The 72,089-nt window shown below is 45.7% G+C and overlaps 1 protein-coding gene across 1 annotated transcript; it reads left to right on the forward strand.

Annotated features, from left to right (window-relative positions):
• The first annotated feature begins 32,720 nt into the window (after window positions 1-32,720).
• Window positions 32,721-60,347, forward strand: LOC125944350 (neprilysin-1-like). The gene is made up of 5 exons (XM_049664746.1): window positions 32,721-32,919; window positions 34,350-34,547; window positions 48,574-48,806; window positions 56,275-56,385; window positions 60,006-60,347. Exons 1-5 carry the CDS (start codon window positions 32,721-32,723, stop codon window positions 60,345-60,347), a joined length of 1,083 nt encoding a protein of 360 aa, XP_049520703.1.
• Window positions 60,348-72,089: the final 11,742 nt, after the last annotated feature.

A 72,089-nucleotide genomic window follows, 5' to 3' on the forward strand; every position in this document is an offset into this window, starting at 1 on the left:
TCGTCCCCCTCTTTTCCCACCCGGGACCGCAAGCACGTTCACCGGTCATAGTTTTTTTTTCACTCACCCGTATGTGCAACAATATAGCTCCTATAATGTATGTGATACCATTGTATAATAAGCCTTATAAAAATACGTTCAACTTTGTGTATATTGGGCGTTCGCAGGATGCTTAGCGAAGACTTCCAAATGATACCGAAACCTCCATCTCCATCTCCATCTTTCCTAAACGCACTGTAACCAGAAGGAACAAACTCGCTATAAAATATTGTCTAATTTGGCCGGGTCTCTGTCAGAACTGCGAAAGCAGGATCATGTGAAAGGACATCAGCCTACAACTCCGCGACCTTGTTAATTTCTCTTTTCTTGATTGTTTTCACCATTGAAATTTTCAACCACAGCTAATTTCACCAATGCTTCCCTTTTCTTCATTGACTGTTGGATTTATAAGGCCATGATTATATAGTGCAGCTGAGCGGTTGTTTTTCGCTCCTCAAAGAGGCAAGACGTTTGTCGAGTGAGGTCTAGAACAACACTTTGTAATGTGTTGAAGCGAGTGACATCATGAATTGGGGACCTCAAAGAGATGCGTTGTAATGCTAAAGCATTCCTCTCGCATTTAATGCTATACAGCCAATCATGTGTTTTTTTTCAGCGCTTATCCCAATGCAAATGCATTTTACGTTGTTCAGTGTCTATACCTTTTCCAGGTAACAGAGATGAGGTCATTGAAAGAAAAAAATCACACGGCATTGCTCTGCTGTGAAGGTGGAATACCAGAGAAGCAGTTTAGCACACGGTATATGGGGAAACAGAATTGAGGTCAAAGGTTGGAGCAAATTTTATTTCTCTTGAGTGGTGATGGCGGTTATCCCGAAGAAAAAAAAAACACACACACACTTTTATTTTCATCGGCGGTCTTGATCTACGGCATACATTCGCGTGGAAGACTAGCGCCACCTCTGCGAGCCGGATGAAAGTAGGTGCACGCGATGGGACCGCCACTCCGGGAGAGCGGAAGCAAATTATGCACGCTAGCACTAGGAACGACGACAGAGCCGGTGCGAGCGTACACACGGTCGTCGCGGGTGGCACAGCGACATAGCTTTGAGAAACCCTTGTTATCTACCTGAGGCTCTACTGATTTCGAAAATGGTGCATATTGATAACTAGTCTACCGAAGATGGATATCCAAGGGATGAGATGTACAAGTTCTTGCACAGAAAGAAGCGATTTTGCATCAAATTCCGATGCTGAGTTTCTACACGCCTAGATCTGCTGGCAGAGACGAAAAATGCATAGAACCTTGGCCATAGACAGCGTCACTGTAAAAAACTCGACATAGGAAGAATATGTATTGCCAAGAAAGCCCCTAGAGTGTAATCAACGCATTTTGGTGAACAGTACAGATACGGTCTGATGGGCGTGCATTCGGTACCTGAGTTAACGTAACTCATCCTGGAATTTGTGTCTCATGTCGCTTTCATCAATTCCAGGTTCAACTAGACATGGAATACACAACGCAACTATACCTCAAGGACGTCAAAGTCCCGGTTTCCAACCAAGCATCGGGGGAGAAAGCAGCTGGTCTTTACCAGGCTTGCATGTCTTTCGCTATGTCCACAAGGAACGAGGTAAATGGAAGCTAGCATAATTTCAGTTTATAATATATAGACATTTGCATGGGGTGCATGCCTGTAGAGGTAAATATTCCAAGGCAATCTTATGACGTTTTTGATTTCATGTGCTCGCGATGTAGTATTTTGACTATAGCATACCATGGCAGCGTAGTGCCTACGCTGATGTGCTCACTAAGGAATTTTCAGAATAATAGCTGCGCGAGCAATAAAGACATTGCGTGCTAATTTTAGGCATTATTTTTTCTCCAATAATCACTAGTAGCGTCGGCATTGATGTTGTAGGTCGTCGTCACATAACTATAATAGTTAACGAGCTCCCAAAACTGCTTACCGCACTGTAAAAATCTAATCAGATGCTATCGAAAATTTCCTGCATTGCATAAAAATAACCATATATGAATACTTTCACGCACTGACCTTGAGATATTGCAGTAGCTAGTAACTCAATACCTGTCGTGGTTTTCGCTGGCGCTGATAATAATAAAACAAATAATTACACGCATGTTGCTTCGAATCTTTCTACACGCATATCTCTAATTTAGTTTCTTTGGGCAACAAAGAATTTTCGTAACAAACCCTAATCCTCTTTTTTTTGCCTCACAAGTCGATCCTACGTCGACTTGTGAGGACCATCTCCGCCAGCCAAACCCATGTGAAAACGTAACTCTCATCGTTCGGCGCGAGCTCGAGTCCACTTATGCACCAATCTCCTCCGTGACGCCCACCGATCCATTCCGAGCTACAATTGATCCAGGCAGTTGTCCGAGAATTATTTGAAAACAAGGGTCTGGACTCGGTGTGCACGTCGACCCGCGAAGCCAGCGTGCAGTGCTTCTTTCGCGGCCCTCTTCGTGAGAGACAGTCCTTTCCGCCACATCCCGCAACCCGACTGAATGGCGCACCTTTGACGACAAGCCATTCTTTTTATATTGCTGCCGCGTTGGCCACATCACTCGTCATTGCGGCAACCGATGGCCAACTCTGTCTCCGACATACAACATCGCCTATTTGCGCAACTCTGCACCGATTGTTCCTTATGCTTCTCGCCACGATCGCATTGTCGCTGATGCCCTAGCTCCGAATCTTCGCTACGGGTGATCGCCCTCCCCCGACGTCGACAGTCTCCTCCCCGGCCCCGTCATTTCTCTTCGCCGTCCATGCCTCTCCATACCCCGTCGGAAAACTAGGAACTGCAGTTTCTGGAGGTGAAGCTGCGGTGTCGACCATGCCCTCAAATCCTCTGATTTATTTTCCCACGAACCCAGAACCTTCATGAAATTGACGTTGAAGTCAATGCCATCACTGCACTGATCGACACAGGTGAACACCTCTCCATTATGAGCGCTGCTTTCCGGTGACGAATTAATAAGCTTCGTACTCCTGCAACCACATGCGCCGTCCGCGTTGCGGATGATGGTACGTATATCTGTACGTATACAACACGCATAAGCATCGCCGGCCGCGACACTGCTATCCTTTTTACCTGATGACCGGCGACGCTGCTCCTATTCACTGTAGACCATATCGAGTACCTCTAGTGGAACGCCAGGTAATGCCAACTGAGGGCACCGAGATGCTCGATAATAATATTATTGAGCCTTTTTCGAATCCATGGGCGTCGAAGTGTTGATCAAGGAGATGGATGGCACATGACGCTTCTGTGTGAATTACCGCCATCTGAAAGTGACTAAGGAAAACACGTACCGCTGCTGCGAATCGACAATGCCCTTGACTGCCTCTACGGCGCCAGCTACTGCTCATCTATTGACCTTCGATCTGGATACTGTCAGATCACCGCCGACGATACAGCCAGATAAACGATTGCATTTGTAACTCCGGATCGTCTTTTCCACTTCAAATTATTCCTTCTGGATTATGCAACGCGCGTATGATTAGCACCTTGCTTCAGTGTTTCAAATGGTCACATGCCTGTGCTACCTTGAAACCGTTATTTTTTTCACCAATACTTGTCGCGCACGTCGAACGTCTCTCTACCATACCTGACGTTTTTCGTAAAAGCAGGCTGCAACTCAACTCATCGAAATCCCCTGTCACCCACCGCCAAATTACGATTTTGAGCCATCTTTTCGACGCTCCCTGAATACAGCCTGACCCAGCCAAAATTCCTGATATTCGAGAATTTCCGGTTCCTAAGTCAGCCACAGACGTTCGCAGCTTTGTCGTGCTGTGTTCTCACTTCAGCCGCTTTGTGCAAGATTTGGCTACAATTGCTCGACCTCCCACTGACCTCTTCAAGAAAGGTGTGCCTTTCTCATGGGGACCTCTACAATCTGCCGCCTTCTCTCGCCTCATTGCGCAGTTGACCTCACCACCGATCCTAGCCCACTTCGACCCTAAGGCGCCGACAGAATTGCGTGCGGATGCCAGTGGTCATGATGCCGCCGCTCTCCTAAGCCAGCGTCAGCGCGGCCAATATCGGATTATCGCTTACGCTAGTCGCCTCCTCGCACCACCAGAGCACAACAAATCTATAACGGAACGGGAATGCCTTGTTTTTTGTCTGGGCGGTTGCCATTTTCCGTCCTTACCTTTAAGGCCGTCCCGTCCCTTTTCAGTAGTAACCGACCACCATGGCTATCTTCTGGCTTTCATCCCTCAAGGATCCCACAGGCCGGCTTGGTCGTTGGCCTTTGAGACTCCAAGAGTTTTCATGCCATGTGATTTACAAATTCGAACGCCGGCACCACGACACGGATAATTTGTCGCGTTACCACATCTACAGCTCTGACGTACCTAACATCGAGAATGCCGCTTGTGTTTGGTCCGTGTCACAGCTCCTCGGTATAGCTGATGAGCAACGTCGTGATGGTTCTTTGTACCGCCGTAATGTTCATTCCGAAGGTACCGATATCCACCTTGTAATCCCAAAGCGCCTCCGTGCGACCCTTTCTAAGAAACTTCACAATGAGCCCGCAGCTGGACATCTCGGCGGGCCGCAAACTTGCGACAAAGTAAGCGAAGAAAGCGACTGAAGGGACCGAGTCCATCAGCAGTAAAAGAGGCCATATGGTAGCCATTTCGTGCTTACATCTACTATCGATTACGGGAGAGCCAGCAATTTTTACTTAACGGAAAAAGCTTTGGGCTTCCGAAATCTCAACGTGCTCTACAGTTAGTGGGATTGCAATTCAAAGATTCAATGATTTACGGGCCTTAGCGTTCCATGCAAAAACTGGGGCTACGCGGAACACCATAATTGAGAGGTCCGGATTATTTGGAACGTGTACCTTAGAATGGTCAACTACGCTTTTTTAACTTGCGCCTTAAGTTACTAATTACAAGAGCGTTCATTCTCACACATCTAGACTTCTCATCAGCTCTGCAATAATCGAATGGCGTTAGCCTGTTGTGGAAGGTGCATACGAGTACGCTATTCGCACAGTATTCTTCGCGAATGCAAAACAGTAGCTGCCTTGCATCGCTTCTATATAAGTCGTTGATATGGACCCCAGTGGGCCCAAATACAAATTTACATTTTATAACAAAAGATTTTTCTTAACATGAAGCTTTTCACTTTTTTTCAGAGGGACCTCGGTTCACTTGTGATTTTCCCTTCAATTTTAAACGCCTGGAACGTTTCGTTCATCAGATAGTTTTGCAGTTAGGCCTGTGTATTCGCACCGCTCAATTACGCTTGCGCGTCTGCGATTTGGTTACACCAAATGTTCTTACGCCAAATGCTGAGCTTCGATGTAAGGGTGAAATAACTACACATATTGAGGTATTTCCGTTTATTTCAAAATTTTGCCGAGCGCTTCAGCAGAGCACCCGTGACAGTTTGCGAGTATTGCTATTGCACTGGTGTTTCTTGTGATAATTTCTTGACCAATGTCCCCCGCAGACCACAGATCTCGCGGCGTGGATGATATCCCTGAACCTGGATTTCACCAACGAGAGGAGATTGGCGACAGTCAACCCAGTTGAAATGATCGTGCGCTGCTCACTCGACCTGGGAGTCCCGGCTTTATTCTCCATTCTTCTATACGATAACTTCTTTATTTCGGGGAAGAGAGCGATAAAGGTGCGCCAGTTTATCACGTGATGTATAATTTGCACGCTAATTAAACGTTAAGGTGTGTTCGTGTTTTATCAAGGCTGCAGTGACGCTACTCTTAAACAAACGGTCAGCTATAGGGTTAGTATATCTTGATCTGCATTCCCTGGCATTAAATGATTATCTTTTTTTCTCATTTGTTGCATGTCAACGAAGGAAACAGAAACCAACCAGGCGGTGTGTTTTTCCCTTTTTGATTCCCTGTGCAGACATACAATCAAAATTCTGTACCAGCTAGCCAAAACTAGCATCACGTCTGCAGATTCAAAACTCCTGATGGGTAGAAATATTGAGAAATTGACATAAGAAAGCAGGGTTTCGTCTAGACCATATTTCATCTGGTTCCAGTAATAATTTGTACCCATTCCTAATAATTTTTGTTATTTTAGTTGGAGGAATAAACTTGTGATTAAGGCACTCAACGTCAAGTTCACTTGGCAAAATGCACGACAGTTGACAGGTGCGTGTGGGTGAATATATACCTACTCAGCAGCTACTCAAGTTCCAGAATGGGGACAATAGTCTACTGGCATCCAAGTCGTCTCAAACCAATGTCTCAAACCAATTCATTAGAAAATAAAATAATGTGAGGCGCCCAGCAGTACCTGTAAATAATCACAGGCGAGTGAGCAAGGCGTGCGTATGAGCATCATGACGTCGCCTACTTAGGACCAAGCAACCATCGGCGCTCTCCCAAACAATAGAGCCTACTCCGACAACTTTGGCTGCTATGCCACAATATTTTAAAACAGCGAAATATGCATCGTATGGCTTGCTTCGCACATTAAATTCTAGTATTACATAGTGCATTCTTGCTGGGAAATTGCTGAAGACTCCTCATAGCTGTCAACAATCTTACTAGTACAGCTAATAGTGAACGCCGTCTCAATTTTTAGTATAATTTTTAGGACAAAAATGTACGTATGGAACAGCAGAAAAAAAGTTTAATATAAGCGCTGCTTTCAAGCAGATATCAAAAATGCATATCACATTGCGATGATTTATTGCGATGAAATCATTGCGATGATTGCGATGATGAAATCATTGCGATGGTTTAAAAAGTGTTTAATATCTCATCGGAGGTTTGCAAAGCACCCGTTGTTCACCCTAAATCTTGTGAGCTTGGAAGCCTGATGAGCTCAGCGAGAAATTTAATGCTGGCGGCGCGGTCTTACATACGTGAAGTATCTTTGGCTGGCACCCGTTATTAAGGCAAAAGCCTTTGACGGCTCATTGTTGGAAAATTGGACCACCCGGAAAATTTAATGGCAGCAAAATTTAATACAACCAGAATTCCGGGTAGAACCCTCGACCTTTGGCGGGAGTCGAAGCCACGAACTTTGCTGATAATTACGGCAAACGTAATTACCATACCGGTAATTAATATAGAGATAAATAAACCATTCCAACCCACGTCCTTTAATGGGCGTCGAACCCAAGGCCTTGGGTGCGATTAAGGGCGAATTAAGGTGCCACCATGACACAAGGTGCTATCATGTGTTGGTGCCACCATCATGTTCCCAACAAAGGTTGTGGGTTCGAGAGCCTTAATGAGGTCTACCTTAATTAAGATAGAGTTTTTTGGGCACTCGAACCCACGACCTTTGGTGGGAGTCGAACCCACGACTGTTGATGTTTCTTCAGCGTTTTTATTAAGGCATACGTAATTAAGATAGAGTTTATTAAGGTCCTCGAAACCACGACCCTTGGCGGGAGTCGTATCTGCGACCTTTGGGGTTGTTTAGGGCGAAGTAGATTAAGGCACACTTAATGAAGGTATACTTATTTAGGGCACTCGAACCAACGACCTAGGTGGGAGAAACAAGTAATAGGAATTAACAACTCATTCGAATGAGAATGTGACGTAATTTAATTAATGTCGCGAGAGTGCGCAGGCGTTCGCCTTCAACCTCTTTAGCGTATTATAAAGTGGCTGGCACATTTTCTTGTGAGAAAATAAGTAAGCTTCCGTTACAAAAAAAAAAGAACAGCTGTCGTCATCCGTAAAAAAAAACAAGAAAGCTGTCAGCACCTTATGTAGCTCGATCGGGAGATGGTTACTCCTGTTTTGTGGGCTCATTTCCGCAGCTTTCCAGCGATACAGCCTTCTGACCTTTTCAGGGAAGCACACAAAGCATCAAACGGACAGCATCCCCATTGCTTTGTTAGGCCGAGTTACCAACTGGACACAACAACAGGACATCAGCCAGGGGCGCGCCGGAATGGTTGTGTATTCTTAATGGTCATGTGCAGAACTCGGTTATCATTTCCAGAATTCAGAAGTACTTTAGGGATGAAGTGCATGTCATTCATTTTTGGGAAACTAATTCTCAAGCCAGTCCTTTACCTGTGGGTTGATTTTGCGGCGATGGGATTGAAATCAAAACTCGTATAACTTTTTTTACGCGCAAAGGAGACCGTTTATCAACCTTACGGCTGAAGGGGGCCGCTTATTTTAGATCGAGAAGGTGAGCGGAAGAGCGGCCAGCTGTCTGAAGAACTCAACTTCACCCTCTTTTTCTTTTCCCGCTAGGGACCGCAAGCACGTTCACCGGTCTTCGTTTTCCTCACGTGCAACGTTCCTCTAGTCGCAGATGAAGCCCGCCGGGCGAGTAAATCCATTGAAGTGAACAATTTCAATCGGGCGACAGGGACTACTTGGGTCGTGGCAGCTCTTCTATACCACTCGCCGTGAGGCGAGATATGTTTTAGGTGACTTCCGTGAGTCTGTTAATAATACCAAACGGTCCATCTAAGGTGGCCAAACGCTTTTGGCATAACACGCGTTTCGGTACTGGAGTCCACAGGCAGACTGAATAACCAGGGCGATAGATTACCGGACGGTGGCGAATGTCATCCTTCGATGCCAAAGCGCACAAACGAGCAATACGACGAGCTTCTTCGGCAAGACAGAGTCTGGGCGACAGTGGGATATTTGTGACTACAGAAAGGGAAAACAGTGTCGATTGGGTACCGAGGTGGCCGTGTGTACAGCAGGAAGAAATGGCTATAGCCGCTAGTCTCGCGCTTGGCGGTGTAGAACGCGTACGTAATAAAAGGCAGTACGTCATCGCAGTTCTAGTGGTCGGATGAAACATACGTAGATAGCGTGTTTACAATTGTTCGATTGGTGCGCTCCGTAAGCCCATTCGTTTGTGGATGGTATGGTGTCGAGTGACGCAAGTGGGATTCACGCAAACGAAGCAGCTCATCTACGACATCTGCTGTGAATTTTCATCCACGGTCGCTGATGATCACGCGAGGCGGGCCAAGTCGCAGGATCACGTATTGCAACAGGAATGTTGAAACATTAGTACCAGTATATAACAATCTCCCTTGGATGATTTTGGAAGAGGGCCCACGAAGTCAATGCCCGCTTGTTGGAAACGCGTGATTGGAGGAGGGATTGGCCGCAGGATGGCCGCAGGAGACCAACTGGAGCAGTAGATGTCCGTTTGTGCATGCAGCTGCATGCAGCTGCACACATACGTCTCAACAGACTGTCACATTCCACGTCAATAAAAGCGTTCCTAAATCCCGCAGAGCATCCTCGCCGAAACTAAATGACCAGACGTAAGGTCGTCGTGCATAGCATTCAGAATCTCTCTGTGAAGGCTCTCCGGCACCACTAAGAGAAAACATGCGCCAGTGCTGGAAGAGTTCTTATACAGTAGTCCATAACGTACACAGAAATGATTTGCTGTACTATAGAGATGGTCGTAGCACTGAATAGCAGTGTTTATTTAGCGTCTTTTCGCTGTTCGGCTTTGAAACAGTCAAAGTCTCGAAAACTTGGCTAGACAGAAGCCACAAGGTGGTCGAAGTCGTCGGCGTCGCAGTCAATAGTGCTAAGTGGCATACTCGAGAGGCAGTTCGCATCAACGTGTCGTCGAGCGCTCTTATAAGAGATGGTAAAGCTGTATTCTTGCAGTCGGAGCGCCCAGAGCGCAAGGCGTCCACAAGGTTCCCAAAGATTTACAAGCCAACACAATGAGTGGTGGTTGGTGACAACTGTAAAGGGGCGTCCATGCAGGTAAAAACGAAGCCGCTGGACCGCAAATATTACCGTGAGGCACTCTTGTTCCGTGGCAGTGTAATTCTGCTCGGGCTTATTAATGAGCTGCTTGCATATGCGATCACGTGTTCGCGGTCACCGTAGCGTTGAACTAGGACGGCACCAATACCTGTGCCACTGGCATCCGTATGGAGTTCCTTTGGAGCTCAAGGACTGAAGGGTTGAAGAACAGGTCGTGACGTCAGCAGAAACTTCAACTAACGAAAAGACGAGTCGCACCCCGGAGTTCACTCAAAGTGGATGTACTTTCGTAGCATGCATGTCAGCGGATACGCGACGTCGGAAAATTTAGGAATAAAGCGGCGGAAATATGAACAAATCCCCAGAAACCTACGGAGCTCCTTGACAGAGCGCGGTGCACTCAACGCTTCAACGGCTGCTGTCTTCTGGGGATCATGGCGGATGCCATGCTTATCGACGAGGTACCCCAGCAGAAGGGTTTCGCGGCCTCTGAAATGGCATTTCATGGAGTTGCACATGCTCCACATGCAGATGTTCCACTTCAAGCCGCGTAGAATAGTGTTCATAAATCTCACGAAAGTTGCCGGAGCGTTGCACAGTTCAAAGGGCATCACATGAAATTCGAAGAGCCCATCAGAGGTCACAAAAGCAGTGTTTTCCTTGTCCTCAGGATGCATCAGAATCTGCCAGTAGCCGGATCATAAGTCTACTGAGGACAAGAAACAGGCGGAATGAAGGCAGTCTATTGCGTCATCAATACGTGGGATGGATACACGTCCTTTTTTGGTACAGCATTCAATCGGCGACAGTCGATGCAAAATCTCCAAGATCGATCTTTCTTTTTAACAAGAATCACTGGAGCTGCCTACGGACTCGCTGACTCTTGTGCGACTTCCTTTTTCATCATTTCGTGCACTTGTTCCTTTATAATATGACACTATGGGGGTGAAACAGGATATGAACTTTGTCTAATCGGATTTGCCGAACCCGTGTTTATGGTGTGGTATGTTCGTGACGCGGGCATGGCAGGTATTTTGTCCTGCTGCACAAAGTCGAATACCGAAACGGGCTTCGAAAGCACACCCAGTAACTTTCGGTGTTCACTCGTGCTGAGCGATTTATTTTCCATTGACTACAGGGCCGTTTCCGAACTGGGGTCATCATGTTCTTCCGGCACATCTGCAAGTTGAGCCACTGATAAGGACGCGTGTTCCATAATTTCAAGTTGTCTGGTAGTATAACGGGCTCGTTAGAACTGTTTAAGGTCCATAAGCAAGCACATCCGCCTTTGATCGACACCACACAATGTGGCATCAACACATTCTTCCTCACAGAGTAAATGTGCATCGGTTCTACGGTAGCATGGAAGCTGTCGGAATCGGGGCCGCAACAGACAACGGGAACAATAACGGCAGATGATGCAGGTACGACCGTATCACCCCAAACACAGTGTATTTTTGCGATCTACAGGGTTCTCCAAGAGTCCTGACAGAATCCTACCACTATGAATACCTTCCCTGTGTGGCAGTCGACGGTGGCACCAGACGCCCGCAAGAAGTCTATGCCGAGAATAGAACCAGGGGTCGACCGAGGAATAAATACAAAGTGTGTCGTAATAACATGGCCTCCCAAAAACACGTCAGCACTACACGCACCAATAGGTCGCAATGGCTCGCCACTCACTCCACAGAACTTTCAATCTTCGTTCCATTTAAACAAAACCTTTTGGCCTAACACACCTTGAAAAGAGACACTCATGACCGACATTGTTGCGCCTGTGTCCACCAGAGCCATCACAGGCACATTATCTACAGAAACGCGCACTTTATTTTTGAACATCAAAGCAGGAGGTATTTCTGTCAGTAGCACGTCTCCAGCGACCTCACCTCCATCGAGCGCGGTAGCTAGTTTTCGAGTGACGAAGAAGACGTGGTCCGACGCAGCGGTGAGGGAGAACGGGGAACACGACGTTGCAGTAGGGGTGTCAAACTCCTGTCAGATGCCGGGGAGCGATTCCGGGAGGTGCTCGGCCCATTCTCGTTGCCAGATGATACATGTGCTGGTCATAGGACACCATGGGGCCGTTCGGAGGGCCGTGAAAACTCTGAGGACTGGTCATACCCGTGGTCATACGCTGGTTGCAAAACCGCGATATATGACCCGGGACACCGCAAAAGTAACCCACTGGGAGAGGTCGAAGCCTTGGTTGTTCATCGATTGACCAGATATTATCATTTTCCCTTGTGTAGTGGGTACATGGCGTGTCACGACGATACACCGGGCGTCGAGAAGGCGTGCGCTGAGCGCATTGGTCATAACGCGGAGTCGGAGGGCGTGTTGTCATCCTCGACTGCGGGGCTGCACTGTACTCTACGGCCGCTGCGCTTAACCATCGGTTACCAAGGGGCCGAATGTGGCGCACTCATAGCCCCTCGTGACGTGTACACGCCATGGTGGTCAGCCGTTGAACGCGACATCTTTCGCAGCGGGAACGCTCCTCGTGGACAATCTGTTGGATGGTCGAAGGAAGGTCGAGGCAAGGGCTCGTGTCCACACTGGAAACCGTCATAACATTTGCCAACCAACCACATTTTGGCGTAATCCGACTCATCTTGAACGTTTCAAAAGTTCTGTAATGCTGGATGACGTCGGACACACAACTGAGGCTTTCCTTTCCAATTATAAAATTATACACATCCTCAGCCACTTCTTTCAGCAAATGTCCGACTTGTCCGATATCAGCAAATGTCCGACGAAATGTCCACTTCGCGCGGCTTTAACACTTCTTCAAAATATGTGGTGCATGTCTCACCTGGTAGCTGCCCCCGTTGCAAGAGTGTCTGCTCATCACGATTCTTTTTGGAGACTGAGTCCCCAAAACGCGCCTTTAGCTCATCAACATCGTAAGCGCGTCCTCGTGGTTCTCGTACCACACGAGTGCGGTATCGGTCAGGGGAACACCACATTGGTGAGCCGAGTGGTTGCATCCCACCCGTTGGACTTGCTCACTAGTTTGTAGTGGACGAGCCACTCGTCAGCATCTTCTCCGGCTTTTCATCCGAAAGTGGGTGGAACTCGGTAGTACTGCAGCGGATAGCTAGGTGCTGCCCTCAGAGCGGCTCCTTCTTCAGGCGATTAAGATTATCAAGATTAATATGATATGGATACTTGCGTGCACTACGGTGAATTTGAAATCATAAAGAATTTGCGCGTAAAGGGTCGTATACTGTTTAAGTCGAATATCCCCGCTGACTTTTATCAGTTCGGTATTTCTCTGTTGCACTTTCCTGGGCATATGTTAGAAATATGCAAACATTTTTTCTAGTTAAAAACTGAATTTTCACTTCTTGGTAGGTGCGTTTTATCATGGTTATCTGGCCTTTTGGCTGGATTACAGTTGAATACAGAATCATCTACTACAATCTTTCCATTATTAAGGTTGCTTGTTATGCTGACCTGAAGAAGTATTGAGTGTAGCTCGCCTAAAAAAATTAAACATGAGGTTTTACCTGCCAAAACCACGATGTGATTATGAGGCACGCCATAGTGGGGGACGCCGGATTAATTTCGGCCGCCTGGGTTTCTTTAACGTGCACCCAATGCAAGGGACATGGGCGTTTCTGCATTGAGTCCCCATCGAAATGCAGGACGCAACTGCCGAGATTTGATCTTAGCCAAAAGGCCTTTGTACTTAGATTTAGGTGCACGTTAAAGAACCCCAGGTGGTCTAAATTTCCGGAGTCCCCCACTACGGCGTGCCTCATAATCAGAACTGGTTTTGGCACGTAAAACCCCATAATTTAATTTTTTTGCCGAGATTTGGTCCTGCGACCTCGTGCTTAGCAGCGCAACACCGTAGCCACAAAGCCACAGCGGCGGGTGTAGCCCATCTAATATACCGACACTGAGGAAGGGCATGAGGTATTCGTCTACCTGACCGTCTCACAAGAAGGCCATTACATAAGAATGAATAACCCTGTGTGTATATCTCGTTGCACTCCTGTGTAGCTGTGCTAGTTGTGTTATATTGAAGACTCGTGATGATATACAACCATAGCCAAATCATGAGTTTATTTGATATCGTTAACTTTGATGGTATACAGGAAAAAAATGAAAACCTCTTTCGTTAACATGATTGTTTGTGAGAGGAAATTGTTGCCATTCCTGATGTTGAGACATATGGTTAGCGGAGGAGGCCGGTCAAAAGATAAGAGCAAGTATGAACGAAAAGTTTTGTGAATTTAGCCTATTTTTCGTAGAAGGGCCGCAAAGTTTTATTCACGCTGAATCCATGCTTCCCCGCTATATACTGGTTCCTAGATGTTTAAGGTGCTATTATTTCTTGTGACACTTCTTTAGTTTTATGCAGTTTTCATATTTGAGCCAGTTCAACCACGCATTTGGTATACGTTCTTTGTACTACGTAGTATCGTAAGCAAATACTGTTATTGGTATGTAGTTCAGTCTCAGAAATCTTTTCATTGTGTGCTTGTTTCCATTGACCATACAAGCAGTGCGACAAGCATTTAAGCGTTACTCTTAATACTAGCTCACAGTGACAAATAATAACGCGGCGGTGAAGCGTAGCTGTCCGCTTTCAAACGTGCCATCTCTCAGCCTAGCGTCATTAGCTGGTAACAAAGCGCGAATGATATGTGAAAGTTTTCTTCCTGTATTTTTTTTTCAGATGGAGTACAGCACAGAAGAACAAAAGTGGCTGGAGAAGCGTTTCCGGAATAGGGAAGGGGATAACTGGAATCATTACGCTTTGTTACTCCGCTGGTATGGTATCGACCCCCCTCGTGACTATGACCTGGCTGTGAAAATATTTGGATACGAGAAAGAGCGTGAGAAATTTTGGGCTATTTCTCCTGGTGAATGGCACTGCAGAGCGGAAGATATAGGCGCGATTTTTATCAAATGAAATTGTGGGGTTTTACGTGTCAAAACTGCGATCTGATTCTGAGGCACGCTGTAATGGGGGACACCAGAGATTTTCGACCACCTGGGGTTCTTTAACGTGCGCGTAAACCTAAGTACACAGGTGTTTTCGCATTTCGCCCCCATCGAAATGCGGCCGCCGTGACCGGGATGGGATCCCGCCACCTCGTGCTTAGCAGCCCAACACCACAGCCACTAAGCAACTACGGTGGGTCGGTTTATATCAAGTCCCATGCCTGTTTGCTGATAGTAATTGAATATTCATATGCGTTCCGTGCTAGAGTGTGCTGTTATTCATTTGCTTTGCTGTTCGATGAGCGGTACTATAAAGCCTAAACACTGAAATCGATAGCAGTCAGTGAATGGAGATAGCAAGGAACGTGCAATAACAGCAGGCAAAAATAAATGTCGAGATAAGGCCGCGTATGACAACGTTAGCGCACCCTGCGCGGCACAGTGCTTCCGCGCTTCAAGCACAGAGGACTGCGCAACAAAGCGCGCCAGCGCCGCGTTTTATGAACGTATTATCGCATTTTAGCTATACCGTGACTGTCCCACTGTCTATCTGCACACTTGCCGTGAGCCGCTTGCCACGCCTTTCTCGGGCGCGACAGCGGCGTGCCTCCTCTTTCGAGCATTATCTTTCTATCCTCCGTCGAATGCGAACAGGGCATATGCGGTGCATTCTTGCACCTACACTTTCCCTCAGTCGTATACGTTGAAATACAACAAATAAAATAACAAACATTTTATTTCTTAATGTATCGGCTTTTCGCTTTGAATGCTATATATTTGTGATGACAAACGGACATCCAGTGAATTAATAAATTGCCCACTTTTTTGCCGCGTGTGGCGACAGTGAGGCGAAAGCTTACTAGCGGATACATTATAGAGGGTCGCACGCACGAGGGAGTTCATACGGTGAGCAGTCACCAGGGGCGCTGCTGTGAAATTGTCGATAAAGTCTATGCGATAATGACGCATAAATTCATTCATGACAATGATCTGTCCATTCCCTGTCTATGAGGGGAATGGCAAGGCAGCGCTGCGGCACGGCTGTTAACCGCAGGTGCTTTCACTGAGGCTGCTATTAAGGCCGCCGCTTTACTAACTGAAACGACACTCTAGCCATACAGGCGGGAGCAACGGCTGTCGCTGGAAAATGGCGGTGTGGTAATCTAGGGTCCGTATATAGCCACGCAGCACAGTGAAAATGCACCAGTTTATCTGCGTGTGCGAAGTCTCCGAAGTCGCCCAGCGACATCGCTTGTCACCGCATGCCCAGCGAAGGTGCCTCCGTGCACATGTACGCAGAATTTGAGTGTGTTGTTCACTGCAATGTGCGTGCCGATTAGAGCACTGCACGGGCCGATTTATGAGGCCCGGGCCCGGCCCGGGCCCATTTTCACATTGGGCGGCCCGCCCGAGCCCGATCAAAACTTTTACTGGCGAGACCCGGGCCCGGCCTGGGCCCGGAAATAATGTACGTTACCCACCCGGCCCGCCACCCCTTTACCTTAAGCCCGAGCCCGACTCGAAACCAGCCCGAACCCGGCCCGAGACCGAAAAATACATGTTTTTCAGAGTTGAGAAGCCCGAGAATAACTCGCAGAAGCCCGAGCCCGGCCCGGGCCCGGGTCAAAAAGCACACGCCGTGCCCGAGCCCGGCCCGAGCCCGTGAAAAAAGCCCTCTACCCGGCCCGGCCCGGCCCACGGCCCGGGCCGGGCCCGGGCTTTCGAGTAAGCCCGAGCCCGTGCAGTGCTCTAGTGCCGATTGCCTCTGCTGCTAAGCTAACAGCGATCGCAGATAGGATATCGTAACGACAGCGCAGCAATCGCATTTTGGCGGGTGAGGGCTCTTGTGTGCAGTTAGGAAATTAGACTTAGAACGCAGGAAGGTGTTGCATTTGTTTAGTGTGCCGTGATTGTGATGAAGAAATGCCATCACACTGAGTGTGCTTGCACTGACCGCTGATCGTGTTTGCGACACTGTGGCTCCGATACATCACTGATGACACAGCAGCCATCTTAAATGACAGCTCCGAGACGTTGTCGTTGGAAAACACTACGCACTGCTCAGGATCGTCGACCACCACAGCGCATCGATGCCTTGCAAGCAGTTACAGTGACGTGCCGATAATTATTGGCTGTGCGCTACGTCACCACAATGCGGGCAGTGGACCGTGTTGTGGGGCCATCACAGCGAAAGAAGACACATGCATAAGCCAGCGAAAGTCGACGCTTTTTCTTTTTAATAGTGGTGCTCAGCACATCCCCGATGACAGTGCGTTGTGCGTGTTTTATTTCGCCGGTCAAGATTTTTATTGCCTCTCAGTTCCGCACCACGTCGCTGTTGCTCAAAAATAAGTTGGGCGTGGCCCAACCGAGCACAAGAGTTACATGCCTCGCGCGGGGCGTGACCTATGGTTTTAATTGACAGGCGAACTCGTACCAAACTCGTGCATCGCGAAACCCCCCTCGAGCTGAACTCGTGAACATGGCGGCGGAAGCAGCAGCCTGTGTCCTTGCATCCAGCTGCAGTAAGCGTCAATGTGACCGTCTGGACCCGTTAACCTACATGACCGACGTAGAGTTCTAGCGTCATTTTTGCCTTTCCAAAGCGCCAGTGTGCTGGCTGTGTCACGAGTTAGGCGAAGGCCCTCGTCTGCGGAGACAGCGTAGCGGGCAAATTATGCTTTCCGAGCACAGAGTGGTGTGGCTAGGCTGCGGAGGAAAAGTTAGTGCGATCGCTTTGGCTCTCTCCTGTTTCAAGCGCTGCTCGTCCACCACGCCCCAGCCCCAGGCCAGGTCCGGCGTAGTCATCGGAGTACTGGGGCACCTGCGAGCACCTGGAGTTCAACCCGGACCAACCAACCTGCGCAGGCGATGTAGTCACATTATATTGGAAGACTCAGAATGGACGCGGGGCTGCCTTCCGGTGCAACAGCTGCCGAAATCAGCTTTCGCAGTTACACAGTACAGCTGCACTGCACGGGCAGAGAGGCGAAGGAAGTTACTTCGCCAACACGGACCACCTCGGCCGTCCGAACGACCACCTCTCCAGGTGGCAAATGATTTGGCTCACGTACAGCTTGAGCAAAAGCGTAGACATATGGCTATTGAAGGAGATGATCGGCGATTTGTTTCCTCTATCGGAGCACGCCATCACCGATTGGGGGAACTACGCCCGTGAAGTCGTGAGGGACAGCTGCTGGGGCCACCTCCAGTCGGTGGCCCCGCGGGTAGATAGCTCAAATTGACGAGTGCCTTCTTCGCAGCGATCAATAGTACAATCGAGGCTGCCTAATGACGGGAGACAACTGTCCGCCGAGCCACGAAAATTACGCCGGTGTTAAAGATGGTGACCCATGGGTCTTAGACATGTTCTGCGCGACCAGAGGGGTACTGCGACTTTCAAGGTCGACCGACGAAAGGCGGTGACGCTAGGCGCCATTATTGCAGCCAATGCTCAACCGTGGACCAGTATTCATAGAGACGAATTGGCCGCATACAAATGTATCCCAAGCTTAGTGGATGCTTACTGGTCTATGCCTTAATCTACATTGGAAGATAGTCGACCACAGCGGGAACTTTGTGGACCCCATCACGGGGGTTCACACGCATAAAATAGGAAGTTATTGTCAAAAAGTGAAGCGCCACCTCGTCAGCGATGGGTACAGGTAACTACACTGATGCTGGAGTCCCACCTGGGATGGATGTGGTGGCACTCAACGGCCGCGTACGCTGTGAAGACCCTTTCTTGCGTTTGTTTGAAGCCACGGATCGCTCGGGGCTACCGAGTATGAAGACTCTTTCCTGCGGTTGTTAGAAGCCATCGCTCAAAGCTTGCCAGTGTGAAGGTGCATCGCAAAGTGAAAGAAAATAAACCGTAGTTTTCTGACCCTTGTATGAGTGCTTTCCGCCATTCCTGAGTGCTTACACGGTAAGCGCGCGGCAAACCACTTATGCGCTAGCCGACACTCACTTCGTCTCGCAGCTGGGGCCGCTGGTGTGCCTCGCGCATCGAGGCACCCTACTCGCAGTTTTTCTTTAGCACGAGCAACGAACGATCTGCTAAAAGCCCAGTGTGAAAACCAGGCGCACACCAATCTGTGCTCCGAAATGGGAGCACAAGCGCGTAGCGAGTCGCACCAACCCAATCCAGAGGAAAGAGAAGACCAACGAGCGACCTGTTGAAAGCCCAGTGAGAAATCCAAGCACACACCAATCGGTGCTCGGAAATGTTAGCGCAAGCACGTAGCGAGCCGCGCCAATCGAATCCAGAGAAAAAAGAGGAGGGCGAGCGTCCCCTCGTGGTATAACACGAAATGTATTAAACTACACATTAGTCTAACCCTTTGTGAGGCGCTATTTTTCATAACATTTTTTCGCTTAAAACCTGCAAAACGACACTTTGGATGAGTTACGAAATTGTTCAACCCAATTTTTTATAAATTCTCCCCAACAGTTCTCGTTACTAAAGTGGTACATATATGTACCACTCTCTTTACTACAGGGTATGAAAAGTGGTACACATTTGTACCGCGGTGGCGGTATCAATAAAAAAAGGTGTAACTGACATAATATTTACAAATCAATTCTGCTCTTCACTTGTGAAATGGTCCGAAGCATTCAACGCGAAAAAAGTCGCGGAAAGAAAACTCGCGCACGTTTTCATTGCTTTTCAGGGCTGCCGTGAAGTCATACAGGGCCCTGCATGATTGCAAGTAAAGCTTCTGGACATAGGATATCATACCGGTACTCGTTATTATAGTGCGCTTATGCACTATAAGTGCGCTTATGTGCGCTATAAGTGCGCTATAAGTGCGCTATAAGTGCGCTATAAGTGCGCTTATAGTGCGCTTATGCACTATAGTGCACATATGCACGCAAGTGGCCTCTTCCGACACTTTACACGCTTCACCGCATAACACTGCTCTATAACGGAGAAGCTAACTGAGTGCGCTGCAGTGTGATGTTATCACAAGTTGTTCGTCGAGATAACGATAACACACCGAACCGGGCCCGTGCGATCGGGAAGATGTGTAAGCAATCGGGAGTCTTCCGGGGAATTGGGGAGAGTTGGCAAGCATGTAAACTTAACCTGGGCGACATGATCGGTGCGATAGCCGCCCGGCGAGGCCTAACAAATCAAGCCTGAGAAAGCTTCGTTGAAAATACTGACTAAATAGGGGACCAAAAATGTATGTTTATGGTTGAAAACGAATCACAAGGGTTCACTTAGTAAGTCGGTACAATAAAACAGTTACCAGGCATGTTTACGCAGGGTTCTCGAGAGTTTCCTTGAGGCCCCAACAGCGGGTAGTGAATATTCAACAAGACAATTCAAAAAAGAGACTCAGTATGCGCACCACAAGGCGTAGTAAAGAAAAAACACAAAACAAGCTTCTAAAATACTTCGGTAGATTGCAGCACTAGTAATAGTGGCTCTAATTCAAACTGTTTATTTGTTATAGGCGTTAGAATCAAGGTAAAAAAGTGGTACATATTTGTACCACTGTCCCACAAAGGGCTAATAGACATTCAGTGCACATCTCGTAAACTTTAAAATGCTTACAACCCACGTTAATGTGACTAATATTGTTGTACTAAGTGCATTTATTTTATAACTTGCTTGTGCCTGTAATGCACTCGGTGGAACGACAAACAAGTGAAAGAAGGCACGATCATGCACCGACTGTATGATCACGTGAGCCCCAGTATGTCTACCGCCCATATGGCAACGCCCAAGGGATCATCCACCAAGGGTGAATCTAGATAAACCAATGAAACTGTAGGCGTGCCGACGAACAAATTTGTCTTGTTACCATTAGTTCTTTCATCTTGGGGCGTCGCCAGAGCTCGTGAAGATCCCGAGTTTCGCCAAACTCGGCACATCCTGCATAGCACACCAGCTCCCTGTTTCTTCAGGCTTGGTACCGCTAGTGTCAAGCTGACCCTGTTTTTTTTTTTTTGCTTTAGGTTCTTCCTTATCGCTTAAAAGCTGCCAATCATCTACATTTTCTCTATCACAACGATAAAATGTCATAACTACCCAAATGACACATTTCAGTGAAGATACAAGGCATTCCATTTTTTGAGTGACGGGGTTGGGGAGCTCGCCAACGAAAACTTACTTACAAAAAAAAGTAAAATCTTTGCTGTCACTTGACAACGCGTTCGGTTGAGAACTTTTGCTGTCGCTCCACTCTGTGCCTCCCACGTTTTCGCGTTTTAGTAGTTTCGTTATTGCGTACTGCTGCGCAGGATGCGCTCCCCGTCACTTGACAAAGAGTAGCAGCAGCGGCGAATGCAACACTCTGTCTTGGCACGGGTTTATCCATGGCCACGCATTTGCGTTTGGTGCACAAAACCGTAAGGCCATCTGTTTGGAGCCATTATTTTCGTTTCTTTTTTGTTTCATAGTGAAATATTTACTACGCCATGTCTCGCAAAGTCATTCATCGCGTTGCAATGACCTTGAGTCGGCAGAAGCGCGAGCCGCCGGAGTGAAAGAGTGGCAGGTGTGGCATTACGCTGCATGATGCGCTGCGGAGAGGCGTCGGATCTGCGCTCGCTCGGAGCCTCGGCGCTACTTTACCACGTGACTGTAGGCGATGGTTTGCTTTGCCGGCGCTTGGTCTCTCCGCCTCGCTATGGATGGCGCTGGGCCGTCTGTGCGTGCGCTTCAGAGCAAGCGACAGGCTGAATCTAATCATCCTGTAGATATTGTCACGAGCGGCGATCCTGTGGTCGGTGCTTGGACGATGACGACGACGACGGGTGGTTTTTCTGGTGTGCACGCGCTCCCCATGAACGATTGCTGCAGCGTTGTGCGCCTTACCCTGTAAATATATCCATTGTATATATATTCTCCCCGTAACATCTTTGGTGGAGGTGCGGGGTACGCTCGCTACAACACCGGGAACTGGATCTTCGCAGCGGACGGCGCGTTGCTGCCACCACAATGACCGACCAAGCGACCCGATGTGAGCAAGACCCGTCACCGGTCATTCTCTTGCACCCTCGTGATCCCGGGACATTCAACGGCACCAGCGGCGTGGACGTCGATGCATGGCTGGCAATGTATGAGCGCGTCAGCCGCACTAACAAGTGGGACCCGACCATAATGCTGGCGAATCTCATCTTCTATTTGCGGGGCACTGCGCTACTCTGGTTCGAGACGCATGAGGCAGATCTGACGACTTAGGGACGTCTGTAAGCAGAAATTACGCGATCTATTTGGGAGACCTATCGCACGACAACTAGCGGCCAAGCAGGAGCTCGCAATTCATGCTCAGACGTCCACGGAGTCGTACATCTCGTATATTCAGGACGTGTTGTCTCTCTGCAACAAGGTCGACAAGGACATGCCTGAAGTGGACAAAGTGGGCCGCGTACTGAAAGGCATAGCCGATGACGCATTCAATCTGCTACTGTGTAAGAACTGCTCAACGGTGGAGTCGGTCATCGCTGAATGTCGTCGTTTTGAGCTGGCCAAAAGTCAACGTATCACTCACCGCTTCGACCGACTTCCTAATACGGCTGCCACGTCCTCCTGCGAAGGTTTAGCCACGCTTCGGCAAGCGCAAGCTCCAGAAAACGTCACCAGGATCGTCCGTCGAGAACTCGAGGCCATGCACCCGTTACACCTCATGACGGTATGCAAAGCAACAACCTGGCTCCGATTTCGCTAATTCAGGCCGTGGTTCGCCAAGAGGTCGCGAATATGGGCATTTTACCCACCTTTGATAACGGTCATGCTGCTACCAACCCGGTCGCCCCTGTCGTCGCTGCTGCAAGACCGAACACGACCTTCAGGCCACGTTATCGAAATCCAGCTGATTGGCGCACACCTGATGACCGGCCCATCTGCTTCACGTGCTCTAGGATTGGACACATTACCCGCCGGACCACCGAGGACCACCGAGACTGGGACATTAACTTGCCTTTTGTGACCTTCGCCTACAACTCTTCTCGTCACGACACAGCTGGCTATTCACGTTTTTATCTACTGTTTGGCTACGACCCACCATTACCTATGGACACCATACTTCATGATCACGCAGACACATCCTCTGCCTATGCTCGTGATGCTCTTGCCCGTGCTGACATCGCCCGTCAGGTTGCCCGCGATCGCTTGTCGGCTTCACAGGTCAAACAAAAATGTCTCTATGACCGCCGACACCGGGAGGTGAACTTCCCTCCAGGATCGCTCGTCTTGCTGTGGTTCCCGTCACGTCGCGTTGGCCTATGCGAAAAACTCCTCTACCGTTATGCTGGCCCTTACCGCGTCGTACGCAAAGTCACTAATGTGACCTATGAAATCGCTCCGCGAAATCCTACGTCGGCCTCTGCAACAATCGCGAGTGACATAGTCCATGTCTCGCGTCTTAAACCGTACCACTCTCGGCCCGGGCCCTAATTGCACCGGGATGGTGCTTCTGCCGCCGGCGGGTAATGTCACGAGCGGCAATCCTGTGGTCGGTGCTTGGATGAGGACGACGACGACGGGTGGTTTTTCTGGTGTGCACGCGCTCCCCTGAACGATTGCTGCAGCGTTGTGCGCCTTACCCTGTAAATATATCCATTGTATATATATTCTCCCCGTAACATTATTGCTAGACAGGCTGCGAAATCTCTAGCAAAGGCAAAGCTGGCTGCTGAAACACTGGAACAAAGGAAGGCCAGATTAGCACCTTATAGCGACTCTTACCAAGCGCGGAAGCGTGCATTAATAAAACAGCGTGTGCATAGTCTTTCCAAAAAAGCCAAACAGACCTTCTGCTCGCCTCGGTCAAATTTGTTAATCACGAATTGAGTAATGTAACTGACAGGACGTGACAAAAAATGTTTGTATGTTTCTTAAGGCTTTTATTAAAACATATGCTCTATATTTAAACCAAGTAATGGCACATTATTCGGCACTACGAACTAATTATTATAAAATACACGAAATACTGAAGCCTTCGTCTTCTTGCTGCTAACAAAACTTTATTTGTTTTAGTGCCCCTCTCATCCCCTTTACAGCCCTACTCACCTATTCCCCTTCAAGCCGCAGATCCTATTACGTGTTCATAAAAGCTCAATTCATTCATCCATTCGTATAGAAAGCTGCGTGCATTATAGCAGGAGCACCCTGGATTTACTCCTGTGTGAATTATGCAGCTATTATCATTTACCTTATTGTTCCAAATTTCAATTTGCTAATGTTCTGTATTTTTCATGCTTCAGTTGTAGATATAGCCAGAACAACAATTGTATGGAATGCCCCCCTCCAGCAGTTGGCCATTCGAGGCTCGGTACATACACAAAGTCATACGTCACAGCAGGTGGGTGAAGCTTCTCCGCCATCTCTTGGCGACGCAATTTTATTGGGCAAAATATACGAAGATGCGGCATACCGTGATTTATAGTAAGGTATGCGACCGGGCAAGTAGGTTTCCACGATGTTTGACAGCGCGAACTGAGACACAATACGGCGAAAGAGGTGACAAACGGAGACAAGCGCTGACTTCCGAGTGAGTTTATTTTCCCAAAAAAGGAAACAAATGTACGGGGTGCACATTTTTTGGGGACATTAAAGTTGGTTGAAAGTCAGCAATTGTCTCCGTTTGTCACCTCTTTCACCATATTGTGTCTATGTTCACGGTGTCATACATCAGGGTATTCTATAGCAACCTTTTGAAGTTAGTTGTAGCGATGCATTTATTACACAGGGAACTCGGGAGCGAGAGCGGCCTCGTAAAATTGCACTGTGGCTGCGTGATTCAAAGATTTCAAGTTAAAAATACTGAACAGCGTGTCTAACAAATGGCAGGGCATAGCTGCAGCACAAGCTATGCAGCGCAGAGTGCCGCGCTGATTTTAATTCTCAAATTGGAAACGCTCATATTATTTTGTCTCACGTACGGTTTCATTGTGGTAAGCATTACAATGAAGAAAATGGCTGATGAGTAAGCGAAAGTTTGAACAAGTTTGAAGAAAACTTCTGGCGAGATAAAAACAGGAGGCCAGATATTGTGATTTCGTGGCCTTAGAATGCCAGCCCCTTATTCTCAGATTTAGAGTCAAATAACTACACTTAGGCCTAAGAACTTGCACAGGAAAAATATAGCGAAACATTTGGCCAGAACTCATCGTATTTTAATAAAATCAAATCAAAGTTGATTTCTTTTTTTTTCATTACACAAAATAAATAGTGGGAGTTGAAGGAAAAGTGGCGACGAACGGCTTAAAGAGTTGTCAACCTCCTACAACATTTTTGCCAACAGCATTGAGCAAGAACACATGAAAATTATATGTAGAAGCAAAATTATAAGCCATCTAGGCAACTGATAGAAGCAAGAATTACTAGAAGAAGAATACAGAACCTAGTTACAACTAGAAAGATCAGATACTAACCGGAAGCATTAATCTCAGATGTCAGCGAGAATAAAAAAACATACACAACAGGTATACCCTTGAATGTGGTCTCAAATGCACGCAATAAGAGGAAAAGGTGGACCAGCATGAATACCCAAGTTTAAGTCGCGGCGATACATCAAGCCTATAGAAACTTTACACGTGCAACTTATAAAGACAAAAATAAAAAAACGAAGTGCACAGTCTACGTTGCAAAGTCTTCAAAAATAAATAGATGACCTAAGCCCACCATTCCTACCCAAAAATTACCATGACCTGATGCGTCACATTCGATCGACAAACGAGGGAGCTTATTTTCAAACAACTGGAAGCCGTATGTCTAACGAAATTTCGGGACCTTCCAGAATTACGTCCTTCGTGCATTATAGCTGAAAATATTGCGTTCTTAGTTTTTGCGTTCATGTCATTTGACAGGAATGTTTTTTTTTCGTTTTCTCTTTCAGAGGTACTCGGTGGCTAATCTTTCCAGTAGAAGTAATTAATATCTATTATACAGTTTTTTGAAGAATTGTGACGCGGGTTCCGCAAATAGAAGGCTATAAATCAGGCATAAAACCTTTTCTGATTCTTTAGAAGCTGAAATACGTACGTCTGAGCTGTGCCTTTCCCTAGACTAAGTGGTAATACAACTTACCATTGTCGTTGAAGACTGTGCAATCATTGCATTCTACCATTGATAACATATGGGGATAAAACTTGGAGGTCAAGAAAGAAGCTCGACAACAAGTTAAGAAACGTGCATTCAGAGACGGGAAGAATGCGGTGTGCATCAGAGAGCAAGCGTGGACAGCCAATATTCTACTTGATATTAAAAGATAAGATTGGAGCTAGGCGGGCTATGTAATGTGTAGGCCAGATACCCGGTGCACATTTATAGTTACAGAATGAATTTCAAGTGAAGAGAAGAGCAGTCGATGACAGCAGGAAATTACGTTGGGTGATGAAATTAAAACATTTGCAGGCGGAAGTTTGAAGGAATCAGCTAGGGCAAGACAGGGATCATTCGAGATTGCTGCAGAGATCTTCGTCCTGCAATGGACAAAAAAAATAGGCAGACGATGCTGACAAGGATTATGATGATGATTAAGTCGCAATAATTGAAGTGGGAGAGAACAAGAGGTTTGTTACCTAGTGATTTGAGTGATTCGATAAGGGTGCAGCATGCAGTTTCTATTTGAAATGCCCCTTCTATGGTTCAACGTTTGTAATACAGAATTTCCGTGGTTAGTTCACGTTAGCTTTTCAGAAAAAAGAAACTCACACAAATTTTACATATTGAATAATCTAAATATTGAAATGCCTAGAGTAATTGCAGAGTCACCAGAGATTTACCGATTCAAACCTAAAAAATACTACCTTTGTCGTTGTGGTATTTATGCTTACCTTATTATTGCTCGTCCACGACTAAAGATTCTGGAGCTTGGTTTACCTTTGCGAGAGCGGCTGCACTTGATGGAATGGCTGCGAAAATGCCCGTATCATCGGGCGAACTGGCGACGCAATCTTCCACGCGAAAGGAGCATACCGGGAAGGCAGCGTGGGAGGGAGGGGCTGGGGGGCGGCTTCTACTCTGCCAACAAATGCGTTCATATACTTTGCGCTTGGTTCTTTATTATATGTTTGCGCCCGTACGGGCCGCCGGTGTTGTCGCGCGCGCCGTATCTTGCAAGCGATCTCCACACGGCTCTGACCTTTGTATGCGCTGTGCATTCGGCCACTCAGTTTCCGTTGAAGCGATACACCGCATGAACCTTCGCTAGCTGCGGCGGCTGCGCTTGCTGCCAGCGTTTTGACAGTGGTTGTCTGCGGTCATTGAGTACGATCTATTCATGTGTGCTTGTGCGCGCTGACACCACGCTTCTTATTTCAGTTAGTAGGTGAATCTGTCCAAGTTTATGCAGCCGGTAAAACTACTATCCCTGCTCCAATAGCTCTCTACTAATTTGCTATCGCAATTGATGCTTCGCCTTTCGGGCGAAACAGCGACATTTTTTTTTGTCGTAAAGACGACTTTAGAAATGCAAAATTAAAAACATGTCTTAAAAGGGGTGGACTTACGTCAATCACATGCTTTACATGTCTAATTTGTATGCCGTCTACGCCATAACTGTGGCAATGTTTCAAGTTTGTAAATAGGGGACAAATTTCCTTAACATTCAGCGGTTCGCAAAATAACGTGTTGGCAAACTTCATACCTAAATTACTATAACCTACTTTCGCTCCAGAATGGTGTTCTTTGTGGTCAAATTTCAAGTTTAAAACATTTGCCATGCGCATTTCAGTAAGTACTTCTTCATTAAATCGAACTTCCTTAACAGTGTCCACCCTACTACCCTGTTTCAGCAAAGAATTTATTTAGTCCATAAGATATCGGGACTTCCTGTGTAAGTAGAAAATATATTCATGTAATAATTACCTTTCTACCTTTTTAACTCGTCATTGAACTAACTCATTGCGAAATTGTTTAGGTGCTTTACGGTGTGCTCCTTCTCTGGTTAGCCAAAATCTTTTCAGCAGACGACCTTCTTCGCAATATTCCGCGTGAAATCGCACGTGACCCTTGTCTATCGGCTGCCCTTATTTTTAGGACAAGATTTATAGCTGAATTGCACGCCATTGTCGTAGCGCGAAAAAAATAAACCTTGTCCAGAACAGCCTCCACAAGGATTTGAACTCACGCCAATGAAGACCTGCATTTGGTAGTCTAGTGTACAAAGAACTTATCTGTTAAGCAACGCTTGTACCGGGTAATCAGTGGAAGTCTTTGTGCCCCACACAGACTCTGAGAGTAGTGGTATATTTTCATGTATTTTGAAGGCCACAACGAGCTGTAGCGGACGTAGCTTACAATATGTGCAACGGGTAAAACACTTCTGGACAAGATGGCATTGTGTTCGTGGGCAATTCTTTGTTGGCGTGCCCGTAAAAACAGCGTCGGCGGTGACAGAGGAGACATACATGGCAATGACGATGAGAAGCCTGAAACCTGTCCCATACCCACAACAGAGAGTGCGCAGATACCATGGTTGTTGGTGGAAAACAACTACGAAAGCCTCGACAACGTCCGTGGCAATGGCGACATCTGAGCAACAACGACACGCAGTTTTCTGAATAGCTAACAATAGCGAATGAAAAAAAAAAAACTGCGTTGCATTGCAGTGCTGTAAATGTACACAGGAAATGAAATCGCTCAAATCCCGTAGGTGGCGCTGCGTCATTTCGCTCGTGACATTGCTTGTAGTAGAAGGCTTGGTATAAGAGTATAGTGGAAGATCCCAGACAGAACCTTCAAAACGAGTTATCGAGGTTGAAATAAAAGAAGCCTTTAATTTTACAACTAACCTCCTTGCTTTCGGTCAAAATATTCATTGACGTATGGAATAAATTTAAAAACTTGTTACGTCGGTCATTTAGGTGCTTGGACATTGTTCTACTAAGCGACGGAAGCAAAGAAATGTCACCATTTTGCAGACGACATATGAAAACCAACACGATGTGCAATTATATATGAAACAAGTATATTTAAATATTTATATGTTGAACCACCGCAAACAAAACAAAAAGGAATAGCATAAGCCTTGGGCAATGAACTTCGAATAAAAGGTTCGAAGCTATGCATTTTAACTAAACAATTTAGCCATATGAGAAAAGGCAACTCCGAGTGCTAAACCGAGTGCAGGTACCCAGTTCTAATTCCACACCATGCCCATTACTATGTCTTTCAAGAAGTAACGTGATTCACTATGAAACAAATGTCAGAACTTATTCAGACAACTTTATCTGTAGTAGCACACAGCTTTTTATTTACGTCTTAAATGTATACTTAATATATCTTAATTCCCAACTAGAACTAAATGCTTTCTTTTAATCCGCACCCTTCCCCCTAACAAGCCGCCCAATAACATCTGGAGTCTATAAGTTTTTCGTAGCCGGTGAAGGCAATTATTTGAGAGAGAAGCAAGCATGCGAAACAAACAAACAAATTAGACGCTGGTCACCACTGGGAAGTCATGCTGCGGTTGGAACAAATCAGTTCAGAGCTGAACCAACCTCCGAAGGCATTTTATTCCTTTCGGAGCGGGTTTTGACATGTTCCAAGAATATTGACTCTGATTCAGGTCAAAGTTTGAAGTGAATTGTGGATCTCAGTGAGCAGTAGAAGGCTCTTTAGATGCTTTCCGGGACTAACAAAACATTGTTAAAGGGTAGTTAACAAATTTCCCATAAAAATTCACAGAGAAAATGTAATACAAGCATACTTTTTATACAATTATTCATAAGATAAAACTTCCTCCAGGCATGAATCTAATACAGGAAAACGCTCGATGTTAAAGATAACAAATAATGTGGTTTGTGGTTTATATTTCATGATTTCAAGTGAAAACGCCAGCAACGAACAATTTTTTTTTCTTGCAAATCAGTTCAGCGGAAGCCCGCAAGGTCTGGAGGAAGAACCTTGAAAGGGAAAACGTGTTATTTGCCCGACAGTAACAGATGCCAGAAAAGAAACCGTATGCGGCTTGCTCCGAAAATAAAGCTTCGTAGTTGAAGAAAAATGTGTCCTGAACATGAAGTTGACCTCGGAACCTACACCTTTCCCGGGCGGCCGCCGTGCCGTCTATGCTAGCCTGGAGGCTGGCAGATCGCAGACCTATAGCGAAATAATCGACATGGGCACAGAATTTCGTAAATTAGTTCTGCGAAATCGCGCAAGGTGGAGAAGCTTTGCTTTTATGAAACTTCCTTCAATTTGCGGGTTTCTGTTGAACTGCTTCGCAATGTTCTCTGTCCCCATCATTAGAGTTCTGGATTATGCTGCCCTTGATCTGAGATTTCTTACACACCTGTGTGTGTGTGTGTGTGTGGGGGGGGGGGTATTCGAGCGAGAAGGAGACTGGATGGCTGCTTCTCGCTCGTGCAGCTGGAGCCAATCGCGACAGTCGAAGTGGATAGTCCACTAGGTGGACTCTGCCAGAATACCCCTCCAGGTTAGCTTCGATGGCGTCGGTCCCGAGTTTAAATCCCGGGCAAGGAGGAATTTTTCTTCAACGGCGAAGTGTTACTTTTCGGAGAAACCACCGCTTTTTTTGTAGGTTCGGCTACTGTCTGGTGAATGAAAAAAATCCCTTTTTTAGTACAAATAATCTTGCATTGAATTCTTCATATATGAGGAATGAGCGAAATTTCAGAACAAACTTTGAATTATTAGAAGGACTGTTTCAAATTGTAAGTCTCATAACCTCAAAAGTTCAGCAAAATAGTTATTTATTTTGGTAGCGAAAATCAATGACATGAAGTGCATTATTATTGTGAGATGACTGACAAAAGCCCAATGTCCTAAAGTTCAGCTTGCCTATAAATATTTTAATATTATGAAACCAATATTTTACCTTACTAGATTGTCAACATTTAGTATAGAAAACATTTTAACCAATCATTGGTTAAACTCCAACTGCTCAACTCAACTACTCAATAACTCAGCTACATTATTAGACGTTATTAGGCGAACCACTAATTTTTGGCAATTTTGTGCCAGGACTTCGGTACAAGTATGGTTTTCGGTTTTGGTACAACAACGTGCCAGAATGTCGACGAAGTATTCTCGTTTATTTACCTGATGCGAAAATGCTCAGCTAATTGTTAATGCTAATTGTGTTGTTTTTGTACTGATTAAGGGTGACGTCTTGGGTAAATATTAATTACAGAGCTTCGCCAATGCAACTGACAAAAAAGCTAGTTAGCGTACGTGCCATTGTTCATATTTTTGGTGTGTTATATTTAGCCACGCGATCCCATATTATTACGCCGTAATCGAAGGTTCGTTGGATAATTGTTTCCAAGACAGAGCTGGTGTTTGAATACTACAGCTCTCTCGAGTAAGAAAGTTTGCAAGTTGCTGTTTACATCACAATCAATGCATTTACTTTTAGTTGCAGTTACTCGAAATATACAGTCCGATATAGTTTTATTGCATTATCGTAGAAAAATTTTGAAATCTGATTTTTTTTGTGGGAAATGGTGCCTGCATTGCGTTTTTCATAAACTTATATCTGCCCCTCTTCGCCCGCACTATATACACTCTTTTAAAAGGCACTATTTAAATCAAATATTTTTAAAAGCTGACTATATGCTAACTCTTCAAGCAATGTCTTCGTTCACTGCTTAAATTTGAAACTATTCTACGTGACATCGATAACGTCTGAAAACAAATAGTGGTCCCAGAAATAGTAGTCCCTCAGGAACGTTGCAGGAACATTTAAATTAAATTTAACTGTATAGCTTATCGCAACTTCGCAAGAGGTTATGAGGGAGGCCGCATGTCTTATGCCCTGGAATAATCTTGACTTCATGGAGTTCATTATTGACTATCTAAATGTTAGCACAAGCACCGTTTTAAATTATGTCTTCGCCATAATGTGGCGGCAACGGCCAGGCACCACCCTGTTTTTATAGAATAATATTATAGCTGCCCATTTGTATGGTTAGCACACTTCTATGTTGGAAATAAAGGGATTGTGAATTCAACTGTAGCTTTACATGCGCTACGCTATGAAAGGCTTCATAGAACTCTCTACAGAAGTCGTCAGCCTTCCTTCATTTTCTCCTATGGCAAAGTCGTGAGCTATACTGATTGCGCTCTTGTGGAAATCCCCATTCCAGCCCATTTTGGAAGCTTTCGAGTAGGATATATGCTTTTATATATTAAGAAGTGCGCTTGCAGAGTGCATATTCGATCATTTCACATACTTAGAAATTTGGAGGTAGTTCGCAACATCATCTCTGTTTCCGTATTTATGAAGTAGTTTTTGTGTGGCAGTTCCTCAGTCACTCTAGATATGTGGCCCTCAGTGAGGAATGCAGAAAAAACGACACTCAAATGTTTCGATTGTCATTCAAGATAGCGCTTAAGAAATGAATTTGAGATTGAAACCAGGCCTAGGGGAGTGAACGTCATTACATAGGAGGAAAGCTAGTTGGATTGCTATCAGTCCTAGCTTTGCAATATTGCAAAGCTTCATTCATTTGTTAAAAAGGGCAGGATAATAAAACGAGAGAATCATGAATGAGAAATAGAGCGAAACTATTTCTGGTAGTTTACGCTCAGCTAAGAGACAAGCAGTTTTCCCACTATGCCAAACTGCAAACTTGAATATTCATCTCATAAAGAAAGCAAGTGTAAGTTTAGCTTTTCCATTTATTAGGAGTTGTTAGATCTGCTCAAAAGTAATGATGCATAGCGATAAAAAGTAAAGATCCACATTGCGATCTAAGGACATTAACGCATAGATCTCCAATTTGACCGATCAAATTGTAGCTGACAGCTGCTCTCGATTGTCACCATAGCTTCATCGTCTCTGGTAAAACGAAAGCGAGCAAGCGTAGCCTTAACAGATAAACAAAGAAGGACAGCTCACGTTCGGTATACGTTAATCAAAAGTCACAGTGAGCCATGTGGCCACGCTTACACTGCCGAACTACTCATATTTCATTCGTATCTGCATCTTTCTATTCACCAGAGCAATGGGGTGACTTTTTTTCTAAGTACACCAACAACACCTATAATGGAGTGGACTCAATCCGGCTTCAGACGCATGTGGTCAACATGCTCGCGAAGCTGCTCAAGAGCAAGTCCGTGGGCGAGAAAGGACTGCGTCACCTGGTGGCCTGGAGCGTCTACACGCAGCTGGTGCAGTACACAGTGCCAAGGTTGCTGGTTGGCCGCAAAAAAGCGAGCGACGCTTGCTACGATCACGTCACAAAGGCGATGAAGTTGGCTTTGGTCAGCACATACTTGCACTCCAGTGAGTTTGCCACCTTCCTTGCACATTGAATGCAGTGTAAACGCGCTAGACACCTTAGAGGGCATTCGGAAGTTGTCAAAGCATCTAGGGCGGAAAGTTGAGGTTTTAGTGCGGAAGTATTTTGTTGTGTCAACTCTTTGTACAGTTGTACTGTGCGCTCGTAAAAACCTTCAAATATCCAGTGACCATGAAGCCGTTCTAACAGCATTGTTTATTGCATTTGTACTTGAATTGCTATATATTTTAACGCGTTCGCATGCTTAAGGTTTCCACAGCATACTTTATTTTTCTTCAGACTTCCTCGACAACAAAAATCGTAGCAGTAAAGGCGCCTTCTGATACTCGAAGACGCTTTTCTGCTTTTGTTATGCCTCTTTCTTGGAAGAGGTGTAAGCATAGCACCCTCACATACATTCTTCATTTCCTTGTCAGAGCTAAGCATTCCCGCCGTTAAGTATGTGGACTTGATTAGTTCAACCGATTCAAATTGTTATTCTGCGTTGTCAACTTGGGTGAAAAATAGTCAGTGACTAACCTCTGTCCAAGAATGCAGTTGTATTGACGAAGACAATTCTTCGTGCTGTAGCATTGGCTCGAACGACGGCGCTTGTTAGAGCGCTACCAATCATTAGCCAGGTGCTGATGAGCACCTTAGTAACTAGCTTCTTTTGTTGCGAGAGTAAAATTGGCCGTATTCTCGCCGTTTCGCTGTAACCGATGGCCGCACTGCGAGCTGAGCCGTTGCCTAGCAACCGCCGCAGCTGGCAGTGCAGCTCGCTGCACCATCTGGCATGCCGATAAAACGCAGTTGGACCACGTGAAGGCTCGCCCTGTGACGGACCATGCGATTCTGCTGCCTCAAAGTTCAAGTGCGACGCCCATGTTCCAAACGGACTTTACAGACAAACCGTTTGGATTTGCGTGTGACCTTTGCAAAATACTTTGGCATATGCGAGCTTTGAGTCCGGTGAGTAGCGCAATGCGTGAAACACTTGGTTTAGCCGTACCTGAGCGGGGTGAGGAATGAGGACCCGTGGCGAGTGTTTGTGCTACGTGTAGGAACTTTCAACAGAAGCAGTAGATGCCGCTTTATAGCGTGAGTAACGGTTATCGTTACCTCTCGCTACGCACACCTACGTATAACTGAGCCAAGCCACAGCCATTTTTTTCTTTTCGGTTTACAGCCTATTCGCCTGATTTCGTAATCAGTGTGAAAGGAGTACGTAAGACGAGACAGACAGACAGACAGACAATGAACTTTATTAAAGGTCCTGAGGAGCACCGCCGCCGTTCAGGGCGGTAGCGCAGCGGGAAAGGAGGAAAATAAAATTGATTTAAACAGAAATCGATATTGGTTCAATTAAGTACACCGTAAACCAACGTGCGCGTTCATTACCATAATTCATTGGCATGTTTTATCTGCTTCGCAGTCGTGAAGAAATATATGCTGGATCAAGTGAACACCATGTTGGCGAACATCCGCAATGTCTTCCGGGATGTGTTGAAGTTTTCAACCTGGGTCACGGGAGATGTTCGTAAAATCGCCCTCCGCAAGCTAGACAGCATGAAGTCATACGTGGGAAGTCCAGGACAGCACCTTGACGCCGCTTTCGTGGAAGAACTTTACAGTTAGTACTAATTTTGTTTTGACTGAGTAGACGGAGTGCCGAATGTAGTTTCTTGTAAGCCAATGTGTTATTTGAAAGCGTCGCTATCGTTGTACTCGATGTTATGTAATCATATTGCAACCTAAGCTGCAGCTTTGTCTCAGCCACTAACCGGCATGAATGGCAGGCTAGGTGCAGTAAATATATTGAAACTCCTCTGGAAGCGCAATCCTTAATTTTCACAGCTGTGTTAAATAAGGAGCACAAGCCAAGTAAAATGTTGCACGCGGTCTCTGATAGACATAAGAATGATGAAAAGTGTAAGATGGAGTTCATGTTATGGCTGTCCTCCATCCTTTTAAAAATATTTACACAATTTTATTTCACCTCTCACGTCTGAAGCATTCGAGAGCGTTGATTTCTTCATTGTATTTTGTAAATTAGAGTACTGTGGTATAACTGGCTGTTAATATTTATGCATGTAATCTATTGCTGATTTATCGTTGTATCGCGAAAGGCTCAATTTTAGGCCCCGTAATATTATTTAGTTAGAGTTAACTCCCTATTTTTAGTGAACTTCCTGAAATTTAGTTAAGAATTTGAGTTACCAATATTCACTCCATTTAGCCAGAGCATCCTAGGCCTACGACAAAAAGGATCCAGGCGAAAAACGACCACGTCGGTAACGGTTGCAACCTGCGCGAGCCCAAGGTGATTTCGATAGCGCTTATGCAATTTCCCCCAGTGTAGTGTACCCAGAAAGCACGGCAACAGGCGGTCATAGATGTGTGCTGGATATTGGGCCGCCCGCTAATAGGCCAGTAAATGAGAAGCATAGGCAGCTGACTTCAACGAACTCGTCAGCCCAGGGCCGATTTACTGTGAAAGCAGCATTCTCCTTGATGACCACCATAGTTCTGATTGCCGGCGTTAAAGCGAATCTTTTTTTTTTGCGAACTTTCCCGGACATTTCTAATCGCGGCGGCCGAATGCTGGCTGCTGTCTTGCAGAATAGCTCAAAGTAGTTCAGTATAGCACATGCCTCCAGGCCCTTGTGGTTCAAGGGCTCCCTTTAGGCAGTAGTGCTTCTTGCTAATAATTTCATCTGACATATTTCGTATCATTCTTTTGCAATGCATTCTTCATGTTCATAGTACACCTCGGTAGTCATTGCCATAGTCTTATTACATGCACATTTCGCGCACTTTAGAGCGACTATTTTTAGGCCCCCTTACAGCCTCGTCATATCCACCACTCGTAATTCACTGCTCCAATTCAAGCTCATTAACGCTGGCCTGGCGCTTTTTGGCCATACTTGGCCCTGGCGCCACAAACCACTGCATTCTTCATCATCATAGTATATATATATATATATATATATATATATATATATATATACATCAAAAAAAGAATCAATTACGTGCTAGACGTTGGCATCCAACCTCGATCCTCCACCACAGTAGTACGATGCTCTAAGCATTACGCCACAATCGCTCGCGTGCTTCTATCGTGCAAACGAAAACTGTCTCTTTGAGATCACCGCCTGTGTCATATTGTCTATGTAGCCTGTGCGAAAGCACACGCACGGCCACTTGCCCAGATGCGAATGTGCTGTTTTGGAAAGCTTGTAACGTGGATGATGTGATTTGGGCGAGGACCTTCAGTATGAGGGATACATGCTTGTGCTAATAGGAAAACAAAGACTGAGAAAGAAAAGTAGGAAACGATAGGTCGGGCGCTGAACTTTAACTGTTTTATTACAGTGACGTTTTTTAATCGCCTTAGACGACACAAATGCATGCGCATTTGATGAATCCCTCTTGCTCTGCTGTAAGAATAAAACAGTTGAAGTTAAGCGCCCGACCTATCGTTTCCCACTTTTCTTTTTAAGTATTTGTTTTCTGATTAGCGCAACCATGTATTCCCGAGATCTCGACAAACTCGCCCAGCAACAACTTCTGCTCACCGTCGGTATCACGTTGCAATGACAAATAACTAACACAAGAACTAACACAGGTTTCAGCAAAGGTGTCGATGTGTGCAGATTCCAACGAGATGCATTTGATCTGCAACAATATGTTCCTCAAACTATTGCACTTACACACTGTACTTTATTTATCCCATAAACGCTTGTTTTACATATTTACAGTTTCTGTTCTTGTTTTTCTGTGCACCAGGACCCACATATCACTGTTGTTTCTGGGCACAATAAACAAACGATTGCTTAAATAAATGATTGATTGAATTGCCATATTACATCATGGTCGTCACCTTTCCATTGTCGTCCTCTCTCTCTCTCTCTCTTGGCTATGGCCAATATGAATTCACGTTTGAGATTTCATTCCCCTTGAGTGCATTTCTATTCCTTGTGCAGCCCGCAACAAACCTTACAGTTGAAGGTCAGCGCTTCGTCGTTTGTGCCACGTCCTTGGCGGTGTTTAGAATTCTATGTTGGATGTTTTTCGAGGGAAGAATTCCGAGGAGAGGTGTGCGGCCAGAAAGAAGCACGACGCAAAAACAAGTGGAAAGTCGGGCGATTAATCCCCTGCTTCGTTCCAGCGTCTTTGGTATCATAGAGACTGGCACGCACGCACGCGCGACGCAATGTGTCGCACGGCCATACCGTCCCAAAGAATTTGCTCACGTCGGCAGAGGAGAACTTAATAGTGCTTCAGAATCAGGCGGCTCTGCTGGCATACCGAGCTTTGATCCCACCAACGTACACGTTCCTTTCGGATTAGTTTCCGGGTGTGAGACAATCGTAAAGACACCAGCCCCAAGCAGAAGCAGCAGCTGCTCCTCAGAAAAACCTGGCATGGGTTGTAAAGAAGGCTCCGCTGTCAAAAATGATGGAGCCGGCTGCTCTCTGCTACTCTGCCACCTCCCATCGCGCTATCCTTTTCCTCTCTCAAGAACTGAACCTAGTTGATTATGTTGCGCCGGTGGCTGTCCAGTTTAACGATTGAATGCGTTAGCATTGGGAGTGCCAAAGTGGGACGAAGTGTATCGGTGGTAAATGGGGAATGCTGGTCACATGGTATAGGCGGAGGAGAGATAGGAGAGATTAAAGACATGGGTGTTTGTATATATATATATATATATATATATATATATACATATATATCAAAAACTCTTTGTGTTGTAGAAATGGGGCAGTCGGAAAAAGTAAATTTAAGTAAGACAAGCGAATTAATTTTGTTGAGTTGAACTTGAGCGTCAGCGACGAAAAATTGTTTCATTCCGCGTCGACGGTATCTCTACCTCGGCAGTAGGAAGGAAAGCGTCCACTCCGCCTCCACGACTGATAGTGTTGCCCGCTGGGACGACGCTGGGATGACGCAATCATGACAAGCACCTACAGTGGGTAGCAAATTATTCGTGTCCCTCTCACTGCAACGTGGCTTAATAACTCGAGGTTTTCCAACATCCTTTAATAAACGCGCGCGAAGACAGCACACATGATTCCCGCGGCCCACTCTTTGCACACGCCGTAGATTACCTATAAAACAGGGCGTACGGGCGGCGTATGGGCTCAGCCGTGCTGACAGCCATGTGAATCCACGGCCGCGCCAGCAAAAAAGACATGTGAACATGCCCCCCTCTCCCTTCGTCGCGCGCGTTTGATCGCGTTACCGCGAGTAGGCCACCGTATACCGTTCGCTCGCTCCACTACCCTCCCTTATAAACGCTCGCGCGGGAAGACAGCGCTCATCAAGCATCAATCCTTCTTGGCACACCTCGCTGGCTTTCACTCGCACCAAAAACATACAAAGCATAGCGTTCAGTTGTCGGCAGGCTGCAGGCGTTCGGCAGACCATGGCGACCAGGCAGGGGCGAGACGATTTCTAGTGCGAAACTTGCACTGTTTATTACATGATTAGTGAAGGATAAAAAGAAGAGAATAATGATCAAAATTACATTGCGGGGCTGCTTCAATAGGCCCGCTAAAATCGTAGGCGGGATTTTGCTCACGTCAACGTCAAGTGACATGTACTGAGTCCGGTCGGGGTTTGGGGCTCTCCCTCTTTCCTAGGTGACGTGGCGGCAACCCGTGGGTCACGTTCGCTTCGGGAAAAGGAGTGTCCCTTTGAGTCGCACAGTTCGCGGAAGGCAGCCCTTCCTCCGGTCACGCGTTGGCATGTGTCGCAGCTTTTTACGAATGCTTCTATTTCCCGAAAGCACCCGGGCCAGTAGAATTCCTGCAATAAGCGGTCCTACGTTTTTCAAATGCTAAGGTGTCCGGACCAAAGGTCCCCGTGGACCAAGTGCACCAGGTCCTGGCGGTAACGCTGTGAAGCTACGAGTTGATCAAACTGGGCTCCTTTTCTATCGCGATACCTTCGATAGAGAACGCCTGCCTTCTTTTGGAACATTATGTTTTTCTTAGCGATCCCCGCCTCACCGTTGTGCTTAAGGTTCCGAAGGGTGGGGTCCCTTTCTTGCTCGGTAACCAAAGTGTGAGTTGTTACATTTAGCAACTTTCGCCTGCATTCTGTTTCCCGAGATACTACAGGTTCCCCGTTTGCTCTCAAAACTGTCGCCTCTTCCTGACTCTGTGCGGTGGCCTGTTCTTTAGCCGACGCGCCTTCAACGACCTCGCTCTCACTGGTGACCTCATTAGCGCTCTCTGAGGGTGCCTCGTGTAATACCCGTGCCACACGGGCAAAGTAAAGTGCACTTTGAGCGAGTGCACTTCGCGGCTAGTGTTATTCGCAGGTTGCCACACGGGAACGCTTAGTCACACACACTGCAGAGCGCACTCACCGGTGAGTGTGTTGGGCGAACTCACTTCGCGGCGGCGAAGTCTGTAGCCTCGTTAGTAATGATTAGAAGATACATAGAGTGGCATTGAAAGAAGAGGCAGGAGTAATTTTTAATAGCATTGTTTAAAATTGCTAACGTTACCAGATAATAAAATGTGCCACACCGCAAAAAAAAAAACAAGAACAGCAAAAAACTACTCTCGCTCTTGGGCTGTTCACGACCACGCCGGGTAATGGCTACGCAGTTGTTTGGCGGATCGAGTCATTTTGGCAGTTGCTGGTCAAGTTGCTGTCGTTGCCAGCGCTTGTAAAGGTGGATTGTAAAATGTTGTTCCTAACAATAATAAACTGTTTTCGTGCACACATTTTTATATTAATAAATATATGCTTTCCCGTCTGACTCCCGGTCGCCATGGCCATCAATTTGAAAGAACACTTTCTTTCTCGTGTAGCAGCGCACCGCCAAAGTGACACTCGGCGCGCTGAAGTGCACTCCCTCAAAGTGCACTTTACTTTGCCTGTGTGGCACGGGTATAAGGCTGTGTCCTGCTGTGCTGGGCTTGCGCATGCTACCTTTGCCGCGAGTTGTCCTGCCTTTGATCTGGTTAGAGCTTGCACCATTCCTTCGCCGAAAACGACTCCCCTGCTCCGCAACAACTCGTCGGATTTGTTTGAAAAGAAATATGGATATTGCGTTGGAAGGTGCGTTGACACGGCGGCTTCTGTGTCAAGTGTCTCTAAAGGACCCTCAACACGGACTCTGGTTACTGGTAGACAAGGCCTGTTGGCCTCGCTGCTTGCTTTCTCCAAGCGCATTCTCCTGTAAACTCACTTTGTTCTACGCATGAGGGATGAACGACATCCATCGTGGCGGCTGAGCCCCGGAGTACGCGGCAACGGGTGTCATTCACTACGAGGTCCCGAATGTACGGTTCTAACAATCTCATATTGTCATCGGTATTGCTCACTGGCAAAAAGACAACTATTGGATTTCTGCAACCGAGGGTAATATTTCCTGTCATTCGGCAGTTAAAGCACACAACTGGCTTTCTAGCTTCGAAAGCCTTCTTTTATTGCTCAGCCTTGAGTTCTGGTGGTCATGCTTTCCCTGTGTTCTTTTCGTCATTACTGGTCGCTGACTCCGCTTTCTCCTTTCCTTTGTACGGTCTTGACCTTGACCAACGCACCTGCTTGTCGGATTTGGATCTATTCTCCTTCCTGAGCGTCTGTTTGCTTTCGGGGCCCCGGCGCTATACGTATTCCTCAGCAACCTCTGCAGCCCTTGCGACTGTCTCTACGCCTGGCCTATCCTGCGCCCAATGCCTTATGTTTTCAGGCAGTCGGCGGAAGAATTGTTCCAGCCCAAAACACTCTACAACTTTGTCGTGGTCACCAAAAGCTCTGGATCGTTTTAGCCACTCCTTCATGTTGGCCATCAACGAGTACGCGAAATCGACAAAGGAATCGTTTCTGGCCTTTTCGTCCTCCCTGAACTTTGTTCGGAATGCTTGCGCCGATAACCTGTACTTTTTCAGAAGACTAGACTTTACTTTGTCATAGTCTTCTGATTCTTCTTTTTCCGTGCGAGCTATCACGTCTGCAACCTCACACGGCAGCAACGTCAGCAGACGCTGCGGCAACGTGTCTTCAAGAAATCCAGCCTTCTTACATGTACGCTCAAAGTTCACCAAGAAGAGGCCAACATCCTCCCCGACTCGGTATGACTGCATCAAGTCCTTGATTTTTTTCTCGCGTTCTCTCGAGGTGGGAGTCGCTTCTCCGGTATTCTGAGCCCTCAAAATCTCAAGCTCAAGGCTCTTCATCTCGAGCGCATCATGTCTTTCGCTTGGTTTGGTTTGGTTTGGTGCCTGTAGATATAGCACAACCCACTACGGGGGATTGGCCATGAATCGGGCGGCAGTGGGAAGAAAAATGAAGGATACCTAAATGGGATTTTATTACTTAAGAATGAGATAATCAATGAATTATAATCGTTAATTTTCATGCTATAGCATCTTAAAATTTGAAGCAAATATTTTTGTTGTCTTGTGAAAAAAAATGGCATGACAGTCTCTTTGTTTCCATTACAAAATTAAATATGGCATCACATACGTTCCTATTACAGTGTCCTAGTTCCGACGCCCCCAGAGATATAATGATAGGTAACGTAATGTTCAATCCAAGTTGGCGAAGGGGACCTTCTAGAAGTCGCTTTCTATGCATGGTGAACCTACGACACTCTATAAAGAAATGATCCATAGTTTCGGGTTCATTGCTATAAAAGCATTGAGGGGAAGGCGCCAAACCAGACCTATGGGTATAGAAATTAAGCCTTGGTATTCGGCAACGCATTCTAGTAAACGACACCTCAAATTTTCTTGTTGAACACCATCTGCTGTGCCAAGAAAACCTAAGGTGCTGAAAATCGGTGTTATTGAGTACACATGATTTGGCCTGTTCTTCTTGGACAGAAAATTTTTCAAATCTCGCAGAAGTGACGTATGCCGAAGGTCTTAGGATCCTCAGTACCGGGCCGTTAAGAGATGCCGCTGCTAGTGCGTCTGCAGATTCGTTTAAAGTGAGCCCCACGTGCCCAGGCACCCATACCAGATGGATAAGGCGTAAATGTTGGGGGATGGATGAATGAAATTCACGGAGAATGATAGATGAATTGGGCACTGATAAAGCGGAGCAAACAGACAAGGAGTCGGTTAAGATTACGGCTGAAGTAATAGATGTGGGAAGTTTTCGTAGAGCTAGGATGATCGCTAATAATTCCGCCTGAAATATTGGCGTAAAGTCGGGTAGTCGAAGGGAGAAAGACCAATTTAAGGATGCCGAAAAAATACCCACACCTGCCTTCTCTTCACTGACAGAAGCATCTGTGGCTATTACTGCATTTACTTGGAGGTTCTCGAGGTGGTCATCTAGCAAACTTTTTAGGTATCGAATAGGCAGGAGTTTAGCGTTATTAGGAAATATATAATCGAATTCAACGCTTACTGTCGCAGTAGGGAAATTTTGAAAATCCACATCACGGATTGATATTTCTAATGGCTCTAATAGTTTCTGCACAAAAACTACCTGGGGACAATGCAGTCTGGACCATTGATTCTCAAAGAATGCAGCCGGTTCTCTAATAAACATATAGAAGGGCGTCTCTGGGGAGAAGCATATATGTTCAGTAACGTTTGGACTGTCAGTATACGAAAACGAGTTTGAAGAGAAGGCAGGTGAGTTCCATGATAAAGAATATAATTCGCTACATATTTTGGAAGGCCGAGACATAGACGTAGTGATTCGCGTTCTAAAAGAACCAGAGGGCGTAATTTATAAATAGGACCTCCAGAAAATAACACGCATCCAAACTCTAGAATGGGGCGGACATACATACAATAAATCATCAGCAAGGTCTCTCTGCGCATTCCAAAACGATTGCTGCTGACTCGTCGTAATAAACCAACCGCGCGTGCTCCTTTAGATGCGATGTATTCTATGTGTGTCTTCCAATTAAGCTTTTCTGTGTAAATCATTCCCAGATATTTTAAAGATTGCACCTGTGGAATAATCTCCTGGCCATACGACAGTGTTATTCGGATAGGAAAAGTTAAGGGAAAAATAATGATTGCACTTTTGCTGACATTTAGCGACATTTGTATTCCTTTTAGCCAAATTTCAATCTGATTCAAATACAATTGCAAAGTTTTATATAAGCTATGAATATCATTTGATACTGAGAAAAATGCGATATCATCAGCGTATACATATACCTGTACGTCATGATGTGTCGGGATGGGATTTAGTAAAATGTTAAATAATACGGGGGAAAGTACTGCACCTTGAGGAACGCCCCTTGTCTGTTTGTAAATGCGAGAAGACACACCGTTTCGATAGCAATAAAATGTGCGTCCGCTTAAAAAATTTTGAATCCATGCAATTTTGTACTGTGGGAGACTCACACTTTCGAGTCTGTTGATTAAGATACTGTGATCGACACTGTCATACGCCTTCGCAATGTCTAATGTGACTAAGGCAGCGTACTGGTTGTTGCGGCGAGCGAGTTGAATTCGACTCTCCAAGTCAACATGAGCACACCAAATTGAGCAGCCGGGCCTGAATCCTATTTGAGAATCACTTAATATTTGGTTCTCGCCTATCCACCTATTGATGTGACCATACAGAACTCTCTCGATTAACTTTACGAGATTTGAGGTCCGAGAAATAGGTCTAATGCTATCTATTGTATATCCATCACCCGGTTTTTTGAGTAGTGGAATTATTTGGCAACGTTCCACTCTGGATGAATCCATGCATTTTTAATCGAGAAATTTATAAGATTAAGCAAATCCTGGGGTGATAATTCGAATAATAGTTTTATCATTGCTGTAGTTATGCCATCAGGACCTGGGGCTGAAGCTGGCAGCATGTTTACCACTCTCAATAATTCTTCTAATGTGACTGCTGTGTAATCATTAACTGTTTCAGGCGCCGGTATATGATAGGGGCGAAGTGATGTGAATCGACGCTCTAAGCCTTTTGCAATCTCCCCCAGTGATTGTACCAATTCAGTGGAAGTTAAGCTAACAGACTCTACATTTATTGGGGCTGAAACAATCTTTTTAGACCGTAGAAACCTAAATAGGGCTTTTTTATTACTAGACTGCGATAGGTAACTGTAATGTTTAGTGTTATAATTTTCTTTCGCTTGGTCAACTGATTGCCTGAATGTAGTTGCAACAAATTTATAGTCATTCCAATTACGTGGACATTGATTATACAGTAACTTTCTGCAGGCTGCCTTTCTTCTATATTCGCGTTCACAGTCCGGATTCCACCATGGTGAATAAGTACCCCCTTTAGTTGACTGCATACTGAAGCTGGATTTTTTGTAACTGTCACTTATCACTTGACACAAATTAACTGCCTTAACTTCATCATTTAGACCAACCTGTTTATTTAAAGCTGATCGCAGTGAATCTTGAAGTTTACTATAGTTAACAAAGGTGCGGCCATGCTTTTCGACTAAATTAATTGGTCGCATGTCCTCAAAAATTATTGGAAGATGGTCGCTATTTGTGGCCGACGTGATACTAGACCAGGAGAAAATTGCACAACCCGAACTGGAAAAAGTTAGGTCTAACACCGAACGTGATTTGCTGGATACATAAGTTGGAGTTCTCGAATTTACACAGTTAAGATTATTTGACGAAACCCAATCCAACAATCTCTTATCACAAGAGTCGGACCGATAACCCCATGATACGTGGTGAGAATTAAAGTCACCAGCTATGATAAGATCCTTTCTGCAGGCTGCAAGCACGGCATCGAGAACTCCTGTATTGAGAACTCCTGTAGGAAAATAAACATTGACTATCGAAAATGGGGCGCATCCAGGAAGCGTTAAATCCAATGCTAGAATCTCACTTTGAGCAGAGAATGACTGGTGACTAATCTTAGCTCTATGACAAATTTTTGTTGAGATGAAAAATGCTAATCCCCCTCTATGATAAGGGCGATCTAGACGAAAACTGCGATAATTCCTCAAATGAAAACTCTTTTCTGTGGATAACCAAGTTTCTTGCAAAATAATCAAATCAGGAGAAAGTTCTTCACAGAGATATAACAGATCAGCGGCTGCAGCAAAAATGGAACGACAGTTCCACTGCAGCACTTTCAAGCTTCCTATGTTGACGATATTCCAGTAGTATTTACTGCCGTCTGTAGAATGTTATCCTTTAGGAAATCATCCTTTGTTAACCTGTCATTTTGACTCTTTTTAGCTTTTAGTTTATGGAGGGTAGTTGCTCTCGGAGAGTTTGGAGAAGCACGACGTTTACACGTTCGAGCATCTAAATCCATGCTCTCAGTGGTATCTGAACCAGTCTCGTGACTGTTAAAGCCCTCAGGTGCGACAGGAGTTGCGGGAGCTGCGGTGTCATCAGTACTGCGAGGCGAGGCCTCTGCCGATTGGTGTTTCTTTATATTTTCATCAGAAACTGCGATTTCAGAAGGAACATTTGGATGCGCAGTAGCACGCAAAATTTGCGACAACTGAGAAGTGAAAACTTGCCCAATTGTCTCTGAAAGATTCGTAAATAAACTGTCAAGGGCTTTTGCCATAGCCTTCTCTACAGCTGCAGCTACAACATCACCAAGAGATGCATCCATAGTTTTGGAGTAACGAGCAGCAGCTTCAGCATAACCACATGATTTCTCTAAGACAAGAGCATGAGCTTCACGACGCGAACACCGTTTCCTTTCTATAATTTGCATAATTTCAAGCTCTTGGTCTCTTGCAGGGCATTTCGTACAGTCCGCAGGGTGGGAACCTTCACACAAACAGCATCGTTCACTCTGAGAGGAACACGTTTTTCCATCGTGGCCTTCTCCGCAAATGCGGCACCGAACATCAGATCTACATCCCTTAATACTGTGGCCATATCGCCAACACTGAACGCATTGCACTGGGCGGGGAGAAAGTGCTTCCACCCTGTATAATAAGGGCCACGCCTTGATCTCTGACGGCCTAGTTGTGCCTGCAAAGGTGACAATGACCGACTCTGTGGGGACTCTTTGGTTATCAGAAACGCGTGAACATCGGTAGACTGATACAGCACCTGCCGGGGAGAACATCTCCAGGACCTCGGAAGCACACAGACTCGCATCGACTCCACGAACTAGCCCCTTAACGCAAGCTAGATGAGGAGGAATAAAAGGCCTCACCGGGTGATTCGCAAACATTTGACACTGCAGAAGGTCGGAGACACAGGTCTGGTCCGGCGAACAGCATAGAATGCCCCCTCTGCCAAACTGTCGAACATCGGTTATTTATGCTTTGGAAGTGCGGCGTTGCTTTCCGCAGCTCTTCTTGAGTCACCTTTGGATTTTTCACGCGGATGTATCCCCCGTTGGTCGGCACTAGGGCCACTGGAACGCTGTGAATACCACTGCGCAAGAAAGCCTCTATGGGAATATCATTATTGGGAAGTGAAGCCGTCCAGAGGAAAGACCTCTGGCCGGGAGAAGAAAGAGACATTAGGAACTCACAATCAGATTAATTACACAATAAGAGAAAAGTACTAAACAAAGCTAAAGAAAAAAAGCCGCCCGATACTTGACCAATTCCCCGCAACACGACTCGAACAGCACGGGCACAGGGGCACAGGGGATCGCAGCCAGCAGCCGAGGCACAGCACAGGACTACACGATGCAGTGCAGCGCGTGGGAGGACGTTCGGGCTCGGGCTGTCGGCGTCTCCTGTCGTCGTCGTCGTCCGCGTTGGGTGCTGCAGCGTTGCTTGTAGTGTATGTCTTTCGCGTTCCTCTTTGGCCTGACGCCCTATTCCCTCTTCTTCTTTTTTCTTAATGCTAATTAAGCATTCTTCTAGTTCCTCGTCGTCTGCCCCGACTGCCTCAATCGCCTCAATTATCTCTGGCTTAGACTGTCGCTTTGAAACCTTTATGTTCAGCTCACTGGCCAGCTCTAGCAATTCCGGCTTCTTTAACGCCTTCAGGTTCATGGATGTCCTTAGTGCTTCTATTTCTTCACTTCTACACGACCGTGACGTACACTAAGAACACTCGTCAACGGTTACTGCCATCACTGCTTTTGTATACATACCCCAAAATTACGAAAAGCCTGGTGCGCTCACCAACTGCAATCCTGAATACTGCGACGATCGTTCCGAAGTTGCTATCCAGAGACCTTCTTTCCAGGATGAAGCATGGTCGATTCCGTTAGCTGCCAACCAATGTTGCGACGCCGGTTACTCGAACCTCGACCGGCGTTACTACTGGCTAGCGTGGCGTTGTCGGCAGGCTGCAGGCGTCCGGTAAACCATGGTGACCAGGCGGGGGCGAGACGATTTCTAGTGCGAAACATGCACTGTTTATTACATGATTGGTTAACAATAAAAAGAAAGAGAATAATGATCAAAAATACATTGCGGGGCCACTTAAATAGGCCCGCTAAAATCGTAGGCGGGATTTTGTTCACGTCAAGGCCACGTGACAAGTACTCAGGCCGGTCGGGGATTGGCGGCTGCTCCCTTTCTCCTAGGCGACGTGGCGGCAACCCGTAGGTCCCGTTCGCTTCGGGGAAATGAGTGTCCCTTTGAGTCGCACAGTTCGTGGAAGGCAGCCCTCCCTCCAGTCACGCACACACACAAGGGGGCCCGTGATCACTGCGGGGCGCCCGCCAGACCAGAAACCACTCGAGACAACCATAGCAAATTAGGGATCCATCCTCCGTTTCGATTAAGCACGGTCTTTCGAGCACCCTTTTTGCACAGGGTGTTACACGCCAATCGTAACACTATGTAAAGAACGATAAGAAAGCAAATCAAGGAGCCTAATTTTTAATAGGGAAATTATAAGAGGTCAGCACACCATGACAAGAAAGGCAGACTAGGGGAAATTATATGTAGTTCCTAACTGAATTGAAGAAATTATAAATAATTGAAATGAAAGTGGTATCTGGACTAGAGCACTGCACGGGCTCGGGCTTACCCGAAAAACCGGGCCCGGCCCGGCCCACGGGACGGGCCCGGCCGGGTAGAGCAGTTTTTTCACGGGCTCGGGCCGGGCCCGGGCACGGCGTGTGCTTTTTGACCCGGGCCCGGGCCGGGCTCGGGCTTTCTGGTGGTGTGCATGTAACGTGCAGCGAGTTATTCTCGGGCATCTCAACTCTGAAAAACATGTATTTTTCGGTCTCGGGCCGGGGTCGGGCCAGTTTCGAGCCGGGTTTGGGCATAAGGTAAAGGGGTGGCGGGCCGGGCCGGGCGGGTAACGTAGATTATTTCCGGGCCCGGACCGGGCCCGGGTCTCGCCATAAACGTTTTGATCGGGCTCGGGCGGGCCGCCCAACGTAAAAACGGGCCCGGGCCGGACTTGGGCTGAAAAAATTGGGCCGTGCAGTGCTCTAATCTGGACTACGATGTCTACCTTGGTAGAGCCACCTTATTAACCATTTGTGAGTTCGTGCTTTGCCTTGTCTGTCTTCTTGTCGCTCCCAAGATGCGACTTGCTAGGGATTAGGCGCGCCACGAGCCATGATGTTTCGCCAACTATGATAGGCCTGATTGCAGCCTAACATTCTCCACAGAGAAATGTTATCTTACCTGAGAGAACATCCCCGTCAAGAGGGTCGCTCGTTATAGATGTTTAGAAATTTTCTCGTTACGCAATTTTCATTTCATTTGAGGCCAATATCACGTTACAGTATTCATAGTTTGTATACAGTAGTTGCACTAGTTCGGACTAACTTGTTTGCCTTGCACTGCACAGGACCATTCCCCGACGTACCCAAAGATGGTCTTTTCCCCACATGGATCAAGGCTATCTCGCTTTCGTCCCATTATCTTTGGACCGACCAGACGACAATGCTATACGACGAGACGGCTGTGAACGCTTTTTACCACATTAACATGAACACTATTGTCGTACCGACAGCCATCATTCAGCGGCCCTTTTATTTCTACGATGGTCCACTGGCTCTCAGCTACGGTGGCCTTGGAGGGGTAAGCGTTTGGACATTATGTCCTTAGGCAGAAAGAAAAACGCACTTGCCGGAGACAATAAGCACAGCCTGACAACGTCCCGAAGTACCCAACTAGAGACCACTTGTGCTTGAGTGGCGGCGTTCTTGCTCAGTTATTGATGCACATTTCATTCGTGCTTTATATCTGAGCTGACGTGAATCAGGTCGTCCCGCAGCACATTTAGGCCGCAGTAAAGAAGCAAATGACGTTCCCATTCTTGTACCGAAAATTTGCAGGTAGTGAGTAGAATCGAATTTGAAAATAGTTGAGCTTGTGAACTAACATCAGGCGTGACAGGTAAACTTCAAGATCGTGCGCTTGAGGATTGACTGCAAGGGACTTCGATATGGCTTCAATTCCTTCACTCATGCGTATGCTAGCGTAACGGAGAGAAACACCTAAAGAGCCTAGAATTGCGCGGTCGGAAAGGACTTGACTGGCGTTAATGCAGTCGATAATTCCAAAGAAATGGGGCGTGTCTTGAAAAAAAAAAACATGGGAGTCTGTTCGGGATTTTTGACAGTTGATGATTTAATAATTTAGATAGTGACTCAGCGGTTGCAAATATTTGTTCCACAGGAACTTTATGTAATTTAAGACAGTAAAAACGGCCTGTTTCTTTGTTCTTGGGCATTATGAAGTGATATTGAGACTTACCCGCCTTACCCGCTCTCCCCTTTAGAAAAACTGTACCTATATATACTGTGCCAAGGACAGCATATCTGGCCTTGAATAAGACAAGTCCACTAGTTGAAACGTTGGCACCTGCTTTAACCTTGCTCTCGTGTTGCTCATCATCTTGAATTTTCATCTCCCGACGTTCCCACGTTTTCTCTATGTATCAGTCTGGTATTGCATACTTTTGTTCTTTATGTCACAGGTATATATCATTGTTTTGTTTGTCACTCTCTTGTCTTGTTTGTTTTATGTTGCACATGTACGTTTTCCCTTAGTCTTTCCTGCTCTGTGTAATATAAGTGTAACAGGAGTATGCTATGCTCTGGTATCGAGAACTTGATTTCGGCGAGTTCATTTACCTTCAAGGTACATTGAAGCAGCACGATGGCACAAGAAAACAACCAAAACAAGACTAACGGTGACTGTCAACTAAACTTAATTTGAAGGAATACCAGCGATTTCTAGTCATGTCTAAAACATCAACGAAAACCATGTAGATTGACAGATATGCAGACAGGTGGCACTGCAGGTACAAGTGTTTATCCAAAAATGCCATCTTTGTTTTGATCAGCTTATTGAAACCACACTGACACACTTGTCAATGGCTCTTGTTTTAGAGTGCAGCTCTAAATTTATCTTCTTTTATTGGTTTGGGCATTTTCAAGAGACCTGGCGCTACTTAAGAGTGGAGTGCATTAGCATTTATTACAAGAGCCTATGGCTAACGAAGCTAGACAATGTTTTAATGACTGAGCAAGACAGCCCCAAAAAATGAAGAATGGGTATAGCAGCCATTTAGCTGCCCATTAATAAGTGCGCTTGCGCCCTGCTGTTTAATAGCACCAGGTTTCTGAAAAATACCGAAGCCAAAAAACAAATAAATTGTAACAATGTATTGTATTGCAAAAGTCAAAGTTATGTGCCAGGACGGCGTCACCATGTCTATAACAACAACATGACGTTATTTGCGGAATAAATACTTGTACCTGTAGTGCCATCTGTGTGTATGCCCTTCAATGCGGATGGTTTTCTTCTTTGTTTTTGACAGTGCCCTAAGCGGTCGGTGTTTGTTCTAAAAAGAATTGTGATGTACAGCACAATTTAGTTAAGTGTCTCTTCGCATATGTCAAAGATAACATTAATAAAAAATGACATCAGGACTGGCTGGTATAACTACACCATGGTGCCTTGGAACCCAGCTGACCACAGTAAGAGTGTTGTCTTCTTATTTTTTTCCCGCTTCACATTCAAGAAACAATGAAAGTTTGCAGGTGTAGGTGCACAGGCATTTATGCCTCAGAAAGCATCAACTTTCTTTGTGCCTGCCAGTGAAATCTTCATTTATACTACACATATCACTCTGGCTACCATTATTTGAGATGCCACCAAATAGTTAAGATACTTTGATAATGCCACATGATAATGTACAGCCTGCATTGCAGTTTCTACATTGTGCAGCAACAACAGCAAAACACAGTGTGAGCCACGCCTTCTAGCTTTGCAATAAGTAGGACAGTTTCATTGAGTCTTCGAAAAACATACATAATATAGGCTGTACAGGACAATGAGGCACACATAACAAATGGTAGCTACTGACAAAAGCATATGCACGCTTTTGTATTTCTTGAGTTTACTCAGTTATAGCATAACTTGAAATACGAACAGAAACGAACACTTGTTACGCATAATTACATGGATGTGCAACCTGTAATCACACTGTAGCTGATTTCTAAGCATGGAGTAGTCCCAATTGCCAGTTTTGGAGTATATATTAGACCACTATTACAAGTGCAGCTAAACCTGGAAACGAAACAACATTCTCGACTAGTTTTAAAATTGGTTGCATTTGAATTTACTCTGATAGTACCTATATTCTGTGCATTCCAGTAAGTTTTTAATTCCAATCAGCGCCTTGTGGCTGTTCCCTTGTTCCAGCAAACTTGTTAAACTGCGCGAATAGAAGACGTGAGTAGGAAAATACGTAGAAGCACACACAGGTGTCTCTTTTGCTGAAAACATTTTGCTGAATCTGTGGACCGACTAGCCCAACAACATGCCTTACTTCCCTTGTTTATGCGTCACATTTGCAATTTATTCAGCCCGACCACATGAGAGGTCACACTCAAATTCCAGATATCTATTATCCAAGTAGGATAATGATAAATCAATTGAACAACAAAGCCTACACTTACCAACATATATGTCTCTTCACTCAGCCATAGGTCAGTGCTGCTCACAGATATTAATCAGCAGCTCCATCCGCTGAGGAAGAGGTGGTTGTGGCCAACACCCTGACAGGTTTTCTGAAAGTACAGCCTGATGATTTTCTCTGGCGCACTGCTAAATAAATACAGTCGGACAGGCTCTGAGACTGTTGGGTGACACGGCAGATGCTAGTCAATTTAGAGGTCATTCCATACAAGGACACAGTTACACATAAATAACTCTTACACTGATTAAGAGATGACACTGTGACAAACACAAGGACTGTGTTGGTATTTGTGTGTTATCTATCAGCTGATGTGTTTATTATCAACAAATAAAGGCTGAAAGCACCCCAACTTATTCCACTAATGAGGTGCACCTACTGACACACTAAGATAACTACTCCACAGTCTGATAATTCAGGAAGGAAATGTGATTCAATGTTAACTGAAGTTATTGAGGTGTTATCTAAAGTGTAATTAATGCACATTCAATTTTTTTCATGTAATGTCCTATTCCCACAGTGACAGTTCAAAGCATCTGCTATGCTTGGAACTGTCACGGCTTGCCACCTTTGGTATAATACATGTGAAATTTCTTGAAAGTTTTGGAAATTTGCAGTTTTTTTTCCAGTATTTATGCTTTCTACACGTATGTTTACGTCCGGCAAAGTGGTACCACCTACAACATGCTTGCTCTGAGTGTGGCAGCAGCGTTGTGTTATGCCAAGGCAATTCCAGTTGACCAGCCTTGGGTTCCAAGCGCTTTAATAAGGGTTCCTAGCAGTTAACTTTAACATGCTTGACCACATACATAATGCATAACTAACCATTATATAATATGTGACAACTTCTAGATCACAGAACTCCGTGCACTTTATTGCTTCATGCGCGTGAAAATTCAAGTTTACGACACCACTATCAGAGGAAGTAGAGCAGGTGCTTTATAATTCCTGCCAGCAATATGCAGTCCTTATTTCACTCTACCTAGAACGCGCGAAATGCATGTAAATAGTTTCTAGATGAACCCGTCTGCACATAAAAAGAGCTATAGAGGTCTTCCACAATGTATGTACCTGCACACATTAGGGAACTAATAATCTCAAGTTCAGCTGTTCCTTCAAGGCACGAGCACACTCACAGTGCAGGAAGCTTACTGCCCATTCGAAGCCAACATGTTCCATATTTTACAAACAGCTTGATATAAAATATGCAAACGGAATATTATTGCCTCTTGCGTGTATGACAGTATTATGAAATGCCTTTGGACCTGTTACATAGAACCGCAATTTTCACATTCAAACACAGCCTCTCTAATAACAGAAAATAATGCTCGTACAAATCAGTGCACACATTTTAATAAGAAAGAACTGGCAACTGATCTACAGTGTTCGGCCGATAACCACTGCAAACTGCCACTCAGGCTCACAAGCCAGCCACTTGTCATTGCATTTGGCCCACACTTCTTGAAAAATGAAAGGAAAACAACTGCGCAAATAGGACAAGAACACAGCTGTGTATTTCGGGCACAGTTTTTTTATTGTCCTGTACGAACTGCCTCAGGTTAACAGCCCTTTGCAGTGCAAAGTGAAATCGGCAATAACACAATTAAGGAGAAGCAGTTTCTATAATTGCGTAAATCCGCCGAGGATACTGCAATATGAGGTTGTCTCAATAGGCATCAGCAATCAAGTTCTGTGTCACGCAACACAAATAACCTTTTAAATCTATTTCTTGAACGCCGATAATCAAAGTGCAAGCGTGCAAACTTCTCGCGGCTCCGTACATACAAAATGCACCGCAAAACAAACACTTCTAAATGCAGCGTATTTGCCTTACGGTACCGACTCCCGGTTCGTAGAACAGCGCGTTGGCTGCAGAAATTTATTTTTTTAGAGCTGCAGTAGCTCAGAGGTATACATTCAGGGTTTCGGCTTCATTACGACAGTCAAAACAGCGTTGATTGTGAACCGCAAGTTTAAAATTTGGGGTGATCATCTTGCCGGCGAAACATTTTTGCGTGTAATAGGTGGGGAAATTTTACGAGTCGTAGTGTGCACGTATTGTCTTACTACCCACCCTCTGTATTAGTAGCGATTCATCTCTTTATAAACGTACTGAGCAAGCAGATTCAATGCCACTGCAACCGCATTTGGTACCGCGCTGTTCAATTTCCATGGAAACATGCATAGACCAACGATAACGCGCAACGTAAGAAGCATAGCATGCACAGCTACCTACCTTTGGCACGAAAAACACGCGTCCGTCAGTCTTGTGGCGATGTGCCGCGCTGCCGATTGCCGGGAGTGCGTTGGTCTCTGGGCAATGTGCCGAGTTCCTGATGTGCCCCGGAACTCAAGGCGTTTCTCCTGGCCACATAGCGCGTTGTCGAGAATGAACTTCGGCACCGTTTTTAAGTGTTGTGCGTAGTCTTGGAGGACTACGAATCACGTAGTCCTCCAAGACTAAGAATCATGTCCGTCCGAAAATCAAACAAAGGGATCACCGAGCTTGTGTTGCTGTAGATTGCTGTTGAATTGGTTCCTCGCGCAAGACGCATGATATCGGGTCCAGAAGTTCCTCCCTCGTTAGTGAGCGCAATAAAAGTGACATCACGAGGTAGCGCAGGAAAAAGCCACTAAACGACGACTCCATCACCCCACAGATACGTACGCAGTAGGGTGTGCTAGGCAATGGTCGAGTGGGCCGAACGGCGCTCTCCCGATGAGGCGCCGCGTGTTGAAAAATTGTGCGAGAGCGCTGCGAGCGAACTAAATTGGAGCGGAGACGCGCTCCGCGGCATATTCAACGCACTTTCGCTGCGGGCGCCGAGGCCGATTGCGCATAGTACGCTCTTAAAATGCTGCTTTATTTGAACTGCAAATTTATGTTTACACCATTGTGCCGAACATATATATTCGAGGCACGGATTATACAACACAACGTTTTCAAATTTGCTGTCGTTGTCAAGCACGTCGTCTGCTAACGAGCGCGCGTTCGCTATGCGGACGCCGGCGGACGCCCACTTTTTCTCGCAGAACGTCTGTGCAGTACATTTTCTGAATGTTTTAGTTGCTCTGGTGTGCCCATGACTCGTGACGGCCGGTACCAAATGTAGTATAAGCCAGGTGAATTGCGGTTTTTAACACATGTCTTCTAAAAGTAACTGGTAATGAGCCTCATATATGCACCGTGAAGCTACGTAAGAAAACCTAATTGATATCGTGTCATTTTATGCGCGCGCTGTTGGTGGAATATTGATCAGTGCAATGGTCGAAGAAAATATTTGAGTGAAGTAAACCGAGCAGAATCGCCAGCAGTTTCCAACGGCGCGACCTTGATGCGGCCCGATCCACTTCGATCGCAGCGCCGCCACAGTATTTTTCGTCGTCGGGCGCCTCACTGCAAATCATGTGCCGCCCAAGTCGCTCGTCCCACTAATTCTATTACACTAACGCAGCCTAACGTGACTCCATGTCTGGAAACGGCGATAGTAGCGATGCTACGGCCGCGGTACCAGAACAAGTTTCAGTTTCGATTTCAACATATATCACCTGATTCACTTTTGTGAATGGTGTCAGGGATAGCTAAAAATAATGCTCGAACGCTCCAATATGTAACGGCAATGTGATATCTCCTTAATCTGTCGGTCTGCCATGCAACATTGATTACACATTATGCAATCAATATCGGAGGGGTGAAGGGTTTTTTTTTCTTTGGCATGCAGATTCGGTCCGAACTGCAGGCTCGCGTTACTAATTTTTTGTTTATTTTGGCGTTCCCGAACGCCAATTCTCGTGAATTTTGCGTAAGTTTTGCGCGAACTTTTCGCCTGTAAAGTTATAAGCTTAAAGTCAGACCTAGACTCCCTTTTCAATCCAGAACGAGCGAGCGAGCCGCCAGCCTTCCCCGTAGGTTCCTGAACAATTTGCAGCGCCTGTTCGAAAAAAAGATTTTGCGCTCACAGCTGAACAGTTCTTGCTCACATATTGCAGAACGATCGCATTTTTGGGTCTGCTTCGTTCAGTATAACACTTACCACACTTAATTGCCTGATTTTTAGGAAGAAAATTGCAAATGTGCTTTCACTTATGAGGACGCGAGCTGCTGCATGCGACGGCGCTAGCATAAACTTATGTCACCGGCTGCCGGCAGCTGCAGAAAGCAGCCGGTCAGCTAGGGTTAGCCGCGTGTTCCGGGAGCGGGCAACACACGGCAAACCTCCCTGAGCGGCGAAGCATTGATTGCGATAGCAAATTAGCATTGTTAATTAGCATTGGCCGTGGTTTGGGGAACCTTCAACAGCATCTCCTTGGAGCTCGAACCAGGTTGACCATCGGAGAGGGTCTGGCAGGGAAAACGAGGCGACGTAAAAACAAGTAACAGAAGTTTAATACATGGTTACGGGTGAGCGGTGTGCTCCAAAGAAAACATACAAGAAAGATCAGCGTGCATGCACCTGCACGCTAGGGCAAAGCAAAAGTTTTCTCCGCGTGACTGCTGGCTGGTTTTCTTATACCATCCACCAGCCGGGCAATCTCCCCCTCTCTTCTCTGCCACTGCAGGACATGGGGCAAACAGAAGAAGTAGAGATGGTGGGTGACTGGAGCAAGGTGAACGTCCTCAGTGGGGAAGGAAGGGTTGAGGGCGGCACGGTGGTTTCGACTGTGACCCTCGTGACTGATACGTCTATTCATGTTGACGAGCGAGATCATTAGGCGTTTGCACCATTACCATGCGTTTGCACGTGATCCGAGCATGGCGGCTTGAAGTGAATCAGAATTGACTACACGTGGTCCGGGCATCGCCGCTCTAAGGGAATCGTAGCAGCATACAACTATGCAAGGTAAGGGATAGTAGTTGTATCACAGTGTGCATCAGTTTCGAGTGATAGAGTGGCCCGTTGCTCACTGCGCGATCGTCTGAAGGAGTGGTAGCTGCGAGGCTATGGATGTATTTGCTCTATAGCACATGGGGAGAGCATGCGGTATTACCTTGCTTGTTATATTTGCAGCGTCATCCCATGGTTTAATTTTCTTTTTTGAGAAATGTGGCGACAAATTGTCCGATTGACCACTCTACTCAAGCGCGATTCAAGATCGGGAAGCTGTGAGGCGATGAAAGCCAATATTTTTTTTTTTTGTCCTGTTCACCCCTACCGCTACGACGCACTCACCCGTTTTACGCGAGTTGTGCCAACACAAAGAGCCGTCGCCTTCTCTTTATAGGATTCTCTTTGGATGTTAATATTTTTCAAGCTAAAGAGGCAATGCCTACAATCACAAAGCTTTTACGTGTATTGCTGGTATACGAACCACCGTGATGACTTAATTGAACCAAGGCATCCGCCTCATAGGATTGGCTAATGTAGACGCGGCATAGTAGATTTGAACTGCGTCAGAAAGATGTACGGTGGCTGACGCAATTATTCTATAACGATTGGTGTTATATATTATAAACGTTAATCAACATATAAATATATATTACAAACATATAATCAATGGTACCATATAAACATGGTACCATTGATTCATCGATACCGCACACAGAACGAAGGTGTGAACATGAATTCAGCAATGTATATGGATCGAGTACAATGGTCTTTGGTTCCACGTTTGCTGAGATATCTTGTCTGTTGAAGCGACGAGGCAAATGGAGCCACGGGTTTGCTACAAAATACACATGACAATTCTTGAACCTATGCTCGAACTTCTTTGTCACACATTTAGCAGACGGCTAAGCATATTTATGATATTTGCTCCTCGCCACTTGCTTCTGTGCGCTAGTTAGCAATTCCACTGCTGGTAAAATTGTTTCTTTGATTATTGCCGGTTAGTTCTACACCTCACAAATAAATATTGTCGGCTTACAGATAGTGGGCCACGAGATGATGCACGGATATGACGTAGCAGGAATCCAGGTTGACGACAACGGCATATTGCGATCCTGGGTAACGCGAGAGTTCACAAAGGAATACACCCGACGGGCACTCTGCATAAGACAATCGCATAAAGCTGCTGTAAGTACATGCACCTAGACACTTTCCATTACGAAGCGCCCTGTCATGCATCTATCTGAAGGCGCTCCTTGCAAGCGCATTTGTGAATCGTTAGTACCGTAATGGGGATCTGTGGTTCAAGTCACGTAGCTAGCTACTTACTTCAAGGCCCGGTCAATTAGACAATGCTACACGAAGTATGCTACATTGAGGGGCACGACTGCTGTACGGCAGCTAGGAAAAAATTAGCCAACGAATGTATTTTATTTCCTTACAGTTTTTTTCTGTACCTTGTGTTAATGACAAATATACGATTATGTAGTTGTAGTTATCACTCCCAAAACGCAGTGTACTAATACAGAGAAGTGTTTGTATGTTGGCAGTTTAAGTTCGTAGAAAGTCTGGTGGTTTCCGTGTGCACTGCGACAGCAGGGGCTTAGTTATAACATAGGTATACATGCACTACGGTAAATGTGGCATGCACGAGCACCCAAAACGTTCTGATGCAGCACATCGGTTCAGCTTGCTGACAGTCTTGATACAGCGCAAAGGAGAAGAAGGCAGAGAACACGATGAACATTACAGGATGCCATGTCAAACGCGATGGTGTATGTACGTCACGAACGCGTGCTACTTCGAGGTGAAAGACCCAGACATTCCTTCTCCCCTTGCTCCTAACTCCTCTCCAACTCGATTTTCTTTCGCGCATGCGCACTGGTTCCTGTGGAATTTTCCATTTGAATTTTGAACAAAGGTACAAACATGCTTATTGTCCTGATCGGTGGTCATTGTGACGACAGGTACGCCCACACATTCGCGTATCCCCTCTGTTATTAAATCTGTCCGTCGCGTAAGACAACGAATGCTCATACCTCTTTAAGCAATGGCTAATATCCCCGTAAACGCGGCCTGCCCAATACGACGACATAAGAGAAGTGAAATTCTACGGTGGAATGATGAGCGGCAACAGTGCCAGCTGTAAGAAGACGGGGAACACGTGAGCAGTGGCAAGAGAGCGTTCCCGAGGTTGCGCTGAGGGGCCACGGAAGGACGTGGAAAAATTCTGCGGGCAATTAACACTTTGTTAAAGGGCAAACTGTTTTTTTTTTATCAATCCATGGGCTGTTCCTATCTTTTTGACGCGATAGCGTTAAGGGCCCCGTGTCACTGAAAATCAGTCGTCGGCGTAAGCATCAGCGTCCGTGGCATTTGTGGTTGAGAAATTCATCCCGAACCACCCCGACCAGGGAGGTTCTCTGCCTTGCGCAAGGGGTTAGTAAACAAAAATTGAATTTCTCAAAGTAAAATTTGTCAGAAAAATCGTAAAGTACGACTTAACTACAACCTATCGACAAGATAGCGTCGGATTGTAATTTGAATATACGAGAGAAAAACGAGTCTTTGAATGCTATCGCGTTCCACTCTTAAAGGCGAAGCTTAAGCGTCCTCCCATTCTGATGGAGTGTCGCTCTACTTTGGTTCTAGGCAACACTGAGGGAAATGTTGAAAACCGAGCCTTTCTAAATTTTTTTCTCAAGATTCTATGCTAACCTCAAGGTTTCTGCCGAATATGTTATTACCGGAAAAATGAAGTGCTTGTATGCGTATCTTCACATCGGTAAGCAGTCGGTAATGATTTGGGAAGAGGGGACAAGAAGCTTTGGCAATTGGATTCCCGGGCGTATGAAACGATAATTCATAGTTTAACGAATATGAAGCCCTAGAGCAGCTGCAGCTCTTTGGCGTGTCGGAGTTCTTGAGAGGAGTTCAATGAAGACCGCACGATGCACGGCACCTGAGTTCCAATGATGGGAGGCATCTGAAAACCGTGGCGTTAATTATACCCCACTATCAGGGTTTATGAAGTATGTGCGTACCTATGAAGTATGTGCGTTTTCGTGCGCTATGCCATGGCATACCAAAACCAATGCAAGACGAATAAACGAATGCAGGAGCGAACAAACCTGATCGGATTCTTTCTGCTAAAAATAAATAAATAATTCATAGCGCAATAAAGGTAAGAACGAATAAGGTACACAGGACAGGCGCTCGCATAGTGCTGTCATATGCAGTGCGTTTTTGTCGTTGTATATGTTGAGCGAAAATTGTTGTTCTTCGTTATGAATCAAGTGGAAAACAAAAACACCTTCCTCTGAATGTTTCTCACAGTAAAAGCGATTCTGCTGCTTGGTTACTTCTTGGAACGTAGTGAAACGAGCCGTTGTAGCTCACATTACAGTTTGATTTATTTCGCAATTGCTGTAGTGACTTAACCTCTACCGCAATCGCAATTCGCAGATAAAGCCCTGGCCCCGGCACCAAATGTTAGATGACACGCTTGACTCCGAGAACCTTGCCGACTTCGTGGGCGTGAGGATTGCATACCATGCCTTCACTTCGTTGTCCCACCGGGAGCGGACACTCACGCTGGCCGGCCTCAATATATCGGCGGAGCGGCTCTTCTTCATCAGCCACTGTGTCAAGTCGTGCGCTCGGTACAGCCGAGTAACGAGTGAATATGCACCATACCGCTCCCGGTGTATAGTGCCACTGATGAACATGCCCGAGTTCTCGAATGCCTTCGGCTGCGGGGCCGGGCAGCCCATGAACCCGAAAAAGAAGTGCAACTTCTGGTCATAAACTGTTCTCCACTGGCCGTCTTCTCGATACGGTCGCACTGCGTGGACGTCCTTGACACTTTTTTTTATTTTAGAGTACTGAACCGAGCAATTCTGGAAAAAAATATTAAATGTAATTTCGCAACTTCAGCACACAAATTATTTATAACTCTAAGGAAAGGAGGCGACATATTATAACAATTCTATTTCAGGCGGTATTATTTTTTTGTGATTTGTCTGAGTGGTACTTCGCCCACACGGACCAATCGCGAAGTCTCAAAGCACGAAGACAAAAAAGACAAGTTGAATAAAAAAAAAATCTCAGAACTTTGAGAAGCTTTATCAGGTGTACATGCAGTGCGCTGCGTCTTTTTCTTCTATGGTGCTGTACCGAATGCTTATGTATGTTATGTTAATACAGCGCTTCCCACATATTTAGCCCATCTCTTAGCCCAAATTAGCCCATATTTGCCCACATATGAACTAAATATGGGGATATGGGCAGCTATGCTTAGAAACTTCAGCTCCAACCTCATGTTCTAAATGTTCATTTAAGTTGAAATACAATAATTATGAGACTTTAAAGCAAAACAGTCGTCGCCTACTTGTTCAGGTTATCTTGGGTGCCTGGCTGCTGGATGCTCTGTGCTGTATGGTTGGTCGCCATCTAGGCGGATGGTTTTTGTATATAATAAGCGAAGCGCATACGAAGGTACCAGCGAAGTGGCTAATACAACGATTGCATGCTGACAAAGCATATAATATTAGTTATTATGTTAACTTCCTACATAAAAGCGGAACATATGTTGTCGACTCACACGCATGTCCAAAACACAGTGATCTGTTAGTAAATTAGTGAATTATACTGAAATTATTCTTGGATTTCATTTACTTCCATTTGACTTTAGCCCGTCAGTGTGCGCCATTACATGTATGCTTGTACTTAGTCAATCCTACATAATGAGCACCTGCCTCTACGATTCCTTCATAAAACCTAAACATTTCATGTCGGCTCGCAGATATCCCCAAAGCACACCGATTTGTTATCAGCACGGTGAATTATATTTCATGGATTGCTTTATATACCTCCTTTTTCAATATGTGTCAATATGTGTACAGGTATGCGCCGCTGAAGATGCGCCCATTCATGGATATTCCAGCATAATGGGTATGTCATGATGCGACACAAGAAATACAGAATTACTAAATGTTTTTTGATACGTGTCGTAGTTTTCATTGCACACCCCTCTCTTCACTAGAGACCGGACGGTTAGGAGCTCATTATTACTGCAATACGCGCATCTAATAGCCACTACAGCTGCCATTTAAGAAGCATGTAGCCGCCATTTACGTTCCTTTTGGCTCGTATAGGTTTAATATACAGGACGTTCCGCTGTGCACCAGATGATAAGTCACGATTTTCTAAGGAACATGGCACACTAAACCCCTCTTCTGCTGTGAAAGCATTGAAATTGTGAAAGCTGCGAAAAACTAGCAATATCCTAATCATTTCGGGTTTCATGTGGTGCGTTTTCTCACTGAGAATTGGTTTTCATTCAGAAAGAAACGCTAAACATCCACAGAGGTTAGCGGCAGATACTTGTACCTTGGAATGTTCGATCGTCTCCTGCCTTTGGAATCGCAGAATGTTGGATCGTTAGAACCTGTGATAGCTCGTTCAGTACCACGAATTTTCGTTCGAGACAGATTAAAGTTTCTAACTCCATCAGCAACATGTTCATTGGGAATGGCGGCAAACCTTTCCTAAACTCCATAATGAGCCCCACATTTTGAATCAGAACTGCGTTCGAGCACTCTAGTTTCTCGGTGATGTCGTCCAAAAAAAGAAGGGAGCGCCCAACTGAGGTAAGACACAAGTATTACCACAAAGAGTAGCTTTAACCCTTCTCATAGTAATGCTCTAGTCAGCTACAAAGCTGTAAAATGTAAACTGAAACGAAGTCTTGGACCTCGAAAAAAAGAGCCTAGCTTTAAGATAGCGTATATATTTGGAGCTTCCTTGAAATGTTTGACATCTGAAATACCAACGAAAGCGTAAGGAAAAGCTCGAAAAAGTGGCAGTTTGTGTTGGCCGTTACAGTGACGCATGGTCTCCGAGATAAGCCCAGTTCCGTCTTTCTCGAAAGTGCCTGAACCATAGGTTCCCAGAGAAAAGTCTACGGTCCTTTTTCTGGGGATTGTTGCCTCTTGCTCCCGAAAATGTGCATTTGCCTAGGTTCTACGGAGGACATACGACGCGTTTTCTTCCCGTTTAACCGGCGTTTAAACTTCCGTAAAGCGGGATCGTAGTGGCCGACACAAAGCCTGTAATGGCGAAGTGCCACTTTTAGTCATCAGTGGTTGGCCTGTGTCATTGGCGCCAAAGTGACAAGATTGACCGGTTTGCAGTGCTTCTTCGATCAGCACTCTGTCAATGCCAAAGTTGTCGGCGACTGGAACAGCGCATACCACATGGGGCACACGCTGTGTATGCGCCGCCCAGTCATGAACTAGAACTGCAATATAACCTGCAAATCACCAAAGGTAGTGGGTCGGAATTTCAACCTTCACGATGTCATTGGAGTCAAGCCTGGAGATATAGGCGAACCAAGTAGTTTCGACTTCCAGCAATAGTCGTCGGTTAGAGTGCCTTAACTGCGAGTTATTAATGAACTGTGACATAATTAACTTCACCATAGTGACCACCAAATGCCGTTGGTTAGACTTCAACCAATGGTCGTCCGTTCGAACATCAATGGTGGTGCCATAAATTTAGGCGCCACTGAATTTTGGTCCCACCAAGTGTCGCCGGTTCCACTCCCACCAAAGACCGCGAACCCCCGTGCCTAAATTAATTTTGCCTTAATTTGGACCAAAGGTCGTGGGTTTCAGTCGCACCAGTGGTCGTGGGTGGTACCATCAATTTTCGTGTCATTGAAGTTTTGGCGTCATAATTTCGGACGGTCAAATTTTCGTAACGATGAGCCGTCTTAGGCTTTAGCCTTAACAGTGGGCTGAGAGGAGATCCCTGGCGTTCAGAATGTTGCATTGTAATGGGGATCCCCAAAACCTGATTGACTTCTAATCTCGTCCTACACTTACGATTAGAGCACTGCACGGGCCGATTTTTGCGGCCCGGGCCCGTTTTTACATTGGGCGGCCCGCCCGAGCCCGATCAAAACTTTTATGGCGAGACCCGGGCCCGGAAATAATCTACGTTACCCGCCCGGCCCGGCCCGCCACCCCTTTACCTTAAGCCCGAGCCCGGCCCGAGCCCGACTCGAACCCGGCCCGAACCCGGCCCGAGACCAAAAAATACATGTTTTTCAGAGTTGAGAAGCCCGAGAATAACTCGCAGAAAGCCCGAGCCTGGCCCGGGCCCGCGTTAAAAAACCCGAGCCCGGCCCGGGCCCGGGTGAAAAAGCACACGCCGTGCCCGAGCCCGGCCCGAGCCCGTGAAAAAACGCCTCTACCCGGCCCGGGCCGGGCCGGGCCCGGGCTTTCGGGTAAGCCCGAGCCCGTGCAGTGCTCTACTTACGATACGCCATGGATACCCCCACAAGTATGATCATCATCACCAGCCTATGTTTTATGTCTACTGCAGGACGAAGGCCTCTCCCTGCGATCTCCAATTACCCCTGTCTTGCGCTAGCGTATTCCAAATTGCGCATGCAAATTTCCTAAATTCATCATTACATCTCGTTTTCTGCCGACCTCGACTGCGCTTCCCTTCTCTTGGTATCCATTCTGTAACCCTAATGGTTCACCGGTTATCCATGCTACGCATTACATGGCCTGCCCAGCTCCATTTCTTCCGCTTAATGTCAATTAGAATATCGGCTATCCCTGTTTGCTCTCTGATCCGCACCACTCTGTGCCTGTCTCTTAACCTTTGGCCTAACATTTTTCGTTCCATCGCTCTTTGTGCGGTCGTTCACTTGTTCTCGAAATTCTTTCTTAACCTACAAGTTTCTACTCCATATGTTAGCACCGTTAGAATGCAATTATTGTACACTTTTCTTTTCAACGAGTGGTAAGCACCCAGTCAGGATATGGCAATGCCTGCCATATGTGCTACAACACAATTATATTATTCTGTAGATTTTATTCTTAACATCAGGGTCCCCTGTGAGTAATTGACCTAGATAAATGTACTCCTTTACTGACTCAAGAGGCCGACTGGCGATCCTGAATTCTTGTTCAGCTGCCAAGTTATTGAACATTATCTTTGTCGTCTGCATAATAGTCTTCAACCCAACTCTTATACTTTCTTCGTTAAGGTCCTCATTCATTCGTTGTATATCGTCCCCATCGTTGCTGAGTAGGACAATGTTATCTGGAAATCGAAGGCTGCTGAAATATTTGCCGTTCATCCTCTCTTCTTATGCTTATGCCCTTTAGGTCCAAGAGCTTGAATACCACTTCTGAGGATGCAGTGAATGTCATTGAAAAGATTGTGTCTCCTTGCTTGACCCCTTTCCTGATAGGTATCTTGCAACTTTTTTTGTAGAAAACCAAACTAGCGGCGGAATCTTTGTAGATACTTGTCAGATATTCACGTATGCCTCCTGAACTGCTTGATTACGCAATGTCCCTATGACTGCTGCTATCTCTACTGAATCAAATGCCTTTTCATAATCTATGAAAGCTATATAGAGAGGATTATTGTACTCCCCAGATTTCTCGATCACCTGATTGATGACATGGATATGATCTATCGAAGCGAGCCTGTTCTCTTGGTTGAATGAAGTGAAGTGTTGCGCTGATTCTATTGCAAGTTATCTTGTTGGATATTTTGTACAATACAGAAAGCAAGCTAATTGGTCTATATTTTGTCTCCGCTTTAAGGATTAGTTTATTGTTGGCGCTCTTCCAGCTCTCTGGTACACTTGAAATCGATAGACATAGCATATATGAAAAATGTTTGTTGATGCAAACCTTGTGTCGGTCTATTTTTCTGTCTCCATATTTACTTGATGCAAGCAAAGGGCGATAAAAGCTTTATTTGACTCCGCCAATGCTTCGAGCTTACCGTTTCAGTAGTAGTCGGTTATCATCGGGACAAGGAAACAACTTTAATTCCAAAAATGCGTATTGTGCAAATGCAGCCGTACTCTACACTACAGATATCTATTGCATATTTTTACATGTTTCATTGCTAGTGGTGTCATCTTGGCTGCAATGTCAAATTTTTTCGTATTTTTGTCCTATACTTGATTGTTTCCTCAGTAGTTTACTGTTCAAGGCCAGTTTCATTTCTTGTCTTAATTTCATATGTATTTAAAATCGAGACCTAATTGTCTAACGCTTTATTTATCTTTTTATAGGCAGTCCTCTTGATGGGTATGGGCCATGTTTTAAGGTCACGTAAACAACATCATCATAACTGCCCACGCGTGGTAGTTGGTAATTTCTCCTTCATTTAGCAGAAGCAGAAATAACGAAAATACAAACACAAAGTCAAATACCAAAAACACAAATTCACAATAATAAATTAACAATAGTAATATTCAAAATTTACTGCACTCTCTACCTCAAACATTCACTTAAATTTAAGTAATAATAATATTAGGCACCTTTTTTACTCTACCGCTTATACAAGGCTGACTACCTTATGACAAACGGTTTAATAGCAATTATCGCTTTAATTCACATCATTGCGTAGAATATTTTGGTATTAGCATTATTATATTACCACCTGGCTTGCTGGCTATGCCTCACAGTGGGGTTGAGCCATTTTACAAGGAAACACCTCATTATCGTCCTCCGCATTTGGCTGCGCCACGTCACTCTGGTCCAATAGACAAGCACTCACGGCTTGACAAGATCGTCGCCGGCGTTCCAGGGCTCTCCGTGCTCCAGACCATGGTGATGGTATATATATTATAGATTGTTTGATAGCGTTCAATGTAGCAAAGTGACACCGGATCAACGCGACACCAAATCAGAATGCTGCTGATTGTTCTGGCCTCCGCAGTTTTCTAACATTCCTTAGATCATACACTCATGGCTACTACGATTTCAGTAGAGGAGTTTTCAATTTCAAACTTCAGAAATAATTAGTGTAAGCCAGTGTCAACGCACATAGGCAGTGGCCCGTGCCAGTCACAGACCGCTATGTCAGGCAGGTCTTCACCTGTCGTTGTAAAAAATATTTTAGCCTGATAGCCCTAAGAGCCTCGTGTGGCAGAAAATCCGGCGTCGGCGTTGGCGGCGTTGCCCGTTATAGTAAAAAATTTGCGTAGCTGGAACTAGTGCGGCAATGCTAAACATACACAGAAGCTGATCGGCATCGAGCTGGTCCTGGCCTTAGGGGTTATGCTTTTCCGGAATTAATTGATTATTGATCAATTATCGATTATCTATTGATTGGCTACCGATTGGCTATCGCGAAGTGTTTGCCACGCATTTGGGCTAGGCTAAGCACTACCAAGTCATTACCAGCGTTTCCCGGAATTTCTTGATTATTGATCGATTATCGATTAGCTATTGATTGGCTATCGATTGGCTATCGCAATGTATTGGTCGCGTATTTGAGCTAGGCTAAGCACTACCAAGTCATCCTCAGCATTTTCCGGAATGCATTGATTATTGATTGATTATCGATTAGCTGTTGAATGGCTATCGATTGGCTATCGCTAGTTGAAGCGAGGCGCAGCTGTGCGCAGTGACGTCAGCGCTAGGCGAATTTTTGCGAACGCTACGTGGGGAAACGAAAAGCTTAAACAGCTCAGGTGTTAAAATTATATTTAGGTACATGCGTATGCCACACCTTCAGTAAATGCAAATTATATTTCCATGCTATTTGGTTGCTAAGCTGACTCATACCTTGTCTTACATTGTCGAGAAAGTTATTCCTTGGAGTTTTGATAATGAGAGCCCACACACAAATCTCATGAAACAAAATTCAGAGCCCCTTCACTTTCGAGAAAATGGGGTAAGCGAAGCTTGTGGCAAGGGGTGTTCCGCTTCGTTCACCCTAAACTCAGGGTCGGCGGCTCTTCGCTGACGTTTGGCCTCAAAATCGCGCTGCCGTAACTCGGGGTCTGCGGCTCTTGGCAGAACTACCCTTGAACTAGGGTGCGTTACAGGTTCCCGAGCCCACAGGTGTATGTGCTATTGAGCTTGGACCCTTTCTGCACTATCACCAGGATCGTCCCACGTGACAAGGGTACGTGCCGTTCACTTTGGACCCTTTCTGAATTATCATAGAGTTTCTCACTATATTACCTAGAGGGACATCTGGCGCTGCTGCGCTGTGGTATGCTTGGGAATGCCAGTATATTGTGACTTCGGATTGGAATTGTTCTTGAAGAGCCAGAACGCCTTGAAGACGTGCCTGCCTAGCACCGTTCCGTCTGTCGCAATGATTAATTTCCGGCTGAAACAGCAGGTAAAAAGCTGTTTTAGCTTTTTTATTACACAAAAGCATGTTTTGTTAAATTTTGAGGACTCATTATTGGATGTACAATTGTATGAATTGTAAAAACTATCTCAGCCGGCCGCCAAAATTGGAGGACAGACGACAAGATTCTCGCACGCCTTGGAACAACTTGTCGTCTGTTCTTGCTTTTCTGCGGTTGATTGTGCATCGAAGGTCGGTAAACGTTATTGAGTGATGTAATATGAGTGAATGAAATCGTTTATGCAGATTTTATTTTAGGAACGCAGTATTTGTGTAGCCATATCCACGTTTTAGACGAAGCCTCGTATAACACCAGCCAACAAAAGCCTCGTAGGCACATATCCCGTCATTCCCATGACGGCACAGCACCCTTTAAGAAACTCGCATAGACGGTGGCGACAGATTACCGTCTAGGTGTAATAGTGAGAAACTTTATGTGCATTATCACCAGGATGAGCCCATATTTCTGCGTGACACCAGCACCACCACCACCGCCGAAACTTCTTATCCATAAAGCTTCACTTAAAACACCGACAGCGCATGCCTTTTATGTGAACTCTTCTCAGACTGAAATATTAAAAGTGCGAAATAATGAGAGAAACCTGGAAATTATATGTTCTTTAGCGCGGCTGTGCACTACCTCCTAGATCAGCGCATGCAAGCGGCCACGTTTCTGCCAGGAAGCTTTGAATGCTATCGCTTTCCACTCTTAAAGGTAAAGCTTGGGCGTCCTCCATGTCTTTCAGCGAGTCTTTATAGGCTCACAAGTGTCGGCGGTGGGTGTGTCACGCTGAAAAGTGGGCCGATCCTGGTGATTGTGCAGCAAGGGTGCAAGCTCAATTCCACAGTGTCTGTGTCTCATTATTGCTGCAATCCGCTTCCCCTTTATGTTCAGATTATCTTGGTGGGTTCTTGAGTAAGTCTTTCCTTCATTTATGTGTTAACCGAGGTACTTATATATCGCTTGACAATGGGTATCACTTGATGAATTGGCACCACGTAATTTCTCGTTTCTTCATTACAGATCAGAATTCCTGATTTCTCTGTGCTAAAGTTAAGGCCTAGATTTGTCGTTGCGTCGCCACAGACATTCGCGATTGTATGTAAATTTCTTGTATTGTGCGCTAGTAGCACTATGTCGTCCACATACATCAATCAGTCCAGGGACCCTCTGTTGCACCATTTGTCCATTACGTATGTAAGATAAATCCAGCACCAATTCACTGTTTTCCAGTCGTCTTTCTATGCCCTTAACATAAAGCCTGAACAACAATCGAGACAGTACACTCCTTGCTTCAATCCGTCATGAATTCCCACCACTTCATTACCTTTTTGACTTTTCCATACAACTTGTACTCGGTTGTCTGTATATATATCCCCTTCAGCAGCTTCACAAAACCCCCATTTATTTCTTCTTGCTCAAGACATACCGATTCCCAGTCTACGTTGTCATAGGCTCGCTTAATATCTAGAAATGCTATCAATAAAGGTCTATTCTGAGCTACCGAAATCTATATAGAGATTTCTTTATTGACCTATAGACTGAGTTTGTACAAACAAATTATCCTCTAAGCGTCTGCCTGGCCTGAAAGCATTCTGTAGTGCCCCCAGTACATCATTTTTCTCCACCCAGTTTGACAGCTCTAATTTTATGGCTTGCATTGCCATTCTATAAATCACCGACGTCACTGTACCTGGCCTATACGAGCGCGCCTTATCCCTATCTCCTTTGCCTTCGTAGATGAGGTTCATCTTGCTTTCGCGCCATCCAACTCAAGTTTCCTTCGATCACTTGCTCTATGGAATTAGTCAGCAGTGCCTTGCTCTTCGGACTGAGGTTTTTGATTAGCTATATAGGGATTTCACCGTGTCCTGGCGCCGTATTACTACGGGCATCTTCTTCTGCTGCGCTTTTCCAATAAAAGCTTTGTATGTTGAATTTTGATCTCTCAGGCTCCTTTGTTGATGCTGGATTTGTTGTCTGAACTACTCTTTCTTTCGTGCCGAAGTTATGTCTATTAACTTTTGTGATGTACCGCAGTGCAACGTCTCCTTCGTAAATTTACTGTCTTCATTTCTTATAGCCGTTTGTGACTTTTTAGTTGGAGCTCCGAGTGTTTTATAGGATTCAGAATCTTTTTGGGGCCCCTTTATCTCTTTTCCCAATGTTATGCACAACCGTTCATTTGCGCATTTCATTTTCTCGTGCACGAGCTCACTCGCCATCCTTTTCTTTTCTCCGTATTTGTTCCATCTAAGGACCACCTCTTCTGCGTGTAATCCCAACTTTTGGCTTCTCGATGATTCCTAGACGCTTGCTGACGCTCTTCTATAGGTTGCTTTATTTCGTTGTTTCAGCACTTACGTGGTTCCCTCTTTCCAAACCGATTTCTTTCGACATGTCTGTCTTATTTCGTGCTGCATAACGTCTACCAGTTCCTTACGTTCCCGGATTGCTGTAGGAAAAGCCTCAATTTTTTTTCTGTGTTTTTTTACGATCTATGTTATTCGCTCTTCCTTCATGTTTAAATAGTTCGACACCATTGGTTCGCGTTTTGCGTTAGTATCTTTCCGAAACTGTAATATTATTAACCGTCTATGATCACTACCCAGACAATATTTTTCAATGTTCTTCTAATATCATTTGGCATAGTTGTTCATAGACCATTTCTGCGACTAAGACGTAGTCCATACATGACTGCCTGTTTCCGTATTGCCACGTTATCTGTCCATGCCACTTATTCTCCCTGTTAACTACTATAAGGTTCTGTTCAACACATAGATCCAGCACTACACAACCGTTGTAATCAGTATATCCGCCTAAATCATCCATGTGCGCGTTCATATCTCCCACTAATATCACCTGGCCCGATTTGTTGAACTCATTAATATCGCTTCTAATGAAATCAAGCAATTCCTTTTTTTTTTCTCTGGTGTCAATACCTGTCCATATGTATGCTACTCCCAGCCACGTCTTCTGGCCTTGCCATGTGCCGCTATTCCATAAATGCTCCTCACATGTCTCTTTTACCCTTTCCCACTTCAGACCTCGCCTAATTAGTATGCCTACGCCTCCGCCTTTCCTTGACCCGGTCATTCTGTTACACCCAATAAGCGGCTACTCCAAATCTCGTAGATACGTTTCGGTCAAGGTGTACACGCTAATCGCATCGTCATTCAGCTGCGTTTGAATTTCCAGCCATTTTTCCTGTTTTCGACAACCCTGCATGTTTCTGTAACAAATTTTACCTTCGCTATTCTTATCCTTTGGGGGTCTTTTATTAACTCCTTGTGGACTAATTCTGCCATTTACTGGTGTGTCGCTACATTCAATACCTTAACCCTGCTTCCTGATTTCCTGGGGCTCGCCTAGAAATGCTACACTCCGCGTCGCGAATCGTCATCCAGCCAGTGTTGCTACACTTTCACTAAAATGTATCCCGTCACGCACAAAAGCGCCTTCGCGGCCTGCTCGGTGCACTTCTCGGTTGATGTCAATGACCATAAAATTGATTGTTTTAGCTAGCGACCAAAGTTCCCTGTTTACCGCAAGCACTGCTCTTTCAATCGCATACCCCTGCCTTTCGAGCTCTGGCACCGTGCACACCGCGATTTGTACTTCCTTTGAAACACTACGCACGTAGGTGACGCCTTTGGCTATTTGCTTCGTGGTCCCTGCCACTCGTCCGTGCAGTACGTCGATCACTTCGCCCGTTATCACCACCAGGTGCCTCTCCTCCATTGTGTCCTACATGTGTTCCTTGGCTTTCGCTATCACCTCTCTAATCAGTTTTCCCGTAAGCGTGGTAACCCGGACACGTTCGCCTGCACCTACCCTCTCTGTTATCGCCGGTTCTACTTTACGCATGTTGGAATCCCCAACAAAAACAACTCGACGCTTTCCTGGTCCTCCTCGCTGACAGCTAGCTGCACATAGGGTCGTAACGCTCTCCCCTCCTGTCTTATCGTCACCCTTCACTTTGTTATCTTCCATGGCCGGCACGTCAGAGGATGCCCCGTCGTAACCACCGCTGACGTTTCCGCCACTGCTTTCCGGCGTGGTGGTTTGGGCTGCTTTAGCTGTTCTCGCATCGGAGCCAGCTCCGTTCGCGGTGCTCGAATCAATGCGTTGACCATTGCCTTGCGGAGTGGTGACCCTCAGCTTTAATTATACTTTGGCTAGCTTTTCTTCTACTTCCGCCCTCTGCTTCTGTTCGCTCTTAAGTTCCTTCTCTAGCTTTCCAGCCTGCTTAGCTAGCGTATCCTTCTCTTGGTCTAGGCGATCTAGCCGCGACCTTATCACACACATATTACGAATAAAACCTGCACCATTCGCTTCGCGTACCGACTCAAACCGTG

Source organism: Dermacentor silvarum, chromosome 3 (genome assembly GCF_013339745.2).
Source record: "Dermacentor silvarum isolate Dsil-2018 chromosome 3, BIME_Dsil_1.4, whole genome shotgun sequence".
Classification (NCBI taxonomy): Eukaryota; Metazoa; Arthropoda; class Arachnida; order Ixodida; family Ixodidae; genus Dermacentor; species Dermacentor silvarum.

Excerpts from the sequence above, each read along its gene's own strand:
- LOC125944350 (XM_049664746.1), top strand. The coding sequence starts at position 32,721 with ATGCTCGCGAAGCTGCTCAAGAGCAAGTCCGTGGGCGAGAAAGGACTG. Across the intron at positions 34,548-48,573 it reads TTTCGTGGAAGAACTTTACA|GACCATTCCCCGACGTACCC; the intron begins GTTAGTACTAAT and ends TGCACTGCACAG. Across the intron at positions 48,807-56,274 it reads GCTACGGTGGCCTTGGAGGG|GACATGGGGCAAACAGAAGA; the intron begins GTAAGCGTTTGG and ends CTGCCACTGCAG.